The 71,727-nt window shown below is 34.5% G+C and overlaps 5 protein-coding genes and 1 pseudogene across 8 annotated transcripts in view; 5 read left to right on the top strand and 1 right to left on the bottom strand.

Annotated features, from left to right (window-relative positions):
* Positions 1–19,696, top strand: part of LOC142624558 (calmodulin-binding transcription activator 3-like) — a 20,142-nt gene extending 446 nt beyond the window's left edge. The window contains exons 2-14 of one of the 2 annotated variants that reach the window (XM_075798164.1): positions 887–1,006; positions 2,972–3,090; positions 3,256–3,344; positions 7,059–7,101; positions 11,818–12,016; positions 12,180–12,293; positions 12,427–12,605; positions 14,309–14,728; positions 16,069–16,626; positions 16,762–17,456; positions 17,818–18,397; positions 18,545–18,865; positions 19,396–19,696. In XM_075798164.1, the coding sequence (XP_075654279.1) occupies positions 887–1,006; positions 2,972–3,090; positions 3,256–3,344; positions 7,059–7,101; positions 11,818–12,016; positions 12,180–12,293; positions 12,427–12,605; positions 14,309–14,728; positions 16,069–16,626; positions 16,762–17,456; positions 17,818–18,397; positions 18,545–18,865; positions 19,396–19,506 (3,548 nt within the window). In that variant the 3' untranslated portion in view covers positions 19,507–19,696. Of the gene's footprint in view, positions 1–886; positions 1,007–2,971; positions 3,091–3,255; positions 3,345–6,268; positions 6,637–7,058; positions 7,102–11,817; positions 12,017–12,179; positions 12,294–12,426; positions 12,606–14,308; positions 14,729–16,068; positions 16,627–16,761; positions 17,457–17,817; positions 18,398–18,544; positions 18,866–19,395 lie in introns of those variants that run through there. The other variant, XM_075798165.1, reaches the window with a different exon arrangement.
* An 11,893-nt stretch (positions 19,697–31,589) lies between these two features.
* Positions 31,590–38,727, top strand: LOC142624559 (calmodulin-binding transcription activator 2-like). 3 transcript variants are annotated; one of them, XM_075798168.1, is made up of 6 exons: positions 31,590–32,250; positions 32,665–32,707; positions 35,822–36,504; positions 36,840–37,413; positions 37,544–37,864; positions 38,383–38,727. In XM_075798168.1, the coding sequence occupies exons 3-6, from the start codon at positions 35,864–35,866 to the stop codon at positions 38,428–38,430; spliced, it is 1,584 nt and encodes a 527-aa protein (XP_075654283.1). In that variant the 5' UTR covers positions 31,590–32,250; positions 32,665–32,707; positions 35,822–35,863; the 3' UTR covers positions 38,431–38,727. The 3 variants fall into 3 exon arrangements, with proteins under 3 accessions (XP_075654283.1, XP_075654282.1, XP_075654281.1); XM_075798167.1 differs by having other exon boundaries at positions 35,738–36,504; XM_075798166.1 differs by having other exon boundaries at positions 35,718–36,504.
* A 1,247-nt stretch (positions 38,728–39,974) lies between these two features.
* Positions 39,975–45,702, bottom strand: LOC142625556 (ubiquitin carboxyl-terminal hydrolase 3). Its single transcript, XM_075799187.1, has 6 exons — positions 45,248–45,702; positions 44,375–44,491; positions 43,451–43,549; positions 42,203–42,391; positions 41,563–41,744; positions 39,975–40,734 (listed from the first exon to the last, which is right to left on the bottom strand). Exons 1-6 carry the CDS (start codon positions 45,362–45,364, stop codon positions 40,326–40,328), a joined length of 1,113 nt encoding a protein of 370 aa, XP_075655302.1. The 5' UTR covers positions 45,365–45,702; the 3' UTR covers positions 39,975–40,325.
* Positions 45,703–51,627: 5,925 nt separating this feature from the next.
* Positions 51,628–54,735, top strand: LOC142625963 (large ribosomal subunit protein uL29c). Its single transcript, XM_075799723.1, has 2 exons — positions 51,628–52,067; positions 54,308–54,735. The coding sequence occupies exons 1-2, from the start codon at positions 51,738–51,740 to the stop codon at positions 54,479–54,481; spliced, it is 504 nt and encodes a 167-aa protein (XP_075655838.1). The 5' UTR covers positions 51,628–51,737; the 3' UTR covers positions 54,482–54,735.
* A 496-nt stretch (positions 54,736–55,231) lies between these two features.
* Positions 55,232–56,392, top strand: LOC142625482 (G-type lectin S-receptor-like serine/threonine-protein kinase SD2-5; annotated as a pseudogene).
* Positions 56,393–61,512: 5,120 nt separating this feature from the next.
* On the top strand, positions 61,513–64,280 carry LOC142624177 (G-type lectin S-receptor-like serine/threonine-protein kinase SD2-5). The gene has a single exon (XM_075797708.1). The coding sequence runs from the start codon at positions 61,513–61,515 to the stop codon at positions 64,162–64,164; it is 2,652 nt and encodes an 883-aa protein (XP_075653823.1). The 3' UTR covers positions 64,165–64,280.
* The last annotated feature ends 7,447 nt before the right edge of the window (positions 64,281–71,727 follow it).

Below are 71,727 nucleotides of genomic sequence, written 5' to 3'. Positions count from 1 at the left end.
CTACGGAAATGCTTGTCTTTTGTGGTGTGGGGTATTAGAATTTGTATTGTAGTCTTGTAAATTAGTCTTTGTATTTTGTTTTCTACATGTGATTTGTACTTTCCACATATGATTTGTGTAACTATTCAGGCATGAGTTAGTTTTTTTTTGTTTGTTTGTTTGTTTTATTTTTATTTTATATATATATATATATATGTATATATATATATATAAAGAGTTACTATTTACTACTTCCTATATTTTGACATGGTATGAGAGCAAAGCAAAACTTCTTGTCATCAATATCGTTTCTTAATCCATATCGGATATTCTTCTCCTTCTTATTATTGTACTATCTCTGTATTTTGAAAAACTTTGGAATTAGTGTTGATTTTGATTGTTAACTATTTATGGGTGGAAGTTGTGTGCTGGGGTTTTAAACGAGTTGAGATTTATTGGGGTTATATTTGTGAAGGTTTCCACTTTCTAGATATGATCATAAGAACAAAGGAGTGTTATTTATCAATGCTTGGGTAATGCTCAAAATCGAGTTATCTGAGTTCACAGATAATCTTGGTCTTGTTTAATGTTTAGTGATGCTTGGAAAATGGGAACAAGATTCTCTCCATTTCACAATTATGATTTTATTTTCTAGATTTGATAGTGTAAAGAGTGTCACGCCATTTAGTCTATAGTAGTCCTTGACAGTTGACCCTTTCTTACAGGGCCCTATATTAGTTGTTTTGATAAAAATGGAAGGTGCATCGGCATAAATTTGATGGTTTAAGTAATATTTGCGTAAAATTATTTCTACTTGTTACTTTGAAGCTGGCCATACTTGTGATGTTTCCCAAGGATAGAATTAACTGTATAGATTTTTTTATGACTATGATTCGGTGGAATGCAGATGCTAACCAAATAGTCACAGAAGCACAAAAACGATGGCTACATACAGCTGAAATTTGTGGAATTCTTCACAATTATAAGAACTTTCCTCTTGCTGCAAAACCTGCAAATATGCCTCCAAGTATGACTCTTAATTGCATTGTTTGGTTTGCTATTATTGACCTGGATTTCTGGACGAACTTTTTGTTTTTCTTATTTCAAACCCCTCCCTGTTTTATATCTGAGACTAGGTTTCACTAATTAGGAAGGAATGAAGAAAAAAAGCTAAGATCCAGTTTCTGTTGCAACTGGTTTAATTGATGATAATTCCTTAATATCTGTGAGGTTAATCAGTTCTTTGGTATCATATTCTCTGGTATCATCTATAGTATATGTTTCATTACCCTATTGTTATCAGTTTTCTGAACCTTTCTGTTGCAGGCTTCTTGTGAATGAAATCCATTTCCTCATTCTTCTACTATTTACCATGTCCAATTTTTCTCCCATTGAATTTGGCAATTAAAAGTGCAAATTTCTATCACTAGACATTATTTTCCCAACTTATGATATTTTTGGATGTGTAGCCCAAAGTATTCCAGAAACCCATTATGGTGAATGCTGGTTTCAGACCTAGGCTTGGAGTATGGTGTTGATTTGTGATTTATCATTCATTCCTCTGGAGTTTGTTTTTCGTTTCGCTAGTTCAGCTTTTTAAAGAATTGCAGCACCTTCTTTTCTTTTTTTTTTTTTCTTTTTTTTTCACATCAGAGTTCTTGTGGCTTGCGCAAAACACCCTGTTGTTGAACTTAGAAGTATGTCCCACTTCCTAGTTATCCTTATAATTTAGTTTCCTCTCTTTTCCTTTTTTGTTTGTAATGACCTTGAGTCTCCTTGTTGACTATAATGGGTGTTTAAGGGGGCCAAATGCACATGTAGACTGTCAGAAAAATTATCTCAATTTTCAAATTTAGGACTTTTTCATTGAAAAATAGGTGATGAAGGAGGTGTAAGCATCCTATATAATGGTGGTAATTCCACATTGCTAAGAAGAGGGTAAGAATTACAATTGGAGCTTTATATATAGGTATTGCTATTAAGGCAAATTAATGCTGTGTTGAAACATATGCAATGTAGTATTGTGAGCAACCACACCAGCTCGTGGATAGTCTTCTAAAATACAAAAAGTGCTCAATTTTGTACATTTTAACCCAAAAACCCTCCACATCAGTCTATGTAAAAATGTCTAAATATAAACAATGGTCTTGCAAATAAACAATAACCGTGCATATATACACGGTTACTGTTCACCGTGTAAATAATTTTTTTATTCTTTTTTTTTTTTTCTCTCCTCTCTATTCCTCTGACTCACCTCACTCTCAGGATTACTGTTCACAGTGTTAAAGAAATGAATATTTTATTTGAATAAATGTGTATAACAGATAAACTGATGTAGGTGTTTTGTAAAAATAGGTGTGTAAAATAGAAAAAATAGGTTTTAGATGTGCAAAATGGAAATTTTTTTGTACATACTGATGTGGATGCTAAATGATGTATGGTAGCTTTTAGGGATGAAAGATGCTTGCCTAAGTGAGTTGTATGTAATTTAGCTGTAATAAGATTTGAGCTCGTTAAAGTATTATGTTTATAAGTTGAGATTGAGTCTTCAGTTGGGTGCAATGGGAGGATTGGTTTATGTTGGTGAGGGTTTGTGTTGAATTTTGTGATTGGTTTTTTTTTTGTTTTTTTTTTTTTTTGTAATGTGGTTTGCAAATGTTCAGGTATTTTGCATCCCCATCCCATGATTGATGGCATGGAGTTGCCAAACTACATTAAATCTTGTTGTCTTGAGTGGATGTTTGATTTAATAGTTTATTTAAGTGTACTTCTGCTAATCTCAAGCTTGAACTTGAACACATTGGTACCAAAGCTTCTGCTATACAACATAGATTATATTAGCTTATAAATATTAACATTTCTTGCAGTTGTAGGTACATTACATGACATCATCTACTCCAAAAATGAGGCACTGTTTGAACTTTTTTTTTTTCTTAATTTTTCTAAGTAACTTTAGAACATATATTCACGTAACATGAATTTCCAATTTCAGGTGGATCATTTTTTCTTTTTAACCGGAAGGAGCTGAGATGCTTCAGAAAAGATGGCTATAACTGGACGAAGAAGAAACGGGATGGAAAGACTGTGATGGAAGGTCATGAGAAGCTCAAGGTAGGCATTAGACATCACTCGAGGAAAGACATTTAAATCATGCTGCTTTGTGCTGTTTACTTAATTATATGCTTATGTTTCTTTCTCATTTAGGGAGTGACATTTGTTAAAAGATTCTTTGTGCTTCATAATTAATTGTGTAGAGAAAATTTTACTTCCTTTCAGGTGGGAGGCATTGGGGTGTTGAACTGCTACTATGCCCATCGTGAAGAAAATAAAAATTTTCAAAGACGCAGTTATTGGTTGCTCCAAGGGTAAGTGTATCGAAAGTTATTTGTGTGTTGCTCACCAAGTTTTTTGTTTCAATTTTAGCTTTTTGCACTATATGATCTGTGTGTGCATCAGTGTGTCATAGAAAACTAGATGATGTAAATGTCGATCTTCTATGTTCTGCTAATTGAAGATTAAAGATAATGAAACATTCATTCAATTGATCTTAGAATATTATAGCTTATCTTGGGTTCCCACTTTTTGGACTCGTTTAAATTAGGGGATGCAAAATCTGACATGACCTGCGAACCCGATATGACTAACTTGTTTATAAACAAATCATGGGTTGAAACTAAACGGGTTAAGGTCATATTCGGATTAACACGGCTAACCCATTTAATAGAAGGGTCGTGTTCGTGTTCAACACGTGAATCCGTCTTACCCGTTTAGTTTATAAAATTATTAGTTATTTTAATATTATTGTTTAATTAATGGTTGTTTTTATATGTTTATTACTATATTTATAGTTGTAATTGTATTTTTATTTTTGATATATGGGAAATGATAAAAATTATATAGATTTTGTATGACCTATCAATCAAATTGATTATTTAATGGGTCATTTGTATTGGTCTTTACATGATTTGTTAATTAGATGAGTTAAACGTGTCGAGTTGAGTCGATTGGTTTAATAAACAGGTTGTGTTTGGGTTGAGAATTCCTGACACGTTTACTAAACAAGTCGGGTTCGAGTCAACCCATATAGCCGAATACTCATGGCTTGACACGACACGAACTTGACTTGCGAACACAAATTCCCACCCCTAGTTTAAACTTTGTTATTAGTATCAAGTATAGGGACTGAAGTCTTCTTTTAAAAAAAAAAAAAAAAAATTATGTTACTGTTGTTGCTTTTTATTTTGAGATTTTTTCCTAATTTTTTTTTTGGATACAACATGTCAACAATAACAAAACCTTAATCCCAAAATTTTTAGATAAATCCTCAAAATTTTAATCAAGGTAGGTCATGTGTATTATTTTCCTTCATTTTATTCTATCCGAAAGTATACATTTTCATTGAGAATTGGGTCAAGTGGTGATAAGAGTAAAGACTGGCCGTTTGGTGTAGCTATTGGTGGGTTGTCAATTTGGGCAAGGTGCGATATCGCCGGTGGCTGGTGGGTACAGGTTTATAGTTGATGAGGCTAGGGTTGAGTTGGGTTGGTTGACTCTGTTGTTATTGGTGTGATGGTGGGTGTTCAATGGCTGTAGGATCTCTTTCTTTTTTGTCTTGTTTTGGTTTTTTTAGGTATGTTCGATGTTGGAGTTACCTAACATAATTTTAAAAATTGGACTGATCAAAGAAATGAAAAAGGAAGTGATTTTTGGTTCTCTAATTCGACCAGGACAAATTGATGGTCAAATCATTGACGTCATAAATAATTTTTTTTAAGGGTTGCAGTTTTGGTTGCCCAGAGGATGCAAAAAATTAAGAACAAATTGGACATTAGAAAAAATCAAAATGACTCAACAATTAAATAATAATGGGTAGAATTGTCAACCAATCACTTCTCCCAGTTTTTGTTTGGATTCAACACCAAAAAAGAGAGAGCAAAATCTCTAAAAGTCCGTACTTAGAGTTGGTTGGAGTCAAGTGTGAGATCATAAGAAAAAATCCAAAATAAAATTTATTTTATCAATCAAACTGTAATATTTCTTAATAGGAATGCAAGGAGTACAATATTATGTTTATTCTTGAACTAAATCTTAATAGTAACTTATATAGAAAAAACCTTAATTATATTTTTAGAAAAAAAATGTTATTTCTACATTATTTTCACAACATTTTTACAATAAATTGTTATTAGTCCTAATTTGAAGTCAATATTAAAATTACTTTGTATTCGCTAATAACAATCGATAACAACCTGGTATTTAAAATTTGTTGTGAAAGTATTATGAAAAAGTTGTGGACATAACATTTTTCTATTTTTAATTGACTTGAAAAACTCTAATTAATTATATAAAAATAACATTGACTCTAGGAAATAAAATACTAATATTCTAACTAATTTACCTAATATAGAAATATAATTGACCAACGCTAATTAAAAATAATAATTGACCTAAGGGTGGCAATTCGTGTTTGCGGATCGGGTTTGTATCATGTCAAGCCATGAGTATTCGGCTAAATGGGTTAAACTCAAACCTGACCTGTTTAGTAAACGTGCCAAAAATCCTCAATTTGAACACAACCTGTTTAATAAACATGTCGACTCGACCCGACATGTTTAACTCATTTAATTGACAAATCATGTAAAAGTCAATACAAATAACTCGTTTAATAATCTATTTGATTAATAGTTGCCTAACCTATATAATTTTTATCAATTTTCATATATCTAAAATTAAAATACAATTACAACTATAAATATAGTAATAAACATATAAAAACAACCGCAAATTAAGTAATAAAAAAAAACTAATAACTTAATAGTTAAACAGGTAAGATGGATTTATATGTTGAACACAAACCCAACCTGTTTATTAAACGAGTTAGTCGTGTTAACTTGAATATGACTCAAATCTGTAACCTTAACCCATGACCTGTTTATAAATAGGTTAGTAGTATTGGGTTTGTGGGTCGTGTTAAATTTTGCCACCCTAAATTGACCAATACAAATACAATTGACAACTTTTCGTAATAAAAAAAAAATGATTGTCGACTTTCGATATTAAGGGTGTGTTTAGATACCGCTTATTTTACTAAAACTGAAAACTTATTGTTGAAAATATTGTAGATAAAAGTAAAAATGAGTTGAAATAGTATTGTAAGCTTATAAATAATACCAAAAATGTAGTGGAGCTCCAAAATAATAGGAAAAATAAGTTGAATAGTAATATAATATTAATTTTCCATCTTGATCCAAAAGCACACTAAACTAAAATTAATTTTGCAATTCCCCGTAATACCGAATTCTCCAAAAGTTTAAAACCCGATTAAAAAAAAAAAAAAAAAAAAAACCATCGGATGAAATCGAAGAGGAGGAGAAACGACGTAGTTTTGAACTGCTGTGGCGATTGGAAACTTCAATGCTGGATCTTGATCTAGATCTTGATAAAGGCGTATTTCTGAGAGTTGAGAGGAGGCCCAATCTTAATCTTGTTCTGGTTTGTAACGTATCGAACCTTGGCCCGTCTAAGTGAAGAGGTTCGAATGGACCAGACCCGGGCAGGGATAACTCGGAATCGGACTCGACTAATGAATCGTCCGAGTTACGTACGGACTCGGCGGCGGCGGCGGCGGTGCAGAGCTCGGCGAGTTTGAGCTGATGTGTATGGCAGAAACAAATTTACTCTTTTTTTTTTTTTGTAACATATGTTTTAAATGCTCCTAAAATTATTAAGTTTTATAGAAAAAAGAAAAAAGAAAAAAAAGTAGGTATGTGAGTTAAGGAAAATATTAAATTCTCCTAAGTTTTTTAAGTTATGTATGAAAATATTATGCTAAAATATTATTTGAATTAAAAAAAATTATAGTATTAAAAAATAGAGGGGAGGAGTTTCAAAAGTCTCTGTTCTCTACTTTTCATCAACTTGTCCTTGTAAATTTGTAATTGTGAGTGAAGGAATTTGCAATATTTCCATAAGGTTTGCTGAAGTTAATGCAACTTTTGTTTCCTATACTTTCTATTCTTGGAATTGCTTGTGTCTGAGTTATTTTTTTTTTACCAAACTCACTACTAGTACTACTGCAGGGAGCCCTGTCACGTGGTTCTTGTCCACTATCGGGAAGTAAAGGTAACCCCTTATCCATTTACCCTTTATTTTTGTTTATCCTATTTGGTATTATCCACTTATTTTGCTGAAATTAAAAAGTTAAAATAAAAAGTTAAAATAAGTTGATAATGGTAAATTTTAGCTGAAATTATATAGTAGGACTCATAAATAGTACCAAAAAGTACAGTAGGACTCATGAATAGTAAAATAAGATGACAAAAATCATTTTTGACAAACAAACACCTGATAAGTCAACAATAGGTAAGTTGTAAGAATAACTTAAATTATTTCCTAGTATGTAAATGATTTTTCTTAGATAGATATAATCTAACATTTTCCGTTACACAGCTTCTTTGATCCAAGTTGGTGGTTGTGGTTTATGTGTTATGGTGGTATTTCAAACTTTCACTGCGAGAGACTCTTCTAAAGAGCCTCAGGTTTTTAATGATAAACAATATTTCAACTTGGATGCAAATGAGCTCAAACTCAAATGGCACTTCTTGTTAAATCTGATTTTGACCCCAATTCTTATTACGCAATAGAAAATTGTCAATTTATTACCAATTATATCAATTATTCGATCACAATTCTAGTGATATAAACCATGAAGAACAGCAAGTCACCAAATATGTAAGCATAATAATAAAGCAATAAAAACATAAGATAACGATATGGTGACGAAGTGGAAAATCGATAGAGAACGTCTTCAAAGTAAAAACTACTTCAGGGGTAATGTATCCCAATTAAGGCACTCCATTATATGAGAAGGAGTTTACAATTTAAAACAGAAATTTTGTTGTCTAGACTCTATGAGACTTCAATTTAGTAGACAAACTCATTGTTGTGAATCATAGTAGCTTAAGAACTATGAAGAGTCTAAACTTATCATATATGGACCCTTTCTCGAATGAGCTGTCCCTGTCAATGAATCAGCACCTCTAACCTACTTCAAGGCACCTCCTTGAAGGTTTGATCGACGATGAACTCATTGGGATGAAGACTGTGGTTTCAAGCTCTTGGATCACATGTATGCATATAAACTAGAATGATTCTTTCTTTTGTACTCACTGATGGAGGCTATAATTTTCTCACTGTGGCACTTAGTTTCTGCCTCCTTAAGCCTCATGGAAGTCAAGTATATAAGAATTTATAGAGTTTTCATAAGTAGGGTTCAGAGAAATTAGTCCTTGTCTAATCAACAAAATTAGTCTTTATCTCTTCTTTATGATTCCTCTTAAATGGAGAAAAATACGCATTTTTTCCTTTAGAGCCAGAAGGCTTTGTTGAAATGGAAGACCCTATCTTCATATGTCCTAGGTTGGTTTTATCAGAGTTGGACTCTACATCAATCTTGGAATTAGATACTTTTTCTAACTTGGCATTAGATTCAGCAAGTTCTTCTTCCAAAAGCTTGACCTTAACCTTAAGGGAGAAATTCTCAATTTCTCACTCTTGATTTCATCTACCAACTTGTTGGTTTCTTCAAGGTTAACATCTATGTCCTCCTTAATATATTCAAAATACTCTAATTTTTCAAGGACTTTTCAACATTTTTTTTAATAATCAACTTATTGGATTCATTAAGTTTTACAGTTAAAACTCCTATTTCAGGTTCAATCTTGCTCAATTTCTAAGGGATTTCTTAGAGTCTTTCTTGGATTTGATAGTTTCGCTAAAGAGATTGTTACCAGCAATTCTAGGATCTCCTATAGAATTGTTTCAAATTACATCATCACTATCATGAGTATAATGACTCTTGACTTTATCCATGAAAAAACGGGGTCAAGGATCATACAAGGAAATTAATTCATCAAATCACTATGAAGGTGTTGCGATACATACTATACTCTTATAGACTTCCCTTACAAATAGATAGACACCTTACCAGAGATTCCCACTCCTGCTAGCAACTGCAGACTCCTACCTTGTGATTTCAAAACAACTTGATGCCACAAGTCAATCCACTGACCACAAAGTCGATCTCTCAATCACTCCAAGGCTTCTTGAAGATTTGTCTTGATCTGGTTTCAAACAGGACGTCCGATACCAGTATGGTGATCTATGAGTTTGGAACACTCAACCTCTCAAAGATGTTCAGTGGGAGAGGGTGGAAGAAAAATAATAGCTCTCTCTAGGTTTTTATTTGTTTTCTATGGCCATATGCGTTCTCTGGAAATTGGGGTTGATATAGGGTTTAAATACAAGTAGGTTTTAGGCTGGCGGTGGGTACAAACACAACTCTGGAAGCAAACCTCGGAATTTCTATTATAGGGTTCAGTCAATTGAGAGTCTACCTAGAGTTTTTGTCCGAATCACCAATCTCACACAATCAAGCTTTGACACGACCAAGATCTTTAGTTTTGCATAGTGAACAGAAGATTCAGCCTTTAGCCCTTGTTGCAACTGTTCATATTAGAATTACAAAACCCAAAATTACAAATAAATTTGTCATGGAATTAGCCAGCTCTAAAAATCCTAACAAAAGTTACAATACATGGAGGTAATACTGCTTTTGATGCTTATATCATGCATTCAATTCTTAAGTTCATGTGTGGTGGTGATCTTAAATGCGATGCTCATGCAGTTTTTGTCATATTTGTTGTCATTGGTGTTGTATGCTCATTATTGCTTAATTTCAGCTTTCATGCTCCTTATTGATTGTTTGGAAACAGATTTTAATCTCCTGATTATTTCTGTTACATATTAAATTTTAATTTACCTCCAAATTTTTGTATATTGGGTTTTATTCTTTCCGTGTTTTCCAATTAGTTCAGGGCAATAGGACAAATGTTAACTGCATCAAAGTCATTTTGCATGAATTTGATGAGAAAATTCAATGTAAAGAAAGAAAAGGGAAAAAAAAAAACCTTTCTTTTTATGAATAAGCTAATCTTATTAACCAAAAACACAAGAAAACAACTCAACAGCCCAAATATACATGTAGAAAGCTACCAACAAGGGACAGCAAAACCAAATCCTGACCCACGATACACCCTGCCCAAAATTGGCAACACCCAATACAACAATTAGCAAACTACCCCTACCCAAAAAAAAAACTCTACTAGATCAAAATGTACAGCACAATTCTCAGCTTTTTGCACAAAATTCTATCACTAGTAGACAGTTTTGAAGGAATGAAGCCCTCTGCTCTCCATCTCATGCCATTTAGGATATTCTTCCCCATTTGAACTTCTAACCAATACCCCTGGGGAAGGATTTGGTTTCTCAACCTCCAAATATGTTAGACAGTAGATGCCACAATCTTCTTTCCATTTAGTTGATTACAACCCCTTTGAAGCATACAGTCCCAATCACAAGGAACTGTTCTACCAAGGCAAGAACCAATTTATTTGTTTCTACACCCTTTGGGGGAAAGGACACTCAGAGAAAATTATCCCTACCCTCCACTCTGTTTCTGCAGAAAAAACATAAAGGACTCGCCTGCCAACCCCAAGAAAGCATCCTATCACAAGTGGTCAGTCAATTTTAACAGCTAACCGCATAATGAAAACATGTTTAGGTGTAACAAACCTGTCCCATATCAACCTCCTCCAGTCAACCTTTCACTTTTAAATCTTCAAATTTCCCAAGCTGAGCTGCAAGAGTATTCACCAGTATGAGATGATGTCCATATAAGCTTATCATTATCGTGGATCACAACCTGGCAGCAACCATTTTGCAATGCCCTCACTGCATCAGCTCTAGGGGGCCTCCAACACCAATTCCCATTGGTCAACACACTAGAAACCTTTGCTTCTTTATAACTCCCAGCCTCTACTATAATTTGAGAGCCAAACACCTCCAGCATGTTTCCTTTAGGATGCTAGTTATCAGCCCAAAAAGGAATTTGGCTTCCAGCAATAAGTCATTTAGACAAAGGCCTAACCGAGGAATTTTTAGCAATTAACTCTAGTGAAGATTGATGGAGGCTTGAAAATTTGGGCATGTTTTGTGCGAATTTGAAAGGGTATGGGGCAAATGATCATGAAAACCACTTAAATTCAAATCCTTAAGGGTTTGCTCAACCGAGTTTCAGGCAAGGTTCAAGCAAACCTTTCTGTCCAACAATTTTAAAAACTCGCAGGACACAATTTCAGGCAAAATGCAAACTTAAAATATACTAGATTCTCCAGATGTAATGCATTAAATGTAATTCCACTCGACCCCAATTACTCTTAAGACTTGTGAAAACATAAAAATTCAAGCAAAACAAACACTGATTTATCAGTTATATATTTAATATTAAAATTTATGTTGAATAAAAATGACATTTATTTTTTGAAACAGATCTACCCGGCTTGCGGGTTCAGTGCATCAGTAAGAAATTAACCCATTTATTAGTCGTGTCATGAACCTATTTACAATAACCATTAACCCACAAAAAATCATGTCGTGTTCACAAGTTGTATCAAATACTGCCATCTCTAATTACATCTCACAGCAAAGTAACAATACATGAAGGTAACACTGTTCTTGATGCTTGTGTCATGCATTTGATTCTAAGTTCATGTGCGGAGTGATATTAAACAGGATGCTCATGCCGTTTTGTCATATTTGCTGTTATTGGTGTCGTATGCTCATTATTACTTAAGATCAAATTTGATGCCCCTTTTGATCACTTGGTTGTTTGGAAATAGATTTTAATCTACTGATTATTTCTGTTAAATATTAAATTTCTATTTACCTTAAAATCTTTATATGGAATTTTATTCTTTCTATGTTTTCCAACTTGTTCAGGGCACTAGGAAAAATTTTAACCGCAGTAAAGAAACTGAAGAAGCTGTTCCCTATTCCCAAGAAACTGAACCCAATTCTGAGATGGATAGCTCTGTGCCCTCTTGTTTTCTTCTGAATAATTACCAAGTAACTTCACAAAGTACAGATACAACAGGCCTCAACAGTGCTCAGGCATTAGAACATGTGAATACTGAATCAGGTAGATTTATTGTGTTTATGCCTTAGTTTGTGTTTTACCTATAAGCTGCTAAAGTTACTTCACAAGGAAGATTTTATATAGTTTATGTATCCTTTGATTATTTATTTTCAGCATGTTCAAAATCTTGTGTGATTATATCATTGTAACTTAATGTGGAATGTAGCTGGTAATCACCAAGCAAGTTCTGGATTCCATCCTTTCTTCAAATTGCAACAGCCCACGTTGGAAAAGTTTAATGCTGGACTCACTGATCCTTCTTTTCCTGGACCAATTTCAGGTACAGTTGTTTGCTTTATTTTTCAATTTATTTTTCATCACCAATACATCAAGGAATATTAATATCCCTGATTGTAATTTGACATGGCATACGAACTTCATCGTAGATTTGTAATACTCTAAACAATTAACAGATGATTATCAAGGAAACTTCCCAATCATTTTGGGGGTGGATTTTGCTTCACTTACTTCAGCAGATACCAATGTAGTCCTTCCTGAAAAAGAAAACTTGATACTGGGGGACCTTGTCATTAGCAACTTTGGTGAGACATGGGAGTTTGGGAATCACCCTCAAATCCAAAAAGAGTGTCAGGTACAGAGTTATCTACTATTTATAGTATGTTCCAAGAACTTTCTGGCCCAATGGTAATGCCTGGTCTCCCCCAAGAAGAGAACCTGGGTTCAAATCCCTCCTCCCCCACTCGTTGAAAAAAAAAAAATTATAGCATGTATCATTGGTGTCATGTATGCATATTTTTGCTAAAATATTATTGAATTTGTTGACCCTTTATCATGGTTGTTCTCAAGTATCGTAGTATGTTTGAGGAATCAATTTTATTTTTATGTTACAAGCTGAACAAGTAAGTTTCAATAAAGATATGGGGTGACGCATTTAGAGTTGTTGCTTGTAATTTTTTGATTTTGACATATATTAAGAATTCTATCCCAGTTTAAATTGTGGCGATGACTTACTTAGCAGCCCCACTCCCTCTACTCTCTAAAAAAAAAATTGTTGATACCTCAGTAGAGATGGCAAGTTGCACTCTTTCTTAGTTTTTGTTGGAACACTTTTAGGATCTATCCTTAATTTTGTCAAAGTATAGATGATGCCTATTAAGACTTGGCACCTATACGTACTTATAAAAAAAAAAAAAAAGATTTGCCACCCATGCATTATCTATCACAAAATTGAGTCATTTGTATATAATGCTTACCATGTTAGATAAGTTAAGCATGTTGAGGTTGATTAGGTGAAAATCTATGTTATTGATGATAGCACAACCATGATTAGAGAAAAAAATATCATCTTTGGAAATCTAAAGTTCAGACAAATTCCAAGGATAAGTACCCATGCTAGTTAATTAGTTTGTTAGTATTTTATTTGGTTTTTCTAGAGTCAAGGATGTTCTAATACTTCTGTAATTATTGGGCATGACCATTGTTAAGGGCCTTGTTTTTTTATTTATTAATAAGTAAGTCTTTTTTAGTTTATGGGTCTTTATGTGTGGGCTTTGATTCAATTCATTAGGGTTTAGTTTATTAGTTAAAGTAGGGGTTCTAGTTCTATTTGGAAAAACTAAGATTTAGGGTCAATATAAGAATAGTTTATGAATAAATCAAGTGTTTTTAGTATTCCACTTTTTTTTTTTTTTTAATTTTTATAAATAGTATTGCACAATGTTGGCCTTATTGTTCTTTTTTTTCCTTTTCCCTTATTACTCTTTAATATTCTGTCACTATTCACAGTACTGTTCATTGGTATCATTCAAAGAAATGTACTGTATATATGCACTGTTCATGCTACTGTTCACAGATTATGTGCAGACTCAAATTCTGTTCCCTCTTATCTCTTTGAAACCCTTAATCAATACTTTTATCTTCCTTACAAAAACCATAGTTATTCTTGAAACCTAACCCTTTGTTCTAAAGGTTCTAAACCATAAATTCACAATTCCTCCTAATCCTAAGCCCACCACATGCACATGTAGACGATTCCCCCAATATGTCCTACATCACTTAATGTCTTTACTATGTTTCTCTTTCACAATAGATATAACATTGGGACATTGGTATAGTTGCTTTTAGTTAATAATGAAGTTGTAGTTACCGACTGAAAGCTTCTGGCTGGTGACTTAGATTTCTGAATTTTTTGTTGTATAGATGATATTTGCATTTTAATTATCTATCAGAGGACATAATTCTTTATATGTTGGTTTAAGAGTTCATAAGGCCATGAACTGTTTTCTTGTCAAATCCAACTATTTGTGTTCAGGCTTTAATTTGCCTTGTAAACAGACTTCTGAAGGCACTTCTAGGTTTTCTGAACAAGTTGTTAATTTGGATGAACAACTCAATTTTTTGGGGCCTTGCCTTCCACAGACTGATGAGCAAGAAATTCATCCTATGCAAAATAACCTTCAAGTACAGCTTTCAGATGCAGATCATGGCTCTCTATTGGAAGAAACTCTGAAGAAGCTTGACAGTTTCAACCGATGGATGAGCAAGGAACTTGGAGATGTAAATGAAGCACATACGCAGTCCAGTTCTGAGGTCTATTGGGATACTGTTGAAAGTGAAAATAGGGCTGATGAGTCCAATATTTCTCCTCACGTGCACTTGGATAACTATACTCTCGGTCCCTCTCTATCCCAGGACCAGCTTTTCAGCATTATTGATTTCTCACCAAATTGGGCATCCGAGGGCTCAAAAGTTAAGGTATTCTAGGATTAATCTTCCTTCTGTAATGCAGTTATATCAACTAAGCTTTCAAATGTGTCTGTTTGCTAAAAGTATTATACAAATGTTGTCTTAGGCCCAAAAAGAATGGCAGGTACAGAGTTATTTACTATTTATAGTGTGTGCCAAGAGCTAATGCCTGGTCTCCCTCATGGAGAGAACCTAGGTTTAAACCCCACTCCCCCACTTGTTGTAAGCAATATATCATGTAGCATTGGTATAATGTATGTTTGTTTTTGCTAAAATAGTGTTGAAATGGTTAGCACTTCATCATGGTAGTTATTGAGGATCGTAGTATGTTTGGAAAATCATTTTATTTTATGTTACAAGCTGGATAAGGGAGTTTCAATTGAAATATGGTATGATGCATTTCGCGTTATTGCTTGGAATATTATGATTACAACATATTTATTGACAACATTTTCTAGGTTCTTTCTTTTTAGATACTTCCAACAACAAATTGTTGTCAATGCAAGTAATACTGATTTTGCTGGTACATTTTTGACACAGGACAAACCAAAACAATGTAACAGAAATTAAAAAACAAGGAAAATAAAGATAGAAAACCTAGGAGTCAACACCAAGGGTTGGCTAGTGTTGCCACCAAACTATTGTGACAATTTCAATTTTATTCATCAAAATAATCCCCCTTCATAGGAGTATAATTCTTTGCTTATATAGGTTACTAAACACTAATTTTAACTGACATTGGAAACCCTAATTCTAATTGACTTGGGAAATCCTAATAAAATAAAATACTAATAACCTAATTAACTACTAGGATAGAAAGAAAAAAAAATTGACAGAAAATTACAATTGACTCCAAAATCGTCAAAGACCAAATTATATATAGTTTTAGCTATCAAAAATGAATCCTACTTTGCACTTCCTGCATCAATTTTTAGGATCTGTCATAGTGAAATTTATCAAAGCATAGATAATGATGCACATTAAAATTTGGCATCGGTATCTTATCTATTACAAAATGGAATCATTTGGTTGTTATGCTTCCCAATTTACTTAAGTTTAAACATGCTGAGGTTGATTACGTGAAAATCTTATAATCTTGAAGTCTTTACTATGTGTCTCTTTTGGAATATATGACATTGAGGCAAGGGTGTAGCTGCTATTAGTTAATAATCAAGTTGTAATTGCAGACTGAAAGTTTCTTGCTGGTGACTTAAATTCCTAAATTTTTGTTGTACATGCGGTAGTTCCATTTTTACTATCTAGCAGAGTAAATAATTCTTTATATGTTGGTTTAAGAGTTTATAGGGCCATAAGCTGTTTTCTTGTCAAATCCAACTATTTGTGTTCAGGCTTCTGTAGGCAAATGGTACTTGGATCAGAATGTGCATGCAGAATCAGTGTATGGTGTCAATTCAAGGTTTAATGAACAAGATGGTAATTGGGTCAAACTACTCAATTCTCGGGAGCCTTTCCTTCCGAAGACTGATAAGCAAGATAATGATCCTATGCGAAGTAACCTTCAAGTACAGCTTTCAGATGCAGATCATGGATATTATCTGAAATCAAATCCCGAGATTAATATGGCCCTAGAGGGAAAAACCAACTCCTCTTTCACTATAAAGAAAACTGGGTTAGATGGCTCTCTAATGGAAGAAAATCTGAAGAAGCTTGACAGTTTCAACCGATGGATGAGCAAGGAACTTGGAGATGTAAATGAGTCACATACGCAGTCCAGTTCTGAGGTCTATTGGGATACTGTTGAAAATGAAAATAGGGCTGATGAGTCCAATATTTCTCCTCAAGTGCACTTGGATAACTATACTCTCAGTCCCTCTCTATCCCAGGACCAGCTTTTCAGTATTATTGATTTCTCACCGAATTGGGCATACGAGGGCTCAGAAGTTAAGGTATTCTAGGATTTAATCTTTCTTCTGTAATGCAGTTATATCAACTAAGCTTTCAAATGCGTCCTGTTTGTCGTCTTATTTATCATTTTACTTGGTCTGGTTGTTTTTCATTTTTTTTTCCCAAAACCTATACAGGTCCTGATTACTGGAAGGTTCTTGAAGAGTCAACAAGAAATAGAAAATTGCATGTGGTCCTGTATGTTTGGGGAAGTGGAAGTTCCAGCTGAGGTTATAGCGGACGGTGTTATACGATGTCATACTCCAGTACATAAGGCTGCAAGGGTTCCTTTTTATGTGACATGTTCCAATAGGGTAGCGTGTAGTGAAGTGCGAGAATTTGAGTACCGAGTCAGCCTTATTGAAGATATGGATATTATGGATAATAGTGGCAACACAAATGACGATCTTCTTATGCGATTTAAAATTTTTTTGTCTCTGACCTCTGCCGGCGCTCTGTCTACTGATTCTGTCATTGGAAGGGAGAAATCCCAAGTAAGCAGTAAAATCAGTTCATTGCTAGAAGGGGACAATGATGAATGGGATCAAATGTTAAAGCTTGCTTCTGAGAAGGATTTCTCTCCTGAAAAAGTACAGGACAAGCTTCTTGAAAAGCTACTGAAAGAGAAGTTGCATGTATGGCTCCTGCAGAAAGCAGCAGAAGATGGAAAAGGCCCTTCTGTTGTAGATGAGGATGGCCAAGGTGTACTGCATTTTGCAGCTGCTCTTGGCTATGATTGGGCCCTAGAACCAACAATTATTGCAGGTGTTAGTGTCAATTTCCGTGATGTGAATGGATGGACTGCACTTCATTGGGCGGCGTTTTGTGGCAGGTGAGCACTTAAGATTTCTTTCTTGCTTCTTCGTAGTAGGCTTTGCCTTAGCCTATTCTTTCCTCTGCTTCCAGTGTAGAAGGCACTACATTCTAGGCTGAATCTCAAAGGAGAAGGGAAAAACACTTATTTCATGTGTAGATATTGCGGGAAAACTATGTATGTCATGAAAACCTTCTCTATGAGAGGAAAATTAAATTCCATATAAACCTGGTTTAGATTAATGAATGGCTTACCTGACCAGGATACACCTGAACAGCAAGTGTTCCCTGGAACTTCTTGTTAAATTCTAATAATCACTTTTAACTTTTTCCTTTTCTTCTCCTTCCTGTTAACTTCTTGTTTGAACTTTCTTTATCAGAGAGCGGACGGTTGTTTCCCTTGTCTCTCTTGGTGCGGCTCCTGGTGCATTAACTGATCCAAGTCCCAAATTTCCTTCAGGCAGAACAGCTGCTGACCTAGCTTCTGCTGAAGGACACAAAGGAATTGCTGGTTATCTTGCAGAATCTCATCTGAGTACCCACCTTTCATCTCTTAAGTTGGACACTGGGGAAGGCGATGCTGCAGAGATTTCTGGGGCTAATGCAGTACAAAAAGTTTCAGAACGAAGTGCAACTCCAGTCAGTGATGGGGATTTACCATATGGATTATCATTGAAGGATTCACTAGCTGCTGTCTGTAATGCTAGCCAAGCTTTTGCTCGTATTTATCAAGTTTTCAGGGTGGAGTCCTTTAATAAAAAGCAGTTAAAGGAGTATGGTGATGATACATTTGGAATGTCAGATGAACAAGCTCTTTCACTTCTTGCTCTTAAGACAAACAAATCAGGACAACATGATCTGCCTGTGCATGCTGCTGCAATACGGATCCAAAATAAGTTCCGCAGCTGGAAGGGTAGAAGAGAATTTTTGATAATCAGGCAGCGAATTGTTAAAATTCAGGTGCATTGCCATTATTGCTTTTCTATGCTTGATTTATTGGCTCCTGTTTTACTCTTAGCGGTTATTCTTCCTGGTATTATTTTACTATCTTTTTCCCTCAGTTGAGCCCTGTTCATGAAATCTAACTATTAGCTTTCATAATGAAAGGCCCATGTAAGAGGCCACCAGGTCAGGAAGAACCATAAAAAGTTTACCTGGTCGGTAGGAATTATAGGGAAGATTATTTTGCGTTGGAGACGAAAAGGGTGTGGTTTGCGTGGATTTAAATCTGAAGCACTTACCGAGGGCCACAGAATGCAAGATAAATATTCAGAGGATGACTATGATTTCCTGAAAGAAGGTAGAAAGCAAACTGAGCAGAGGCTGCAAAAAGCGCTTGCTAGGGTGAAGTCCATGGCTCAGTATCCAGATGCAAGAGATCAATATCGTAGGCTGCTGAACGTTGTGACTGATATTCAGGGATCCAAGGTACTTTATTGTTTTGATTTTCTCCTTTCTTTCTCTGAATTTTTTCTTCTCAATCTTTCATGTAACAATATCTTTCCATTGTGTTTCCTTTTGGAACATAATCTGTGTTCCTTTTAACTGTAATAGTTCTGGATCAACTCATTTTATCAGTCCATGGGGACTTTTAGCATACTGAGTTTTGCAATGCCTCCTGTTCACATTCTTTTGGTTAGATTAGTACTTATTAGTCCAATGAGAACCTAGGATGGATGGACTAGGTTGAACTCTAAGCTGGAAAAATATTATCTAGAATCTCAAAATATTGAAGTACTTGTTATTCAATGCTTGTGTTGACTATATATGCCATTAACCCTGAAAATTTATTATCACTTGTTACCCAATAGTAGTAGGCGCGCAGTATGTTGTCGACTTGGGAGCTCATCTTCAATGGATCACTAACATAGGATGGAGTTTGTTGGTATATTGTAATATACTTCTTCTAATTGGTTTTATATTCAAAGTCTTTCTGTACACTCCTGTTGATTTTGCAGGTTGTTGGTGATGGAGTTCCACGCAGTTCAGAAGAAACGGCTGATTATAATGATGAAATGATTGATTTTGATGCATTCTTGGAGGATGACACTTACATGTCTTCAGCCTGAACCTCTGGTTCATTCTCTTCTCTTGTAAAATATTGTTATTAGTGGCAGGAGTGGTATTATCAAATTGGGTTTGCTAAAAATTCTTGTATAAATAAAAAAAAACCTACTAATTCATTTAACAAAACTTAATCTTATATAGCAGCTTTGCTATCTTGCCTTATTGCCACCGCCGCATCTGCAAGGTTGTGAACTTGTGGTGTGAACACCCTTTGCATCATCAAATCAATTATGTATAATAATAATAATAATAATAATAATAATAATAATAATAATAATAGCATTCTAATTAATGAACACTAGCAATTTGGTTAAAAAAATAATAAAAATAAAAATAAATTGCCATATCAATAATTTAAAAAAAAAAAGGTTATGAGGCCATCACTAGATCAGGTAAAAGAAGTTAATCATGAAGGTGGCTGGAACAAGGAGAGTAAGCAAAGCAGGAAGGGAGGGTATGCTTATGAAGCCATCGCTAGATCAGCTCAAAGAATTTTTGAGGGATGCAGCAGTACTAAAATGGATGAGAATCAAAGAGCGTAGGAAAAATGGCAGTACGGGAGGCAGTCCTGGAAACCGAATTTGGGGTTTCATCAAATCATCATTTTAACCAGTAGTAAAGAAAAAGAACAACCATGGCAGAGAAGAAAGCAAGGCAAATGGCAAAAGCCGAGCTATTCTCAGAGTGTAGCACCTGGGCCCAATAAATATTCTGAGAAGCATCCAGGACAAAGCTAGTTTATGCTTCTAAAAACCTAATGTAGAGTCTCTTTAGAATTTATTGAAAACTTTTTGGTGAAAGTACTGTAGAATTTATTGAAAACTTTTTGGTGAAAGTACTGTAGATAAAAGTAAATGTTAGTTGAAATAGTACGGTGAGGCTTATGAATATTACCAAAAAGTGCTGTGGAATCTATAAAAAGTAGCAAAAATAAGTTGAATGGTAAAATAAGTAGGCAAAAAATAAGCTAGCCAAGCAGACACGTATAGTCTTTCGATTACATTAGCAATTAGGATGGATGGTGAAACTGGTTTCCTATTTTTGTTGGGCATGTTTTGTTATCTGGATCGATATCTGCTACTTTCTAGTGTTGTGAACTTTTTATCATGGTATCAATTGAAAATGGGATGGATTAACCGGGCCAACTTAGTCCATGGCATCTAAATGGTAGTTTATGTTGCTAATTCTCCTTTGTTGATTTTAAAAATAAAATAATTAAAAAAAGAAGTAGAAGATATTTGTGAGGTGGCAAATTTCTTCGAACTAGACTTCCCAGAATACCTTGACTCATGTCGAGTCAAGTATTCACATTAGCTGAGGCGGCAATGATATTAAAATATATTAGTAGTTTTGGATGTTGTGAGGGTACTTTAGTCAATTTGAACACTCAAAGATATTTGTGTCATTTTATAAGTTTTGGGATTATTTTTAGTCAATTTTGAGGTCCAGGGAAAATTTTGATATTTTTAGGTATTGAGACTATTTTCAATCAATTTATTATTATAATTATAATTATTCCTAAACGTGTTATCATCCAAAGTGCATGAATGCTACAGTTTTTCATTTTTGGATAATAAATCTAACTAATGAATCAAATGTCGTAATTACTATAATGTAATTCTATGGATTAGAGATTCAAGTTATTATGCCTATAATGATTTTTATAACATTTTTTCAACATTTAAGTTAAAATATTCTGATTGGTTCTGATGTGGATCATCACTAATATTACTTTATCAAACTATCATTTCCAACTATTTATTTATTTATATATTTTTATTAAAAAGCCTGTCATTGATGACTTGACACTTGATGGTAGGGTTGTAAAATATTCAAACTTGGCTTGAGTTTGAAGCATTCCTATAAATAATGTTTGAGCTAGAGCTCATTAGAAAGTCCAAAAGATTAAACTCGACTTGACTTGGCTTGATTCATTAGTCAAGTCAAGCTTGAGTTCAATATCAAATTCAAACTTAAGCTCAATATCAAGCTATTGAGATCAAAATCCAATACAAGTACATTCTCAAATTCATATTAGGCATATTATTAAACTCATTTGATTCGGACGAGTATTTTCAATATATATCAAATTAAAGGCTTAGTAAAATATAAGTTAATTTTTCGAATTCATATCAAATTTATTACCAAATTCATAAACCAACCTTAGTTTATTTTTTATTTTTTATTGAACCCTATTGTTCAAGAGTCTATTCATGAACTTTTTTTTTTTGGCTTACGCTTGTTCATTTATTAAATAAGTCTAAAATGAAGGAAACTAAACAACCAAACATGATTTTTTTTTTTTTTTAAATTTTTATCAAGTCCAAGTCTTCTACTTTTCCAACCGTTAAATATTTTGTATTTTTCGATAAGAACAACCGTTAAATATTTGATTCAGGTCAGTTGGTCATAGCTTAAAAGAAAGATTTTTGCCGACGTCAAAGCATTCTGCGGAAAAACGAAGCTTCTTCGTCACTTCTCAGCCAAAAAAAAAAATTATATATTTGAAAAAAAAAAAAACGCGGAAGAATGCTTGTTCTACTTATGTATATATATGTAAATTCTTGACGTTTCATCATAAAGAAGTTCTTAACCATCTTTGGCAATAACTGGAAGTAGTTTGTTAATGTTTTATAATTCTCTCACACTTCTCTATTGAAATCCTAAACTATAGTGTCAAATTGTTGACAATCACTTAACCTTCACTTACTTTTTCTGTAATCAAAAACAGCTTTTCAAATCTCAACCCTATTTCAAATCCAAGAACTATTTTATCTGTCACAAATAGTAGTGTTTTTTGAAGATTGATTTCTGAGTATTGTATTGTAGTCATGTATGTTAGTCTTTGTATTTTGTTTTCTACATGTGATTTGTACTATCCACATATGATTTTTGTAACTAGTCAGGAATGAGTTAGTTTAGTTAGTTAGTTAGTTTTTTTTTTTCTTAATTTTTAAAATTTTTTATTTTATATAAACAGTTACTATTTATTACTTCCTACATTTTGAGTCTTTGACATGGTGTGAGAGAAAAAGCAAAACTCTTGTCATCAATATCGTTTCTTAATCCATATCAGATATTCTTCTCCGTCTGATTATTATACTATCTCTGTATTTTGAAAAACTTTGGAATTAGTGTTGAATTTTGATTGTTAACTATTTATAGGTGGAAGTTGTGTGCGGGGGTTTTAAATGAGTTGAGATTTATTGGGGTTATATTTGTGAAGGTTTCCACTTTCTAGATAGGATCATAAGGACTAAGGAGTGTTATTTATCAATGCTTGAGTAATGCTCAAAATCGAGCTATCTGAGTTTACAGATAATCTTGGTCTTGTTTAATGTTTAGTGATGCTTGGAAAATGGGAACAAGATTCTCTCCATTTCACAATTAAGATTTTATTTTCTAGATTTGACAGTGTAAAGAGTGTCACGCTATTTAGTCTACAGTAGTCCTTGACAGGTGACACTTTCTTACAAGGCCCTATATTAGTTGTTTTCATAAAAATGGAAGGTGTATCGGCATAAATTTGATGGTTTAAGTAATATTTGTGTAAAATTATTTCTACTTGTTACTTTGAAGCTGGCCATACTTGTGATGTTTCCCAAGGATAGAATTAACTATATAGATTTTTATATGACTATGATTCGGTGGAATGCAGATGCTAACCAAATAGTCATAGAAGCACAAAAACGATGGCTACATATAGCTGAAATTTGTGGAATTCTTCACAATTATAAGAGCTTTCCTCTTGCTACAGAACTTGCGAATATGCCTCCAAGTATGACTCTTAACTGCATTGTTTGGTTTGCTATTATTGACCTGGATTTCTGCACGGACTTTCTGTTTTGCTTATTTCAAACCCCTCCCTGTTTTATATCTGAGACTAGGTTTCACTAATTAGGAAGGAATGAAAGAAAAAAAAAAGCTGAGATCCAGTTTCTGTTGCAACTGGTTTAATTGATGATAATTCCTCAACATCTGTGAGGTTAATCAGTTCTTTGGTATCATATTCTCTGGTATCATATTCTCTGGTATCATCTATAGTATATGTTTCATTATCCTATTGTTATAAGTTTTCTGGACATTTCTGTTGCAGGCTTCTTGTGAATGAAATCCATTTTCTCATTCTTCTGCTATTTACCATGTCCAATTTTTCTCCCATTGAATTTAACAATTAAAAGTGAGAATTTCTGTCACCAGACATTATTTTCCCAACTTATGATTTTTTTGGATATGTGTAGCCCAAAGTATTCCAGAAACCCATTATGGTGAATGCTGGTTTCAAACCTAGGCCTGAAGTATGGTGTTGATTAGTGATTTATCATTCATTTCTTTGGAGTTTGTTTTTCGTTTCGCTAGTTCAGCTTTATAAAGAATTGCAGCACCTTTTTTTTTTTTCACATCAAAATTCTTGTGGGTTGCGCAGAACACCCTGTTGTTGAACTTAGAAGCATGTTCCACTTCTTAGTTATCCTTATAATTTAGTTTCCTCTCTTTTCCTTTTTTGTTTGTAATGACCTTGAGTCTCCTTTGTTGACTATAATGGGTGTTTAAGGGGGCTAGATGCACATGTAGAATGTCGGAAAAATTGTCTCAATTTTCAAATTTAGGACTTTTTCAATGGAAAATAGGTGATGAAGAGGTGCAAGCATCCTATATAATGGTGGAAATTCCACAATATTGCTAAGAAGAGGGTAATGAATTACAATTGGAGCTTTATATATAGGTATTGCTATTAAGGCAAAAATATGCTGTGTTGAAACATATGCATAATATAGTATTGTTTGGAATCTAAATGATGTATGGTAGCTTTTAGGGATGAAAGATGCTTACCTAAGTGAGTTGTGTGTAATTTAGATGTAATAAGATTTGAGCTCGTTAAAGTATTAAGTTTATAAGTTGAGATTGAGTCTTCAGTTGGGTGCAATGGGAGGTTTGGTTTATGTTGGTGAGGGTTTGTATTGAAGTTTGTGATTGGTTTTTTTTTTTTTTAATGTGGTTTGCAAATGTTCAGGTATTTTGCATTCCCATCCCATGATTGATGGCATGGAGTTGCCAAACTACATTAAATCTTGTTGTCTTGTTGGATGTTTGATTTAATAGTTTATTTAGGTGTACTTCTGCTAAGCTCAAGCTTGAACTTGTACACATTGGTACCAAAGCTTCTGCTATACAACATAGATTATATTAGCTTATAAATATTAACATTTCTTGGGTTGTAGGTACATTTCATATTTTCATGACATCATCTACTCCAAAAATGAGGCACTGTTTGAAAAAAAAAATTCTTAATTTTTCTTAAGTATACTTTAGAACATATATTCACGTAACATGTATTTCCAATTTCAGGTGATTTTTAAAATAAAAAATAAAAAAAAAACCGGAAGGAGCTGAGATGCTTCAGAAAAGATGGCTATAATTGGACGAAGAAACGGGATGGAAAGACTGTGATGGAAGCAAATGAGAAGCTCAAGGTAGGCAATAGACATCATGCTTGAGGAAAGACATTTAAATCACGCTGCTGTGGGCTGTTTACTAAATCATATGCTTATGTTTTTTTCTCATTTAGGGGGTGATATATGTTAAAAGATTCTAATTTTACTTCTTTTCAGGTGGGAGCCGGAGGCATTGAGGTGTTGAACTACTACTATGCCCACGGTGAAGAAAATAAAAATTTACAAAGACGCAATTATTGGTTGCTCCAAGGGTAAGTGTCTCGAAAGTTATTTGTGTTGCTTGCCAAGTTTTTTGTTTCAATTTTAGCTTTTTGCACCATATGATCTGTGTGAGCATCAGTGTGTGTTACAGGGTCAAATTTTTCACTCAAATTTTCTGCCTATGATGACCCTAAGTTCCTGACTTAGTCTCAGCCAACACCACACATACACACTGCAATAATACTAAGAACACATTATATAGGGACGTATACACACACAACACACACAATATTTACAGGGAACCCACCCCCAACCTTTATTGCTTAATCTCAAGTACAAAGGAAACCTTTTACAAACCTAGAGAATTACATTGAATTTTCCCGAGGCCAAAATACACTCTACTATTAACACCCCCAACAACCTTAGGGTTAAACACACAGAATTAATTGTTGTGGTAGTTACTGCCTAGTAACTACTTGGGTCTTGGACAATCTACCACTTGTGTTTTGATTTAGGACACCTTCAACTGATGTTGTCTTGGCCTGCTCTCCATGTTTCCAACCCCTACACAGTAGATCTGATTATCAGGAAAGCCAAGAATTGCTTGGTAATTACCATTGCACATGTTGCACATGCACAACCCATTTCTCAGTAGATCATGGGGCTTCTGCCCACCATCTAACAACCCTCACAACATGTTCTCACACGTTTTGGGAGGCTTGGTCCATGCTCAAGGTCTCTCCTATCGGCAATATAGCCCACACAGCAGGCCCACATGCAGCACACAAAGTAACTGCCATCAGCCTACTAGCACTTGTCCATGCCTTCAACCAACACCCACTAGTCTAATGCTTTGCACACAGCATTTGATCATCACAGCAGCCCAGCCCTACCTTGCACTCAAGTCACCAAGCCCACACACAAGAAACCAAAAACTAAGCCACCAATGTCATGCATCACCACATAGGGTCAGCACCACTTGCTGCTGCCCAACATCAAAATCCATATCTGCCCACCATGGCCCTCATTTGCCATGGCCTTGAGGCATCATGTGGAGCAAGGTGCCTCCACATGCTGCCCCCTCATCTTGCTCATCGATCCAACTCGAGTAGGGAGACTGGGCAGATCCCCTTTAAAGAGCCCTTAGGAACATTACTAGTTTGGCATGAGGAGCCATAAGTGTGTTGAGAAAACATGAAACCAAGTAAGTGGCCCAATGTTGCCCAAGCACTCTCATTCCTCATGCCATCATCAACAAGTAAAGCTCCAATCAGTGTGTCATAGAAAACTAGATGATGTAAATGTCGATCTTCTTTGTTCTATTAATTGAAGATTAAAGATAATGAAACATTCATTCAATTGATCTTAGAATATTATAGCTTATCTTGGGTTCCCACTATTTGGACTTGTTTAAACTCTGTTATTAGTATCAAGTATGGGGACTAAAGTCTCTCTCTCTTTTTCTTTTTTCTTTCTTTTTATTTTATTTTAATTATGTAATTGTTGTTGCATTTTATTTTGAGATTTTTTCATAATTTTTATTTTGTATACAACAATAACAAAATCTTAATCCCAAAATGTTTAGATTGGCTATGAATCCTCAACAAATTAATCAAGGTAGGTCATATGTATTATTTTCCTTCATTTTTTTCTATCTGAAAGCATACATTTTTGTTGAGAATTGGGTCAAGTGGTGATGAGAGTAAAGACTAGCGGTTTGGTGTAGCTATTGGTGGGTTGTCAGTTTGGGCAAGGTGCAATATGGCAAGTGGGTAGTGGGTACGGGTTTATAGTTGATGAGGTTGGGATCGCATTGGGTTGGTTGACTCTCTTGTTGTTGGTGTGATGGTGGGTGTTCAATGGTTGTAGGGTCTCTTTCTTTTTCGTCTTGTTTTGGTTTTTTTTTTTAGGTACGTTTGATGTTGGGATTTGTGGGAGGTCCGAGGACCGAAGAGGATTAGAACATGAAAACATCTTGTACAATCCCACCCGTAGAAGGGTATTTGCCTCGAAGACTTCACCGACCCAAGAATGTGAGGGGATATAGAATAGTGTTTCATGAGAGCTTGTTGAGAAGAGGAAGGACCATGAGGGGGGCAAAGACGGTGAGGGGAAGCTTCCTAGACAGGCATACCTTCCCCCTCCGCATTGAATGCCTAGCAACAACCTTATCAACTGCATTAATGATTAAGTGACACATAAACAGCGATTTCACAGCTAGCAACCCCTTCTACCACCTTCAAAAAAACTCTGATGGGACAAGTATCCTGAGAATAGCCATGAGGTGTACAGGTGGAGGGTTAGGATGTAAGAATGAAAGATATATAAGGGAGGGGGACCTCCCAGATAAGGGGTTGGACGTTTTTCCTAAGAGAGAGAGAGAGAGAGAGAGAGAGAGAGAGAGAGAGAGAGAGAGAGATAAACAGTGCGAATTTTGTGTAAGGTCTAGAATGTACGTGTATAAGAACCCAATCTTCGGACTAACCCGAGGACAGCACTATTCTTAACAACTACTTGAATTACATTTCTCTATTACTTTGTACTCTTCTACCATAAACTTGTGCTTAGTTTTGGATTGCACCTGAATTGTTTCCCGACTCTCTGTAGAAATTCTATTGTTTCGGCTTGGTTCAAAGGATAAGGCATCACTGTTCTTATTGGGCTTGTGCCTTCTTTTTCTTAACACCTACAGGAGTCACCTGGCATGATTTTAAAAATCAGACCGATCAAAGAAATGAAAAAGGGAGTGATTTTTGGTTGTCTAATTCAACCGTGATGAATTGATGGTCGAATCATTGACGTCATAAATAATTAATTTTTTTAGTAAATTACAGTTTTGGTTGCCCAAAGGATGCAAAAAATTAAGAACGGATTTTGCTCTAATATCAAATTTGACGTTAGAAAAAATCAAAATGATTCAACAATTAAATAATGATGGGTAAAATTGTCAACCAATCACTTCCCCAGTTCTTGTTTGGATTCAAAACCAAAAAAGAGTGAGCAATATCTCTAAAAGTTTGTACTTTAACAACACTTTCACAATAAATTGTTAATGGTTCTAATTTAAACTCAATACTAAAATTACTTTATACTTGCTAATAACAATCAATAGCAACCTGTCACTTAAGATTTGTTACGAAAGTGTTATGAAAATCTCAGGTACATAACATTTCTCTATTTTTAATTGACTTGAAAAACTCTAATTAATTATAAAAACAACATTAACTCTAGGAAATAAAATACTGATATAATTTACCTAAAATAGAAATATAATTTTTTTTTGGATTTGGAAATAGAAATATAATTGATCAACACTAATTAAAAATAAATTGTTAATGTTATATTTAAATTAATATTAATTTTGCAATTCCCCCATCACATCGAGTTCACCAAAATTCACGATTTGAGTGGACGGGTAAGTGGGTACTGGTTAGATACCCATTAAGAGTCCGACACACCAATTATGAGAGAGAAAAAGCATATACCTGATGCGTGTATAACTTCTCCTAAAATTGAGTATGTAGGTGTCAAAAACTTAGGAAAAATTTGTGTGGAACCCACGTGTTATTGAAACATGTTGAAACATACATCTCATGAGATGGACCTAAAACAGGAGGCTTGTGATTCCCATTACCCATACTCGTTTTCTGTACGGGTTAACAGTTAACCGTTGAACGGTTGAAATCACTACTTCTTAAAACCCAATTTTAAAAAATAAAAAAATAAAAACCATCGGATGAAATCGAGGAAGAGGAGGAGAAACGACGTAGTTTTGAACTGCTGTTGTGTTTGGAAACTTCAAAGCTATTGCGCATTTCTGAGAGTTGAGAGGAGGCCCAATCTTGTTCTTGTTCTTCTCCATTACTATAATGTATCAAACCTTGGCCCGTCTAAGTGAAGAGGTTCGGAGGGACCAGACCCGGGGAGGGAAAACTTGGAATCGAACTCGATTGGTGACTCGTCCGAGTTACGTACGGACTCGGCGGAGGCAGAGTGACGAAGAGGGCAACGGAGGAGTTGAACAGATGTGCATGGCAGAGAGTTAGATAGGAGAGAGAAATTTGTGGTGAGTGATTATTTATTTTATAAAATTTGTAATTTAGTAAATTTGATTTTAAGAATTAGTGAACATATGGGGGCAGTTATTAGAGGGTGTAAAATGGGAGAAATAAAATAATAATTAGATGGTGTCGCATTTGCATAAATGACGACAATTTATTGCTTGGAAGTATCACTTCAGCAGTCCTTTGTTTGAATGTATTCTCATGAGTTATGAGTTTGTTTTTAGAAAAGAAAATGGAGTTTTTATTTAAAAAAATTTACTCTTTTTTATTTGTTTATTTGTTTATAACATATGTTTTAAATGCTCCTAAAATTATTAAGTTATGTATGGAAAAAATTTGAAATTGTTAAAAGAAAAAAAAAGAAGTAGGTATGTGAGTTAAGAAAAATATTAGGGTATGTTTGATAACTGTTTTTTTCTCTTATTTTTTCAAAAACAATTTTATAATTTTGAAACAAAAAAACTTGTTTGGCAACTTAAAAGGGACAGAAAACAAAATTTTTTCTCAAAACTTAATTTGTAAAGAAAACTGAAAATATGCAAAAAATTATTTTCAGTTTTTAGTTTTCAAAAGTCAAAGAAAACATGCATTTGATTTAATGAATACGTCTCATTTAATGAATTAACAATAGAGTTCAAATCCTAATAACAACATATTTTAGTATTTTCTATTTTTTTATTCAAAAAATTATTTTTTTTAATTTCAACTAACTAAAAATGTTTTTGGTTTCAAAAATACAAGAAAATTGTTTTTTCTTTATATTCCCCAAAACAAGTTTTAAAAATAGAAAACAAAAATTGTTACTAAACATAATCTTAAATTCTCCTATATGCTTTTTTTTTTTTTTTTTGAGAAACAAAAAATTATTAAGTTATGTATGGAAATATTATGCTAAAATTTAATGTTTTTGAAATTCGAGGGGAGGGGAGGGGAGGGGAGGGGTTTCACAAGTCTCTGTTCTCTACTTTTCATCAACTTGTAGGTTTGTCAGTGTAAGGATTTAGCAATATTTCCACCTGGTTATCAACTAGTCTTTTTCAGCTGGTAATCTTATTGACTCTTAACTATAAATGCCATAAGGTTTGCTGAAGTTATTGCAGCTTTTGTTTCCTATACTTTCTATTCTTGGAATGGCTTGTGTCTGAGTGTTTCTCTTATATTTGTTTTTACCAAACTCACTACTAGTACTACTGCAGGGAGCTCTCTCAAGTGGTTCTTGTCCACTATCGGGGAAGTAAAGGTAATCCCTTATCCAAATACCCTTTATTTTTGTTTATCTAATAAGTCAAAAATAGGTAAATTGTTAGAATAACTAAAATTATTTCCTAGTATGTAAATGATTCTTCTAAGATAGATATAATCTAACGTTTTCCATTACAAAGCTTCTTTGATCCAAGTTGGTGGTTGTGGTTTATGTGTTATGGTGGTATTTCAAACTTCCGCCGCGAGAGTTTTGATCCAAGAGCCTCAGGTTTTTAATGATAAACAAAATTTCAAACTCAATGCAAATGAGCTCAAACTCAAACAACACTTCTTGTTAAATCTGATTTTGACCCCAATTCTTATTATGCAATAGAAAATTGTCAAATTATTACCAATTATATCAATTATGAGATCACAATTCTAGTGATACAAACCATGAAAAACAGCAAGTCACCAAATTTGTAAGCGTAACAATAAAAGCAATAAAAACATAAGATAACGATATGGTGACGAAGTGGAAAATCGATAGAGAATGTCTTCAAAGTAAAAACTACTTCAGGGGTAATGTATCCCAATTAAGGCACTCCATTATATGAGGAGGAGTTACAATTTAAAACAGAACTTTTGCTGTCTAGACTCTACAAGACTTCAACTTAGTAGACAAACTTATTGTTGTGAATCATAGTAGCTTAAGAACTATAAAGAGTCTAAACTTATCATATATGGACCCTTTCAAGAATGAACTGTCCATGTCAATGAATCAGCACCTCTAACCTACTTCAAGGCACCTCCTTGAAGGTTTGATCGCCAATGAGTTGATGAAGACTCCGTGGTTTCAAGCTCTTGGATCGCAAGTATGAATATACACTAGAATGATTCTCTCTTTTGTACTCACTGATGGAGGCTATAATTTTCTCAACGTGGCACTTAGTTTCTGCCTCCTGAAGCCTCATGGAAGTCAAGTATATAAGAATTTATGGAGTTTCCATAAGTAGGGTCCAGAGAAATTATTCTTTGTCTAACCTAGCAAAATTTGTCTTTCTCACAGTGTGGCACTTGGTCTCTTACGTTTGTCTAACCTAGCAAAATTAGTCTTTTATCTCTTCTTTATGATACCTCTTAAATGGGGGAATGTACACATTTTTTCCTTAGAGCCAGAAGGCTTTGTTGGAATGGAAGACCCTGTCTTCATATGTCCTTGGTTGGTTTTCAGAGTCGGGCTCTACATCAATGTTGGAATTAGATACTTTTTCCAATTTGGAATTAGATTCAGCAAGTTCTTCTTCCAAAAACTCGACCTTAACCCTAAGGGAGAAATTCTCAATTTCTTACTCTTGACTCCATCTACCAACTTGTTGGTTTCTTCAAGTTTGACATCTATATGAAAAATGTTTTCTGAAACTGATTTACCGTCCAACCAAATCCAGCCTAAAATTAATTTTGCAATTCCCCGTCATACCGAATTCTCCAAAAGTTTAAAACCCGATTAAAAAAAAAAAAAAAACCATCGGATGAAATCGAAGAGGAGGAGAAACGACGTAGTTTTGAACTGCTATGGCGTTCGGAAACTTCAATGCTGGATCTTGATCTAGATCTTGATAAAGGCGTATTTCTGAGAGTTGAGAGGAGGCCCAATCTTAATCTTGTTCTGGTTTGTAACGTATCGAACCTTGGCCCGTCTAAGTGAAGAGGTTCGAATGGACCAGACCCGGGCAGGGATAACTCGGAATCGGACTCGACTAATGAATCGTCCGAGTTACGTACGGACTCGGCGGCGGCGGCGGCGGCGGCGTTGCAGAGCTCGGCGAGTTTGAGCTGATGTGTATGGCAGAAACAAATTTACTCTTTTTTTTTTTTTGTAACATACGTTTTAAATGCTCCTAAAATTATTAAGTTTTATAGAAAAAAGAAAAAAAAGTAGGTATGTGAGTTAAGGAAAATATTAAATTCTCCTAAGTTTTTTAAGTTATGTATGAGAATATTATGCTAAAATATTATTTGAATAAAAAAAAAATTATATTATTAAAAATAGAGGGGAGGAGTTTCAAAAGTCTCTGTTCTCTACTTTTCATCAACTTGTCCTTGTAAATTTGTAATTGTGAGTGAAGGAATTAGCAATATTTCCATCAGGTTTGCTGAAGTTATTGCAACTTTTGTTTCCTATACTTTCTATTCTTGGAATTGCTTGTGTCTGAGTTATTTTTTTTTACCAAACTCACTACTAGTGCTACTGCAGGGAGCCCTCTCACGTGGTTCTTGTCCACTATCGGGAAGTAAAGGTAACCCTTTATCCATTTACGCTTTATTTTTGTTTATCTTATTTGGATCCGCTTATTATGTTGAAATTGAAAAGTTAAAATAAGTTGATAAAGGTAAAAGTTAGTTAAAATTGTACAGTAAAACTCATAAATAGTAAAATAAGTTTGCAAAAATAATTTTTGACAAACACACAGCTAATAAGTCAAAAATAGGTAAATTGTAAGAATAACTTAAATTATTTCCTAGTATGTAAATGATTCTTCTTAGATAGATATAATCTAACATTTTCCGTTACACAGCTTCTTTGATCCAAGTTGGTGGTTGTGGTTTATGTGTTATGGTGGTATTTCAAACTTTCACCGCGAGAGACTCTTCTAAAGAGCCTCAGGTTTTTAATGATAAACAATATTTCAACTTGGATGCAAATGAGCTCAAACTCAAATGGCACTTCTTGTTAAATCTGATTTTGACCCCAATTCTTATTACGCAATAGAAAATTGTCAATTTATTACCAATTATATCAATTATTCGATCACAATTCTAGTGATATAAACCATGAAAAACAGCAAGTCACCAAATATGTAAGCGTAACAATAAAAGCAATAAAAACATAACATAACGATGTGGTGATGAAGTGGAAAGTCGATAGAGTATGTCTTCAAAGTAAAAACTACTTCAGGGGTAATGTATCCCAATTAAGGCACTCCATTATATGAGAAGGAGTTTACAATTTAAAACAGAACTTTTGCTGTCTAGACTCTGAGACTTCAACTTAGTAGACAAACTCATTGTTATGAATCATAGTGGCTTAAGAACTGTAAAGAGTCTAAACTTATCATATATGGACCCTTTCACGAATGAACTGTCCATGTCAATGAATCAGCACCTCTAACCTACTTCAAGGCACCTCCTTGAACGTTTGATCACTTGATGAAGTCTCTGTGGTTTCAAGCTCTGGGATCACAAGTATGAATATAAACTAGAATAATTCTCTCTTTTGTACTCTCTGATGGAGGCTATAATTTTCTCCGCGTGGCACTTAGTTTCTGCCTCCTTAAGCCTCATGGAAGTCAAGTATATAAGAATTTATAGAGTTTCCATAAGTAGGGTCCAGAGAAATTATTCTTTGTCTAACCTAGCAAAATTTGTCTTTCTTACGGTGTGGCACTTGGTCTCTTCCGTTTGTCTAACCTAGCAAATTTAGTCTTTTATCTCTTCTTTATGATTCCTCTTAAATGGAGGAATGTACACTTTTTTTTCCTTTAGAGCCAGAAGGCTTTGTTGGAATGGAAGACCCTATCTTCATATGTCCTAGGTTGGTTTTATCAGAGTCAGGCTCTACATCAATCTTGGAATTAGATACTTTTTCCAATTTGGAATTAGATTCAGCAAGTTCTTCTTCCAAAAACTCAACCTTAACCCTAAGGGAGAAATTCTCAATTTCTTACTCTTGACTCCATCTACCAACTTGTTGGTTTCTTCAAGTTTGACATCTAAGTCCTCCTTAATATATTCAAACTACTTTAATTTTTCCAAGGACTTTTCAACATTTTTTTAATTATAATCAACTTATTGGATTCATCAAGTTTTACATTTAAAACCCCTATTTCAAGTTCAGTCTTGCTCAATTTCTAAGTGATTTCTTAGTCTTTCTTGGATTTGATAATTTTGCTAAAGAGATTGCTACCAGCAATTCTAGGATCTCCTATAGAATTGTTTCAAATTACATCATCACTATCATGAGTATAATGACTCGACTTTATCCATGACAAAACGGGGGTCAAGGATCACACAAGGAAATTAATCCTACAGCATTGAACCAAAGCTCTAATACCAACTGAAAAATGTTGTTTAGAACCCTAGTATGGCTTGCTACCTATTTTAACCAATTAACTCAATTGTTCACTGGGTAGTTAATTAGTCAATATTTTAGCACAGTAGTCAATATGAATAATAGCATGCACAATAGTGGAGAAGAAATACACACACACACAAGGATTTGTTCAGGAAGTGAAAACCTAAAAGGTAAAAACACTCCAGGGCCAAGTGCAATTCATCAAGTCACTATGAAGGTTGTTGCAATACATACTATACTATATAGACTTCCCATTTAGGTAGATAGACACCGTACCAGAGCTTCCCGCTCCTGCTAGCAAGTGCAGACTCCTACCTTGTGCTTTGAAATCCACTTGATGAAGTCAATCCACTGACCACAAAATCAATCACTCAATCACTCCAAGGCTTCTTGAAGACTTGTCTTGATCTAGTTTCAAACAGGAAGTCCAATACAAGTATGGTGAACTATGTGTTTGGAATACTCAAACTCTCAAAGACGTTCAATGGGAGAGGGTGGAAGAAAAAGAATAGCTCTCTCTACGTTTTTATTTTTTTTCTATGGCCACCTTTGTTCTCTGGAAATTGGGGTTGATATAGGGTTTAAATACAAGCAGGTTTTAGGCTTGCAGTGGGTACAGACACAGCTCTGGAAGCAAATCTCTTCTATTATAGGGTTCAGTCAATCAAGAGTCTACCAAGAGTTTTTGTCTAAATCACCAATCTCACACGATCGAACTTTGACCAGTCCAAGATCTTTAGTTTTGCATAGTGAAAAGAAGATTCAGCCTTTAACCCTCATTGCAACCGTTCATATTAGAATTACAAAACCCAAAATTACAAATAAATTTATCATGGAATTAGCCAGCACTAAAAATCCTAACAAAAGTTACAATACATGGAGGTAATACTGTTCTTGATGCTTATGCCATGCATTCAATTCTTTAGCTCATGTGTGGTAGTGATCTTAAATAGGATGCTCATGCAGTTTTGTCATATTTGTTGTTATTGGTGTCATATGCTCATTGTTACTCAAGTTCAGCTTTGATGCTCCTTATTATTGCTTGGAAACAGATTTTAATCTCCTGATTATATCTCTTACATATTAAATTTTAATTTACCTCAAACTTTTTATATATTGGGTTTTATTTTTTCTGTGTTGAGGTTTTAATTTTCCTTGTAAACTGACTTCTAAAGGCAAATGGCGCTTAAATCAGAATGTGCATGCAGAATCAGAGTATGGTGCCACTTCTTTGTTTCACGAACAAGATGTTAATTTGGATGAACAATTCAATTTTCAGGAGTCTTGCCTTCTACAGACTGATAATCAAGAAATTCATCCTATGCAAAATAACCTTCAAGTACAGCTTTCAGATGCAGATCATGGATGCAAAACGGCCCTAGAGGGGAAAATAGATTTTTCCATTATAAACCAATGGATTATGAGTGATGAAGTTGAATACCAAGTCAACCATATTAAAGATGCGGATACTTCAGATATTTATAGTGGCAAAGAGAATGAAATTCTTCTTTTTCGATTTGAAAAACTATTGTCTCTGACCTCCGCCCGCCCTCCAAATGCTGATTTGAGCAAGAAATCCGAACTAAGCAGTAAAATCAGTTCATTGTTAGTAGGGGAAGATGAAGAAAGTAATCAAATGTTAAATGTTATTATTTACCCAAAAAAAGAATGGGATCGAATGTTAAAGCTTGTTTCTGAGAAGGGTTTCTCTTCTAACGAATTACAGGACAAGGTCCTTATAAATCTACTGAAAGAGAAGTTGCATGAATGGCTCCTGCAGAAAGAAGCAGAAGATGGTAAAGGCCCTTCTGTATTAGATGAGGATGGCCAAGGTGTGCTACATTTAGCATCTGCTCTTGGCTATGATTGGGCCCTAAAACCAACTATTATTGCAGGTGTCAGTGTCAATTTCCGTGATGTGAATGGATGGACTGCACTTCATTGGGCAGCATTTTCTGGCAGGTGAGCACTTACAATTTCTTAGTAAACATTGCCTTGGATACTTCTGTTTCCTGTTCTTTGATCTGCCTTCCGGTTTAGAGGACACCACATTCAGGCTGATTCTCATATGAGAAGAAAAGGGAAAAACACCTTTTTCATAAAATGAATATATTGCAGGAAATCTATGTACGCCATGAGAACCTTCTCTGTACATGAGAGGGAAATTGAAATCCATATAAACTCAATTTGGGTTTAAAAATGGCTTAATTGTCAAGGATACACCTGAAATGAAAGTGCTATCCCTTTTCCTTCTCTTGACCTTCTTGTTATCTTCTTGTTTGAACATGCTTTGTCAGAGAGTGCACAGTTGCTTCCCTTGTCTCTCTTGGTGCGGATCCTGGTGCGTTAATTGATCCATGTTCCAAATATCCTTTAGGCAGAACAGCTGCTGACCTAGCTTCTGCCAATGGACACCAAGGAATTGCTGGTTATCTTGCAGAATTTCATCTGATCAGCCACCTTTCATCTCTTATGCTGGACACTGGAGAAGGCAATGATGCAGGGATTTCTGGAGCAAAAGCAGTAGAAACAGTTTCAGCACGAAGTGCAACTCCAGTCAGTGATGGGGATTTACCTTATTCATCAAAGGGTTCACTAGCTGCTGTCTGTAATGCCAGCCTATCTTATGCTCGTATTCATGAAGATTTCAGGGTGAAGTCGTTTCAAAAAAAGCAGTTAAAAGAGTATGGTGACGATAAATTTGGAATGTCAGATGAACGAGTTCTTTCGCTTGCTCTTCGGACAAACAAATCAGGACAACATTATCTACCCGTGAATTCTGTTGCTGCAATCCGGATACAAAATAAGTTCCACTGCTGGAAGGGTAGAAGAGAATTTTTGATAATCAAGCAGCGAATGGTTGAAATTCAGGTGCATTGTTATAATTTCTTTTGTGGCTCCTATTTTACTCTTAGCATTTATTCTTGTATTTGTTTTACTAGCTTTTTTTTTCCCTCAGTTGAGCCAAGTTCATGAATACTAATTATTTTTATAATGAAAGGCACAAGCAAGACAACACCAGGTCAGGAAGAACTATAGAAAAATTATCTGGTTGGTAGGAATTGTAGAAAAGGTAATTTTGCGTTGGAAACGAAAAGGTGGTGGCTTGCGTGGGTTTAAAGCAGAAGCACTTGCTGAGGGCCGCAAAATGCAAGATAAATCTTCAGAGGATGACTATGACTTCCTGGAAGAAGGCCTAAAGCAAACAGAAGAGAGGCTGCAAAAAGCCCATGCTACAGTTAAGTCCATGGCTCAGTCTGCAGAGGCAAGAGATCAATATGATAGGCTGCTGAACGTTCTGACTGATATTCGGGGATCCATGGTACGTTATTATTTTTTTGATACTCTCCTCTCTCTCTCTCTCTCTCTCCATTTTTTCTTCTCAATCTTTCATATAATATTATTGTTCCATTGTGTTTCCTTTAGGAACATAATCTGTTTTCCTTTTAACTGAAATAGCTCTGAATCAAATCATTTTAGCATAATGAGCTTCGCAGTGGTTCCTGTTAACATTTTTTTGGTTAGATTAGTTTTTAAGCTAATGACACAACCGAGGATGGATGGACTAGGTTGAACTCTAAGCTGGATAAAATAACCTAGGAGTCTCAAAATATTTTAAGTACTTGTAAGTCAATGCTTGTGTTGACTATACGCCATTAATCCTGGGAATGTAATATCACTTGCTACCCTATAGTAGTAGGCATGCAGCATGCTGTCCACTTGGGATTTCATCTTCAACGGATCACTAAAATAGAATGGAGTTTGTTGATATATTGTAATATTCTTCATCTGATTGGTTTTATAGTCGAAGTCTCTGTCTCACTGCTTCTGATTTTGCAGGTTGTGGGTGATGGTGTTCCAAGCAGTTCGGATGAAATGGCTGATTAGAATGACCTGATTGATATTGAAGCATTCTTGGATGAAGACACTAACATGCCTTCAGCCTGAACCTCTGGTTCATTCTCGTCTCTTGTAAAATATTTGTTATTAGTGGCAGTGGGAATGGTATTTATCAATTGGGTTTGTTAAAATTCTTGTATAAATAAAACAAATTCTTCTATAAATATTTGTTCATTCTGGTCTCTTGTAAATTCTTGCTAAAATTCTTGTATAAATAGAGGAAAGAAAAAATGTATAATATTAATACAATTCTAATAGCAATTTTTGGTTTAATTAAAACAAAAACCTTTAGAAGGTAGTGCCAATGGCGGTGGATTAATGTGAAAATCAATAACTTGCCGCATAAAAAAGGGTAACATTACTTTAGAGAGAGAGAGAGAGAGAGAGAGAGAGAGAAGAGTGATTGATTCAAGGTCGTTTGAATGCGTCCTCTCAGTTGGGTGAGTTCTCCCCCTCCCTATCTAGTCCGAATCTTGTCAAGGATGGATTGACAAGCCTCCATAGTAGTCCATAGCACCTTATTGGTAGCTGTGTTTCCATTTTTCCTGAGTTGGTTTAACCAAAAAAAAAAACACTTGAATATTCGGCCTCCATTTCAGTCACTGACAGTTTAAATTTTAAACGTCCATCCTTTTGGGATCATGCATCATGTCTATTAAATAATTTTCCAATAAATCTAAAAATTTGTAACTGAATTGCATTCTCTTTTATTAAACTAACAATGTTTTTTGGTTCTGATCTACAGAAATGCTGAAAGACTTCACACTGTAAATTCGACATCTCACTAACGCTTCTGAACGAAATTTCCTGCCGCCATTTAATAATTAGAGACCAATTCTAAAACTCAAAAATGATTCATCTTATTGCAGTGCTTTTTTAAGAGTGTCAAAACATTATAAAACTGATTAGAAATAATCAAAGCTTATAGCAAAACCGGTTAAAATGGGGCTCTTTTCAGTTCGCTTTTACGCTACATTTGTTTTAAGCACTGGAGCAACCAAACCATTATAACACTTCAGTGAAGGCTAAAAAGAACACAACCCTGAAGGCTAAAAGCCTTAGGGATGTTTGTAATGAAGGGAGATGGGCTCTCCTCTCATCTCCCTCCATCCAAACATAGGGTTAAGGAGAAAACCTGCAACAATTACAACATTCATACCCAAGTAGTTTTGAAATAAAATAGCACAGATAAGATAACCCCAACTATTACCGAAGGAATTTTTCTTTTTTTGGCAAAAGGTATCTTTTATAGTTTATAATACAAGTATGCAGATCCATATAGGTGGACCACATATACATATAAAAATGATGTTACACATCCATTACAACAGAGACACAGAACTTGCAAGGAACTAAAGTGGGAAGAAGATAACCAAAATTCAAGGGCACAATATAAGCTCTACTGCGATGACATTTCTTTTTTTGTAAAAGTAATTATTGTGATGACCAAATATTATTACTAATATCTGCCCCCAACAACCTAAAAACTCAAAAAAAAAAAAAAAAAAAAAAGGAAAGCAAAGCATACAATGTTACAGAACCGTTGTGAGCAGATCCGATTGCATTGCATTTCTGATGTCAATTAAACATTCTTAGTCATGAAGAATACAAACTTTCTCTGTGAAATTCTCTCACACCATATACACTGCTCTTTTCCTTCTTATTGTGAAAAACCAAAGGACAGTGTACTTCCACCATCCACTGTACATGGCAACCAGCTAAGTATACATTTTTCACAACCCATAATATCTCATTGATATTTGACATCTCCTTCCCATAGGTTGAAAAAGGGAAAAAAATAATAAACATAAAATAAAAACAGAAGAAAAGTGAGTCCAAATAATTAAATTATCTAACCTTGGTAAATTCAAAAGTCCCTCTTCTCAGCTCTTGTTACTGGTGCTGCCCAGGCACTCATAGAATAAAATGTACCCATGGTCTGTATTACTCGAATATTCCTGCGCTGACCCAAAGAATGTCTGCACAGCGGACTCATCAATCATCTCCACGTTTTCATCATCGAAAAACAACCAATGGTTATGGCTTTTCACAAGGCTTACATAGTGTCCATGGTTGGGCCCACTTCCAACATGAACAACTACTGCAAACAGGGAATACTCAGAATCTGCATCTTCCATTGTGTTGCTCAGCTTCAGCTCAAGTGGGAAGACAACCCGGTATGACAGCTTCTTGTACCGACCCAGCTGCTCAATGTATTTGAACCGCTTCAGATGGATGACTAAAATGTGAGGTGGTTTCTTTATCTTCATCCTTTTCTGTGCCTCTTGCAAACTGCATGATAACGAGATCCATTTTCACTGATCAGCCAAAAAGGTATTATAAAATATAACAAATATTTTAAAAAATATTTATTATAGAATAATTTCTAGAATACCCTTTATGGCATAAAATGTTTTGAGTGTTGCTTTAATGCAAAATAATTAACCCAAGAGAAACTAGTAGTTGGCTGCACCCATTGCATTTGAATGCACAAGACAATATTAAATCATCAGAGGATAGAACCATAACCATATGGTGTCAATCACCTTCCTAAATGTGAAAATCATCACCTACTTTTAGGAATCAAGTCGATAATTGTTTTCACATATCAAAGCAAGAGAGCTTTGTGGTGATAGAGGACAAGAGAATTGTAAAAGAATAATGTAAATTCATTACTTTTAACCTATGGTGCCCATATATCTTGAACCCTTATCTCTGATTGGAAGTTGTAATCAACAGATTATGGTGTCAATAAATTGATAACCTTTACATGATTGCTATACCAGGCAAAGAAACAACAGATAATTTAGCTAAATAAGCAATCAATAAAATCTATTAGCGCACACATACCAGAGACAAACTAACAGAACTTTTCATATGATTGCTATTCCATTTTGTAGTGCTTTGGTAAGCTAAGACCTAAGGGCAAGCACTCTGAGTGTCAAACTGAGAAAAATGGCAGCTTAAGTATACAATAGCTCGATAATATGCCCAATCCAAATCACTATGAGAAACATGTAATCGATGCACATATCATATGGTATTCATATCATACAACGAATAACAAGGTGAAGAGAAAAGAGAAAAGGAAGGAGGGACAGAATAATGAAAGCTGCCTACCTACAGCATTTGTCACAGAAAAATTTGTCCTCGGCATTCAATGTCTCTGTTGAGCTGAAGTTTTTCAAACAACTTGTAATTGAACTATTCTGTTCAATATCAAGGCTCAAGTCAAAAAAAGTTTCATCCCTTGCTGTCACTGTCTCGCACCGCAGGCACCTTGTTTCATTGGTGAGTATTCCCTGACTCAAATAGCCATGGAAAGTTATGAGAATCTAACAAGAGTCAGCGAAGAGAAAAGTATTTACACCATCACTGCTAAACAATAAATAAGGAGAACAGATATGCTGCACAGACACTAGGATGTCCTCCATTTCTCTCTCCTTTTTTTTTTCCTTTGTTAGTGGGAGCAGGGTGCTCATTGGTGACAAGAATAAAACAGGAAAAGAGAATACAGATATAAAAAATTGGATCAACTGTGAAATCACCATGAATCAGCAGCATATCAATCATATAACTGATCATCAAATAAACTATCAGAAGTAATTGATATGAAGAGAAATGCATGCAATATAGGAAGAACACGAAAACTGTTTTTTTTTTTTTTTTTGGAGTAATTTTGTCGTTCAACTTCCCTGGCAATTTACCAAAAGCTAATAACTTTATAGAATTAACATATGATATGGCAGAGCAAAGTCACCTGAAAATTTTTGTGCACCCAGGTAACTAAAGGCTCCTTTAGAGCACCATTAGCCTGTGCATTCTTTGGCCCATTTGCAGTTTTATCAGAAGGTGATGAAGTTTCTGGATCACTTTTCACAGCTTGGGCCTCTTTCTCCAGTATGTCAACAAGTTCATTCAGCAAAAAATTCAAAAACTCATGGGCATCCTACAAAAAGAAAATATATATGTTATGTATATAATATAGTAAAGAAAATCTGCTCTTAATCTTATAAATTTTGTATTATACAAGAGAACATTGAAGAAATTCAACCAATATAATTTGAACCATTAGAGAGAGATTTAGCAAAGATGCAAAAATGAGACAGATGTTGATATTAAAACATGGAACATCAACTTTCTACAAGATTATGTATTTTGTCCCATTTAGTAAACATCATCTCATACCTTACAACGTGTTATCAGATGTCTATGCATAATCGCACTCTCAATCTTTCAACTAAGATACATGTATATTTTTAAAAAGAGGGTAAGTAAGCCCCAGACTTCATTACAATATAGTATAAGTCAAGATGCAACATGTCTCTGCACACTGGACAAAGCACAAAATAAGGATTCTCTAGAGTCCCAGGATTCTCAATTTGTCATCTAAATACAATCCAATTAAATTTTTTTATTGGTAACACGATCCAACTATTATTAGATTGCCACCAATGCAAAAAAAAAAAGAAGAAAAAATCCAAGAATTGGCATTCCAATCATAAAACCTAGTCATTCTGATAAAGAGATTGATCAAAACCAAGTATACATTATAATCCCCAAGTAATGATATATAAAATATAGAAAAAATTCAGCTTCTCTAAACTGCTCAAAATATTCCATAGGTTGGCATCTTAAATACACTCCACACTAAAAAATTGCAGTATGCATGTGTGTGTGCACATTAGCAAACGGAGGTGTATACGCATGCATTTCTTGTCGTCCTTCCACTCCCTTAAAAAAAAAAACCCTTGTTGAACAAGCACTGCAATTGAATTACTAGTAATCACTTTTCTGAACATCTAGCCGACAATTTTCTTGATTAATTTGTTAAGGATTCATAGTCAACCCCAAAGTTTGGGACTAATGCTTTGGTTAGTTGCGGAAAAAATTCAATTTCCTGTATTTTTCAGAAATTAGATTCTTTATATTTTAAGAAGAAATTTCTATATATGTTACTTTCCCAATTCAAAGATCATTTTCCTTCATATTTCTATTAGATACATACCTGGTGCATATAGCTACGGAAAAGCTCATTTTGCTTCTTCAATCTCTGTACAAATCGCTTTGGAGCAATCACGCCTGTTTTCTTCTTCTGAGAACTTATCTACACAAAGGCAACAATAAACTGTTGGCCCCACTATCATGACTGAAAAAATTAACAAGTAAACTGCATATATTTGTCATGGCATTAATATAGACATTCCCTTTTCAGGGGAAAGAGGAAAAAAGATTCTAGTTAAAACTTTTAAATGACACAGAGGGAGCATGGATACTTAAAACTGCAGCGAATATTTAACAATACAAAACAAAAATCTTCTAAAAAAATTTTATCAGATGCACGAAAACCTAAAAGTGATGTCCCAAAATAAGACCCTGGAACATTTTATGTTAATTCTAAAAACACAAAATATATAGACATCTATAAGACAGATGAGTCTAGATGTATCAACAAAGGAAGCAAGATTCAACAGTAAAACCTGCCAATCAAATATAAGTAAATGCCAAAATAGTGCCTGAAATAGCAGAACTAACTTGTGGAAATTGTATTCCAACAAATGCACAGGAAGAAAAACTTGCAAGAATAATATCTAACATAATAAAGACCACTAAAACATGTTTTCCCTCTATTGCTAGGTAAGATTTTACTATGTAGTCTGAGCCATGCTCTTCCAGAATATCAATCATATCACATCACAAAGAAACAAGCTAGTTTACCAACTTTTTCAAACTATACAAATTATTTCTTAAGACATCCTTCATACATACGTGTGTCTTGATTTTTTATTTATTTATTCAAGAGGGGGGAGGGGCATCCTTTTTCAATTTATTGAAATCTAGTACATAAACCTCTCTCTCTCTCTCTCTCTCTCTCTCTCTCTCACACACACACACACACACACACACACACACAATACATACTGATATTCACCTGTGAAAATAGGTCTGCCAAGCATGTTAACAGATTTTCTTCCACATCACCAATGCTTTTGTTATTTGCAAAATAATCCAGCAGTTGCTCGCGAAATGGGACACAAAAGTAAAGTGCCTGCACGCAAAAAATGACAATCAAATATAATAAAATTCTTTGTGACCACCAAGACCATACACAGACACGTCTATCATTGATGATCCCACATAGGAACTTTTTTTTTTTTATAACGAAATTTTATCAATCAAAAAGGAAACACCTGTGTATGCCAATGGTGTACTTGGAGAGCAGAACAATCAATCTTTTAAATTACAAAGCTCAAGCACATAGGAACCAAAGATACAACATAGACTTGTATTTGAATGAGTCTCATGTCTTTCATCAACATTGCAACCAAACACAATGTAAACGAGTGCCTAAAGCAAGTTTCAAGTAATCACGCCCGCCATAAAAAATATCTTTGGCACAACTCCAAAGCATAATTCCTCTCACCACTCTAATTCTAAATACAAATTGATAGAGAAACCAAGCAAAGCACACAATCAAACCCGGACGACCCTCAATATTTCCATATAGTTCTAACTTCTAACACCATCCAACACACCAAGAACTTGAAAAGCGTAAATAATCATTTCAGCTACACAAATTTGCACGAACAATAACTAATTCACACAAACGAGTAAACAAACAACTCAAATTTCCTGAAAAAGAAAAACCCTAAACTAAACTTGACTTCGTAAAATAAGGCAACCCAACAAGAAAAATTCAAGCTCGCGATGAAATACAAATTCCATCAGAAATTGAAACCCTAACCACAAAATCAAAACGAAAACAAAAAATTTCAAAAAAGAAGCAAAGAGATTCGGATTGAACCTGCAAAACGCTATTGCAATAGCAAGTGTTGCCGAAATTTTCGAGACCGAAGTAGCGCTCGCCTTCAGGGAACTGGTCTCCGAGAGCTTTCTCGAGCTTCGAGCCCGCAGCACCCATGAGAGCGCGTTGCAAAAACCGAGCGATGACTTTTTCTTTGTTGTTTTCTTCGAAAAAAAATTTATATATATCTCTCTTTCTCTCAGAACTCTCAGATCTTTCAAACTTGGCGGTGTTTCAACTCAGCGATATGCTCTCCATCGATGACTCGTAGAGACGTGCTTTTGTGTATTTTTGTTGTTTTTTAATTTTATGTGTTGGAATCGTTAGGGTTTGTTTGAAAAGTTAGTTCGGATGGTTTTTTTTTTTTCTCTCTTTGTGAGTTGAAAGAGAGAATGAGGGTTTCGCACGAGACTGTAAGAGAGAGAGAGTGGACGAAGAGATTGAAGAAAGAAAAAATAAATCATAATACATATATGGATAAAATATTAAAACAAGGTTTGACACTACCCATTATTTCCTGCTGGCGCCACAGATCACGTGGGTGGGTTGCCAAGCTGTACAGTAGTCAAAATATGAGTTGTTATTCATTTTTGGGCCTAGATATTTTGGGTTGGGCTTCATTGTGTTTTATTAGCCCGGCCCATGTTTTTTAAGAGGTTTTTTTTTTTCTGTAAAATTTTGGATTATGACCCAAAGAATTTAGTAAGTATAGACCTCCATTATTTTCACAATTTTTTACATACGATATGTTGTGATTGGTGAGAAGTAAAAATGATGTCAGTATATATGTGAAAATAATGTTATTCTAATCATGTAAGGAAAAATTGTGAAAAATATTGTTTTTTTAATATTAATTAATTGAAAAAATAAATTCTTTGGTTTTTAATAAATTATTATAGTAACATGGAAATTTATTATTTGTATTAAATGTCTATTTGACTTTGGTGGTTGTTTAGGTGTACATTTATAATATGACAAAGCATTAAATGGAGGTAACTTGTTGGTAATAATATATGACAATGTAATAATAAAGACAAAATCAATAATTCTACATAACTATTTAAAAGCAATCAAGACAATGATGTAATACATAACTCTTCAAATATATTGCTATACTTAATTTTAATAACCTAGGTATAAAAATTTATTGGTGTCTTGATTTGATGATAAAGAGTTATCATCAGTAACGAATGTCATAAGTTGAAATTAAAGTTATCAAGATCAAGATCGAGATCTTACATAAGATTGGCGAGAGGGTTTAGGGATCGGATCATAGGATCGGCACAAGGATTGAGATTGAGATCAGTGAGAGGGTTCAAGGATCAAATCATAGTATCGGCACGAGGATTGTAAGATCCTACTTTCCGATTAAAAAAAATACTAAAAAATATCCATAATTATAATTCATAATATATATTAAAGAAATATTGAAAAAAATGTAATTTTTGACACAAATTAGTGAAATTACTAATAAAGTACCATATTACAAATCACTACAAGAAAAAAGCCTTATTGCAATGAAATGTTTTGTTGCAATAAACTTCAATTGCAATGAAAAAATTTTGTTGCCCACTATTGCGATAAAGTTTGCGGCAATAGACTATTGCAACAAAATTTTCATTGCAATAGAGTTTTGTTGCAATAAAATATTTTTATTATTATTAAAAATACTTTATTGCAACAAAAAATATTGCTGTTATAATTTGTTGCAACACAATTTTGTTGCAATAGGTTATTGTTAATCATTATAAACAATATTATCGTCATTGTTAGCAGCCACATGACCCATATCATCCATTAGATAATCATCAAAATCTCTTAATATTGCATTTGGGGATTCATCCACTTCATTTTCATTGGCATCACCAAACTCAAATTCATCACTAATAGCATGAACTTTTTTTTTTTTTTATCATTTTCACCTAGCCAAAAAAAAAAAAGAAAAAAAAAAAGAAAGAGGAAGTTTGTATTTAAAGTTTTATCAATTTTGGGCTAAGGTCATTGGCTAATCTATTTATTATATTTTTTATATCAATTTGGGGCATTTGGAGGCCCAAATTTTTTTTTTCCTTTTGTATCACAAAATCTTTAGTATCGTTGTGGGATCGGAATCCTATAAGATTCTAAGATCTAAATCAGGATCCCATACGAATTTGACCTTAGTAGAGATTCTAGAAATCTAGTACAGTTTAAGGATGAGATCCTAAGATGTAGATCGAGATACTAATAACCATGGTTGAAACTATCTCTCCAAAAAAAAAACTAATTATAAAAAATAAATTAGGTTATACATATTAGATTTTTTTTTTAAAAAAAGAGAGAATATTTTATATGACGATTATATTATATTATTTATATATATATATATATATAAAGGAGTGAAGCCAAAATTTGAGTTTAGGAGCAAAATTGGAAGCAAAATTAATCTTGAAAAGTCAATCAACATTAGATAAATATAAGTGGAGAATGAAAATTTAAACTCTTGATATCTTCCCTGTACATACCATAAGTCCCTAATATATTATTTGACCCAAAGGTGGTTGACAATACATTGCCGCTAATGAAACGACACCGTGACGACATGAATAAAACTTCAATTTCATGAATAATTACCATTTGCATGGTGGTGAGCAGACAGAAATACACTTGCATTGAAGTGTTTCAAAACATCAATGATTAAAATTGAGTCAATTGGCACACTGTAGTTCATGATTAAATTACAACTAGTTCAAGGACCAACATTATATTTTGATATGACCACTATGTTGAGGTCCATAACAATTCAGATATTTTTTTAAATTGACGAATGATTTATGGAGATTGCTAAGCATTCGTATTAGTTCATACACAAATTTTTTTTTTTTTTTTAGTACAAGAAATTTTATTTTTTATCTTACACAATCACTTTTCAAAAACACATATGTTAGATTATCTACTTTATACTATATTTTATTATAATATTATATTTTATCAATTTTTTATTACTATCTCAAATTATCTCTCTCTCTCTCTCTCTCTCTCTCTCTCTATATATATATATATATATGAGTAAAAAATTATTAAAAAATGGATTTGCATGTGAATAGTAATCTTGTATAAAAAATGTAACACCTTTTTTTATTATACACACACTGATCTAGTTGCTTAAAGCCAATTTTAGAGGTTTTGTATTTGTGAAAAGAAAAGTTTTGCAATGAATATTTTAAATGGCAGCAATATCAACATGATGATTATAGGTAGACATTTTTTTTTTTTTTAGAGAAAAAATTTAGTTTTGGAGCTTGGTGTCCACTTTTAAAAGTTATCAAAATATACAATGTACCATCTCATATTAATAAAAAAAAAAATCCATTACACAGTTAAAAAGTGATCTAAAGAAATTATATGATAGCCAATAGCCTTATAAGCTTGTAGTTCAATTGGTACTTTTTGGTATTTTTAATGGAGATATCTATGATTCAAATTATTACTCCCTCATTGTAATTATTGAATAAATAAAAAAAGTATATGACAAGGTTAAAATAGTAAAAAATTCCCTTCCTTTAATTTTAATTTAGGTTTCATGGTTATCCCATCATTTAATACATGGGAAGCACGAACAACATGGCGATACGAGCAAATTCTGAAAATTATAACATTCGGCGGGTACAACATAGATATGACATGCGTATGACACACTAAATGAAGTGTTTGTGCTTCATAGTTTAATATAGCTACACTTTATCATTTATCAAAATTATATACACATTCTCATGAAACGTTTTTCTGAAGCTAATAAAAGTCTATTTTCCCTTGTTGAAATTCTTTATCATAGGAAGCAGGCATTTGATAAAGATAATAATTATTCTCCTCTTCCGTCCACTGATGTTGGTATCCAACCCCTATTCCCTTTATGAAAATCCCTAGTCTAAATTGTTGTGGGCTTGGGATCCCATAGGCAGTTCAAGAACTATGTTGTTTGGCAAGATAAGAAAGTCCCTAATCACGCGTTCTTATGTGTGTGGTGTATTAAGGAAACTAAATCATGCAACCATTTATTATGGGATTGTTTCTTTGCTCAAGTCGTTTGGCTTTCCGACTCTATAATTTTTTTTTTTTTTTTGTCCTTTCAAATTTTTTTCATGGATCTCATAGATGATGCTCTTCATTAGCTTCCATCTATGGATATATTCATTGGAAGAAGCTCGGATTCTTGAGGATATTATGCTTAAATGTGAGAAGTTTGTTAATATACCCTTTGTTAACATACCTTTACGATGTAATTGTCGTACTCTAGCCCTTGCTAGTGTTGCAAAAGAAAAAAAGATGTTATTATTTAGTTAGAAGAATGCCCCTCTCTTCTCTTTCCTATTGTATAGCGTGATTTTGAATAAATAAAGTCTAGTATTGTTTATGCTAAAAAAAAATTTATGTATACATTCAAATTATTAAATTCCAAGGTTTTGCACTTGTGTAAAGGACTATTTGTTAATAACTTAATATCATTGTCAATAGTCTTTTAGCTCAATTAGTTGACATTTTTTAATGTTTATAAATGAGGCATACATGGTTCATTTCCCCTTCCCCCCACTATTAAATTATAAAATATATACAGGTTTCACCTACCTATGTTGCATAAGATATTTAATATAATTTTTTCCCTAAATTAGTTCGGAGAAATCTTCTCAAGCCCACTATGTAATGACTCATAAAACAATCCATATATATTTATTTAAACAAATCACACATTTCATTAAATAGGCATAAATTTTGAATATTATCATATGATTCATATATTTTTCTTCTTTTATTATAATTCATAATTGGAGGTATGATAATTAATTTTAGGGTAAATTCCACTAAATCACCTTGAGATTTGGGCTAATACTAACTAGGTCCAAGACTTTAAAAAAAACTATTAACTTGGTCCTTAAAAGACAATTTAATAACTAACTTCGTTTAGCACAGTTACTTTTTTCTCACATTCTATTAACTCTTCTCTTTCTCATTTCAGACCCTCTCTTCACTCTCTTCTCTCATATTTTCTCTTCTCTAGTAAATGCTTATTACATACTAAGGTATTTGAGTTCTATTCACTGTGATTACACTAACATGAGTGTGGATTTAGGCACAAATCACACTATACAGCTACACCATGTCATATGACACAAACATACACACATAGCCATATAAATTCCAAAACCTGAAACCCTCAAAAATCATCCTAGATTACCAATCATGCACACAGATTCATATGCACACACTAACAAAATCACCATATTAGAGCCATTTTGAGACAAACCCTACATAAAAAAATACCCACAAATTTGCAAATGACCATACCCAAACCCCCTTTCAAGCCCAAATAAAAAATCACCGAATCCTTATATCACATAAGAAAACCCAATTCCTAAATTGACCAAGACCCGAACCAACAAAGAACCAAACCAAAAGAGAGAGAAAAAAAAAGAATAGATTAAGAGAATAGAGATCGGCGACCATCAGTGGATCTTTGTCAAACGTTCCCTTGATGTTTGACACACAAACCCAAACACAAACAAAGACTCAAACCCATAAATAAAGACCTAAACCCATAAACGAAGACCCAAACATGTTTGGCACCATACCAAAGCTGTTAGCATGGAACAATAGGCAATAGCAATGTTAGTGATGTGAAGCTCGAAATCCCTAGCCAAATGTCTCTATGGCACTGATTTGAGAAGAGAATGGAAGATGGTAGTGGAAAAATATGGGTTTTGACCATGGAAGAGGGAGTATTCAGCTGCCACGAGTGTGGGTGAGAGAGAGAGTGAGCCGTTGTGGATGAAAGAGAAATAAAAAAAGAAAGAGCCAGAGGTCTAAGAGAGAGAGAGGAGAAGGGTTTGGGTCTAAGATGAGGAAAAGAGAAAGGTTTGAGCTAAAGTAACGGTGCTAATGGAGTCAGGGACAAATTTGTTTAAGGATTAAGTTGGTTATTTTTGAAAAGTTTTGAATCTAGTTAGTACTAGCCCAAATTGCAGTTTAGTGGAATTTACCCTTAATTTTAAATGTCTCAATTGAAAACACCAGCCAAAGAGTTAATTTAAAAGTATATTCACATTTTACAATTTTTTTTTGAGAAAAGAAAAATGATTTTTTTCCTTAAAAAAGAAAAAAAACAAAATTTAGCTACAAAATTGATTATAACCTAAAGTTATAACTTTACTCAATATCTTTTTATTGAAGGTAAAATTTGAGAATTTCACCATTAGATTACATCTTCTTCCTATATCTTACATGCTTACAAAATTTCTAAAAAATTAAAGTTCAATAAGTATGCTATTAATAAATTATTTATATAACTAGTTTTTATAGTTTATAATTATACATAAGATGTAATTTTAGTAACAACACTTTATCAAAAAAAATAAAATAAAAAACAACAAAAGGAGAGCGCCTTATCTACTAAACTTGAGTTGTGAAATCCGAACTCCGAAGTAGTACCACTGGCCAAGAAAGAAGCAAGCAGAAGATGTTGAGTCTCTCAATTGCCTCACCCTCAACCATCATCTTCTCTCCAAAACCCCACATTCCAATCCCCAAATCCTCATCCTCCTCATTCAATGGCGTTAAGATCCAAAAGCACATTCGCGTGCCTCCCCAAAGGGTCTCGTTCTCTCCATCGTCGTCGGTAGTGATGATGTCGAAGCGGTTGGATGAAATGAAAGAAATAAGGACCAAAACCACAGAAGAAATCAACGAGGAGGTAGTGGACCTCAAGGGTGAGCTCCTCATGCTTCGCCTCCAGAAGTCAGCACGGAACGAGTTCAAGTCCAGCGACTTCGGTCGCATGCGCAAAAGGGTACTCTTCATTTCCTTTTCTTTTCGTTTTTGCTTCTTCAAGCTTTGGACTACCTGTTTCTGTTTGTTTTACATTCATTATTGAAACATAGAAATGGGAATTGTAAGTTTTCATGGAAATTTCAAATTTTTTACGTTTTTTAGACTAAGGAGCTTATATTACACTAGTAGAAGTAGTAAATTTTGGATAAGATAGAATGGCGGAGAAGAATACATGTGAATGACATGATTATTCTGTTGAGTATTTATTGTCGACCCCATGATTTTGGGACTAAAGCTTTGTTGTTGCTGTTGTTTTGACTATGAGCTTCATACTGTGGTATGAAGATTCTATTTTAGAAGAAACGAGGAATTTGGTTGGGCTATGTAAGGGGTTTTGTGTGAAGCTGTGAAAACTTGCTTTTGCTGGCTGCATACATTTTGTTATATTTGGTTGCAGGGCATTGTAAAGGGTTCATTGTTGGAGTATTAAATATGAAGAAGGCCTCGTTTGAGCGGTTAGAGATGATGTTAGAAGAAGGGATAATTCTTTTCATAATTTTGGGAAATTCTGTGTTGAATTGAGTCCTATGTAGCCTTTCGTGGCTAGGTTTTTTTGTGGCTAGTGTTTGCTTCTCAGATTCGATAAGAAGTATGGATGAGGTAGAATTTTTGTTGTGATTTAATTCATTAAAGATTGATACATTTGGGGAATGTTGGTATTGATATCTAATAGCATTGCAATGTGATATTATTTCACTGTGCTTTATTGAGCTCAGGAAACTTTGATAATTCTAAATTGCTTATATGTAGGTTGTGGTGAATAGGATTATAGGAAGTAGCACCTAGAGTAAGCCGGAATGAGAAAGCTTAAGTGTATTGTTATGCTAACAAGATGACAATAGTTTGAAATGGACTGTTTGTTAGTTTGAGTTAGGACAGTTGTCAATCTATTGTGTTAGGTATGAGGGTTAGGATTTTGGTTCGTATAATAAATAATAAAACCAAGTTTATTTCTGTAACTTTGACTATGCATCTCTTCTACATTGTGAAAGAAGAGGAGTTGCTATATGTGCTAAATCTGGAGCAATAATGGAGTAAAGTGAAAAATGCTGATAACTCCTCATGATATAGTACTTGACAACAATTTAAAGTATGTATGTAAAAAAAAAAAAAAAACTAATTTAAACTTGTTTTTTCATAAGCTCAAGCAGATAACTCTGTGCCAAAGATTGTGTTTAGGTTCTTGGGAATTTAAAGAAGGGTAGGCAGGAAGAAAAAGGGGAGATTTGGCCTGGCAAGTGATGCCACTACGCTTAAAGTGGAGGATTTGGAATGAGCCCAAAAATAGGGCCTTCAAGGGTGTGGCTTTGTTGTTGTATTCTTTCAAATAAAATTTAGTAAAGCCATAACAAGTTTGTCCATTTATAATGGCTTCATAAATCAAAGGCATATTGTTGATATTTCTAGTTGCAATGAACATATCATGTCTAGGTTTAAAAATTTGATCATCGGAAATATTTGGAATACACATCATATTCAATTATTCTTTAAGCTTCAGTTTTCTGTTTGAAAACTGTCTCTAAGCTGCTGCATTACTGGGATTGGTAAATTTTGGTTGATCTACTAATATGGTGGTGAGGTCCTTATCTGATAATGCAAGCGCTTGTGGTTTTTTTTTTTGGGTTTTGTTGATGCAATGTGAAGCATATGGCAAGGGTTCAATTTCTAATAGTTGACATATATATGCACTTATATGTTGGAAATTTTGTCGGGAGGTGAGTTTAGTTAGTGACATGGTACTAAAATTTATTATTGGGAAAATGTTAGTGAATCATCTAGTTGTATGGACTGTAGAGATGTTTCTGACTGTCTATGTTTCAGAGGTGGGTGAATGTATGGCTACCTATTGTTTATGTTTTATGTACCTTGAAAACCTTCCATTGCTAATCTCTGCGTCATTTTTATTTGTAAATATAAGAAGTTAATTTGTTTGCTCCTTTCAGAATATACAATTCAGTATTATTTTCTTCATTTCTCCTTTTTCTAGAATAGACAATTTAGTGACATCAGATGCTTTGTTATCTATTTCAAGATGCAAATGAGCTATGGCTTGTTGATTTAATAAGCTTTCCTTATGTAATATATGCTGGTTTTATGATAATCTGTGAAACTGCAATGTTGTATTCTGGACTTGAGTCTGCATACTTATTACCCTTAAGATCTATATTATTCTAATATGGAGGCTGATATCAATAATAGATTGCTCGTATGCTTACTGTTAAACGGGAAAGAGAGCTCGAGGAGGGAATCAACAAGAGGTTGTCAAGAAAGTTGGACCGACAATGGAAGAAAAGCATTGTAGTCAGACCACCTCCTTCTTTGAAAAAGTTGCAAGAAGAAGAAGCAGCTGCAGAAGCTGAGAAATCTGCATGAGCCAATCTCAATGTCTTCATAATGAATACAATGTTCTTTCACGGTTTAGAGTGCTGCTCTATTTCAGGCCTTTTCTTTTTTGTTTTTTGTGTATAATGTCTTCTTGCTAGTAGTGTAATATGATTCCCCCATTCCCCTCCAGTTGTTGTTTTCTTGCTCAGGTTTTCTTTGAAGTCCAAACTCATTAGAATGTTGGACGAAAATCTTGAGTATATGCTCATCTAGTTGCTAATTAAAATCTGTTTTTTGAATTAGCTCTGTTTGGTTGTATAGGAGCAGATTGGCAGTTTTGCTAATGAGTCTAATGAGAACAGATGGAAAGGATAAAAGAGTTTATTCTCTGCTTGTTGGGAAGCATGATATTTTTTCATGATAGTCTGAAAATGTCACTGACCTGCATATGAAACCCCAGCCTTTATAATCACCACCTTGTTTCCTTACTTTCCCTTTCTTCTTTAAAGAGATCCTTATCCTGTTCCCATGAAGATCCTAATCCCCATCTTTGGTGGAAGTAGTAAGGCTTCCTTTGGTTGGAGGTGAAATAGGGAGAGTGGAAAAAAGAAGAAGAAGAGAAAACAGTTGAGAGAGGTGTTTGGTTGGAAAGGGGAGGGGGAGGAAATTTTGGTGGGCCCGGGTGTTTTCTTTCCTAGCCCACTAAAATCCTATCTCTTCAATTTGGAGAGAAAACTTGGGGGACTTTGCTTCAACTCAATCAATTATATTTTTGCCCCTCTTTTTGTAATGTTGAACATGGAAATCTCAGGTAACGTTGGTATTTGACTTTGAGTCATTTTGTATCCAAGTCAAACGCAATGAATTGAAAACATAAATAGACACAACTAGGCCACATTCATGTTCACAAAGTCCTTTAGGATGGAGAGGTTATCAACTATGCCAATTACTTTAGAGAAAGAGTGACTGAGCTTATGATGATTTGCGAGCCATAACAGAAAATTTCAATAAGGAACTCGGTAGGGGAGCATTTGGCATAGTTTTTGAAGGGATTCTAGTTGATGGCACAAAGGTTGCAGTGAAGCGTCTTGATGGTTTTAGTCAAATCAAAAAATCATTTTTAGCTGAAGTTAAGACAATTGACAACACTCATCATTTCAACTTGGTAAGATTGATTGGATTTTGTACTGAGAAATTTCATAGGCTTTTTGTTTATGAATACATGTCTAATCGGTCTTTAGATAAATGGGTATTCCAAAAAAATCCTAAGACGCTGCTTGATTGGCAACATAGAAAGAAGATCATCATGGACGTAGCAAGGGAACTAACTTATTTACATGAGGATTGCAGACAAAAGATAGTTCACTTGGATATTAAACATTTAAACCCCATAATATCCTCTTAGATGAGAACTTTAATGCAAAAGTCTTTAATTTTGGATTGTCTAAACTAGTTGATTGTGACCAGAGCTAAGTTGTGACAACCATGAGAGGAACTCCTGACTATATGGCTCTAGAATGGTTGAGTTCAAAAATTACAGAAAAAGTGGATGTCTATAGCTTTGGAGTAATGGTCCTAGTCGTATTGTGTGGAAGGAAAATTTTTGATCACTCTCAGCAAGAGGAAGCAATGCCTCTACTTGACTTTTTCAAGAAAAAAATTGAGGAGGACCGATTGTTGGATCTAGTTGATAAGTATAGTGAAGATATGCAATTACATGGACTAGAAGTAGCGAATATGATGAGGGTTGTCACCTGGTGTTTGCAAAATGATTTCACAAAGAGGCCTACCATGTCCATGGTGATTAAGGTCTTGGAGGGTGTTGCAAATATTGAATCTGACCTAGATTATTTCTTCTTGAATCCACCTTTACCAAAAATGAGAGCTGAAGTTGATAACCAGGAATATATTGTTACTGCCACTCCATTATTGCCTTCAATCTTATCAGGACCACGGTGACAGTTTACCATACCATCTTTCATTGCCTAACAAATGAGGTAATTTCCATACTACTAATAAAGTCTCTCATCCAATGACTAATACTGGTAGTTCGACTTTTTTTTAGATGGAAGCTTTTAACCGGAATAAATCATGTGGTCATTTATTCGCAATAGCAATGCTTCTCTGTGAACACTTACTCAGTTATTTGACATTGTTGCAGTCCTAGCTGTATGAGTGTTTACTCTGTCATTGACACAACTTTTAGTTTGAGTTGTAGACCCTTTTTTTATGAGAGGAAGAGTTGCTGACTTTGTTATTGTAAGGTTTTGTTTCGACATATGCACATAATTATATGAGGTAATTTCCATACTTCTAATAAATTCTCATGTCCATTGACAAATATTGGTAGTTCAAATTAGCTTTCAAGATGAGTCATGCCTATGGTCATTTATTGGCAATAGCATGGCTTCTTAATTTGTTAACTTCTATTTGACGTTGTTCAGTGATGCAAATGAGTTTATTCTGTCATTGACACTGAAATTTAAATTGGAGTTGCAGGCTTTTTTAAAGTAAGGAAGAGTTATAGACTTTGTTCAGTTGTTGTATTGTTGTGTTTCGAATCATATGCGTAATATATAGTTGCATTGTTTATGTAAGTTTGAACTGAAGTAGCAGAACTTTGATTATACTGTAGTTGTGTGTGCTGGATAATGTCCCAGTCACAGAGGTGGTTGCCGAGGAGGCATTAATTGTACCACTACTTGTTCTGTTTGCAACTTAGGTAATGAATCCATTATTTACATTCTCAGAGACTGTAGAGTTGCTAAATCCTTTGGTTCCCGGAATTTGTGCTCTAAATTAAACAAACCTTGTAGGTAGGTGGCAGAGACCAAGAGATTGGGACTTCTTCCAGCGTTGTTGCTGAGTGCTGGGCTGATCCTAGCTTCTAAGCTGTGGTTCAAGAGTCTTGAAATGGAGTTGTATGCCAAATCTGTTGTGGACTTTAGTCACTCTGATCCGATTCTTCTTCTAATAGATCTCTCTCCTCTCTTTTTATGTGATTTAGCAATACAGTCTGACGCATGTCCTCTGTGAAGCCAATCACCGTGCTGATGTGTTGGAGAAATTATAAGGTCTTTATAATGGACAAGTGACGTTGTCTATTATTCTACTAAAAGACTCTCAGCTGTTTAAAATCGCTTAGTTAAATTTTTTTAAAACAAAAACTAATTACTGACTAAGCAATTTTAAACAAGTGAGTCTTTTAGTGGAATAGTAGATAAATGATGTAGTCTACCAAAAGATTGTATAATTTCTCAATGCGTTGGCTAATTAATTTTGGATGTAACCAAGAAGGGAACATAGACTTTTTAGTTAATTCAGTTGTTCCTTTTGAAATCGTTTTGTACCTTAATCAGGATGCTATTGATTTTTTTTTTCCTTTTCTAATCTACTATATGGAATTCCTCATATACATTCTAGTATCCTGAAGCAGCTAACAAACTTTTTTAAGGCAAGTTAATTTGTGGCAATCAAATCTTTGGTTTATTGTAGTTACGTCCATTTCTTGGATGCTACTCGGTCTTAGAAGCAGAGGTTTCTTGAGCACAAGGACTGAAGGACATTTGATATGGTTTTTTATTTTTTATTTTTGACATGTATAATGCATAGATATCCAATTGCAAAAATCGTTGATTCTCAAAAAATAAAAAAGAAGAAGCAAAAAGCGTTGTTTTGAAAAGTTTTTTCATGCAATGTTGCTGACAAGTCAGATTTAGTTATGTAGAGGAATAATGAATTAACTGATAGATTTTCTATTATGTCCGAAGTTTTTTTTTTGTTATTTTTTTTCTTTCTAATTTTGACGTGTATAATGCATAGATGTTCAATTGCAAAAATCCTTATTTATTGAAAAGTTTCAAAGTTAACAATTTGATATATTGAATTGAACAAACACAATAAGTGTCACCAAAATCTCTCCCGCCAACTATTGAATTATTAATAAATAAAAAATAAGTATCATCAAAATCAAAATTCAATAAATAACAATAAAACTCATATAAATTTGTAACAAAGTGGAATTTTCGAAGAACTTTTCAAAAGTATTAGCTTTGCTGCAATTTTGGTTAAGCAAGCGTATAAGTATAACAAGGATTGAGCAACCCTCTGACACAACATAGTTGTGCCAACTTTAAATAGTCATGTTTCACTAATTTCAAATTCTAATTAGATTATTTAAAGCCCCAAAAGTTAATTTCTAATGAAACAAAATTCACTCATAAACTAATTGTGTTGTAAACTTAATTTGAGCTGGTGCTATTATTTTCTCCTTTTTTTTTTTTCTTTTCTTTTTTGAGATACAATATTTTTCTCCCTTTAAGGACTAGATGGATCCAATTTGAAGACTAAGATGATAATGTTATTGTCAATCACATTATTTCTAATTAATTTTATAGTAGATTTTATATTTTATATTTAGAATTTATTTTTCATTTTTTTTATATGCAAAATTACTAATTTTTTTACAAAAAGTTGCAAATATGTAGTTTAGCTTTAATCTTTATGTGATATAGTCAATATTAAGTAGGATTTTATGAATTTTGATTTTGACAAAAAATCTTATTGCAAAAGAAACTCCATTTCACCACCTCCTCACTCTCTTCAAAGACCCTCACAGACCAATCACCCTTCCCCTTCATTTTCTTCACCAAAACCCGATTCCGTATTTGGAGCTCCGCCTCCGACACCCAAACCCAAACCCTCCCCAAATCTGCTATCCAACGCATTGCCCACAAGCTCTGCTCCTTCGGCTTCACCGAAGATTCCCCAAACCCAAACCCAAACCCGAGCCCAAATGCCGGAAAAATCTTCATCCCTCTGCCCGACCAATTACCCAAACACCGGGTCGGACACACTCTCGGTACGAGCTGGTCCACTCCCGATAACCCGGTTTCGATTCCGGGTACGGGTTCCGCCTAACCAAATACCACCAACTGAGGCGCGAGGTGATTATGCAGAAGAAGGAGAAGAAAGCACCGGCATTGGCGGAGCTGAGCTTGAACGAGGAAGAAGTTGAAGGTAAGGATGGCAAGGATTGTTAACGAGCGGTGGAGGCACTATGAATATGAAGAGGACTCATGAATAATTGGAGGTTAGCTTTGCTTTCCCAATTCTTTTGATTTGAATTGTAAATTGATTGGATAGTTTATGCTTAGTTATTAAAGTTTGTGTTGTTATAATGCTTGAATTACAATCGAATTCGTGAAGTGTAGTGTGTTAGTGGAAATTGGAGATTGTGAGTGGAAAGGAAATGAAAGTAGGATAGAGTTGTATAAGTACTTTAACATACTGTTTGTTTCTATTAAAAACAGTAAAAATAGCTAAATATAACGTTTTGACAAAATTTGTAGCAAATTAGCACTGTTTTAAAAATATCTAATAATCTGTCACTTTTTTTAATATTGGAGTTTTAAAAAATCGAGTTTTAAATAATACTTGAGTTTAGTGAACTTGAGTTCTTAGATAAGTCGCCAGTATGACACATTAATCTAGAACGTGAGGAATTAAAAAAATAAGGTGATACTTGATATTGCAGAAATCGAGTATTTCTTTATATTACTCGAGCTTACAAATTCAAGTACTTTGTTTTTTTTTTTTTTTTTCTTTTTATTTCGTACAAAACTTTTACTTATTTCATGCATTTGATCATTGTGTCCACCATGTTGGGTGCATCATAGCACCGTGGGTCCAGCCCACACTTTATAAAACACCCCATTAAAGGAGGCGGTATATGGTGTACCCGGCATATATGCCGGGTCACTCACACAGGGGCGGGTTCCACACACTGTGGGGCTCGCCCCTGTGTGAGACACCCGACATATATGCCGGGTACAAGATATATTTTTCGCCATTAAAGAGGTTGTTGGACATGCCACAAAAGTCAGCCTATTTTCTTCTTGGCCAGTGACTTAGGTGTGTTGGACACGCTGAGGAGAAAAAGAAGAAAAGAAAGGGGCTGATGCATTAAGGCTATTCAGCCTAAGGGAGAGCTGAAGGAAAAAGAAAGTGGCTAAAGCAAAGTCAAGGCAAGGTAGTTGCATTTATTGTGATTTGATGTCAAGAGTATGAAAGGAAGAAAAGAAGGAGAAGATGAAGAAATAAAAGGAGAGGCCATTCGGCCAGTGAGCAAGAAGTGAAGTCCCAGAGAAAGTGAGGACTAAGTGAAGTCTTGAAGAACTGGTGGACACAACGATTGCAGTTGAAGATGAAATAAGTAAAAAGTTGAAGATGAAATGAGTAAAAGTTTTGTACGAGACAAAAAGTAGTAGAAAAAGGAAAACTGTTGATTTCCTAGGTGAGTCGAGAATCCGAACATGCAAGCAAAAAAGCGCAATAATATAAGGATGAGAGCATGTCTAACACATAAACATGATGTGATGAGAGAAACAAAGAATAAATACTAAAAGTAACTCAAAGCACCCAAAAAAAAAAAAAAAAAACAAGAAAACAAACATAATTGTAAAACAAACAGAACAAGGTTTTCTCATAAAAGATGTCTCCTCTATGAAAATTCCCCCCTACGAATGTACACGAGTTCAATAGACTCTCTAGTATACTCTCCAGACTCTAGTATACTCTCCACTAACCATATATATATAACTTAACCACAAAATCATTAAAAGTTTATTAAATAAATACAAATACAAAATCATTAAGAGAACAAGCAAGGAAATCTCTCCTCGTCTAAGAAAAAATAATTACAGCAGGACTGAAAATAGACACCGCAACTCCTTGTCTAATAAATTGCTTAATTTCTCAGCTCTAGTACATAAGTTGTATCAAAATCGAATTAAAAAAAGAAAAGAAAAAAGAAGAAGAAGGAAAACCCAATAGTAATAATATTGGATGCAGTTTGATGCAGCAATTCGGATTAATCAGAAAAATTTGTGTTTTTTTTAAGGAATTAATCACAAAAATGTCGTGCATGTATCATGTGTGTGCGTGTGACATAGAGAACCTCTAAACACGGCACGGACTTGCAAGTCAACCAGTCAACTAGGGGAGGATCGATGAAGTTACATTAGTTGTTGCGTCAAGTCGTTGCAGAAGATGATCATTAATTTTTAATTGTTTTTTATATGCCAGAAGGAATTGTTACTAGCTATGCTAGTCATTCCATCCCTCTTTCCTTGTCCAGTGTCCTTTTTGCCTTTCTTTCTTCTACCACCATATACATGTTCCAGATAATGGGTGTAAGCTGGGCTTGCTGTAGTCTATTTCTTTTCTTTGCTTTTTTTCTAACTCCTTTTCCCATCTTAGTGACTGCCCTGCCAGCTTATCTGCCTGTAAACTCTCCTATTTCATGGACCAACGGAGAGTTTGACGATTTTGAAAACTCTACTACTGTATGGACCGAAGGATATCCTACTGCCAATTTTAACTATCCCTATGCGGGAATCATACTTGCCAGTTCCTATACAGAAAATGAATCTGCTAATTGTGGTTGTGGCTTCTTCTGTAATCAAACGTGCGACAGCTCTCTCTTTGCCCTTTTCACTCTTCATTCTAATCCTGATTATGGATTGACATTAGTTGGTGCAGAAGTACCATGGTCTGCCAACCCAAACAATCCGGTTAGAAAAAATGCAACTTTGAAGCTCACTTCAAAAAGAGGTTTAGTATTACAAGATGCTGATGGAACTATAGCTTGGTCCACAAACATCGGCAACAAATCTGTGGCTGGCCTACTCTTAACTGACACGTGCAACCTCAAGCTCTTGGATGAAAATAATGCTACAATTTGGCAGTCTTTTGATCACCCAACAGACACGCTGGTTCTTGGGCAAAAGTTGGTGCCAGGGCAGCAGCTCACTAGCAAAGGAGGATTGTTTTCGCTCTCTCTCACCAGTGAAAAAGGGATGGTTGCTTATATCAATTCTAACCCTCCACTACCCTACTTTTCTCGATATTTCGGAGGTATTCTTCGCAACGACATTTACGTTCAATTTCTTAATCAAAGCTTAGCTCTCTTCACCAATCCATCATTTAAGCCACAGGAGAAAATTGAAATATTTTCAATACCATCCTCAATGAAGTACATAAGATTTGAGTCCGATGGACACTTGAGAGCGTATGATGAGGAGTGGAGTCAAAAGTATGATGTTCTTACACCATATATTGATGGTGCAAACTGTCCTTACCCTACATTTTGCGGCAATTATAGTTTTTGCTCAAACGGTGATCAGTGTATTTGTCCTCCACCAATAAATGGTAAAAGCTATTTTCGGCATATTGATGACAGGCAGCCTAACCTTGGATGCTCCCTAGTTACTCCCCTGTCTTGTAAAGATTCCAAAAATCACATTCTTTTAGAGCTCAAGAACATCACATACTTCCCCTTTACAAACAACGTCAAATATATACATCAAGACTACCAACAAATGACTTTAGAGAATTGTAAACATGCATGCTTAAGAAATTGTTCGTGCAAAGCTGCTATTTATGATTCAATTTTGGGAAATTGCTATTTACAATCCCAAATTTTTTCATTGAAGTCCAATTTTGAAGAAACAGAGTCTTGGTTTATATTATACATTAAGGTGCAGAATATTCCTCCTTCACAACTCCAGCTTGATAAACCATATTCTCCTTCACAACTCCAGCTTGATATAATATTGGGATCCAGCCTCGCATTTGCGCAGTTTCTTTTTATTGGAATCTTTGTTTTTCTATTTTGTAAGGAGGAAGTTGTTGATGAAGGTGAGGATTATTGTTTAGATCAAGTAACAGGAATACTCACAAGATATTCTTACGTTGATTTGCAAGCCATAACCAAAAATTTCAAAAACAAGCTCGGTGAGGGAGGATTTGGCACTGTTTTTGAAGGGACTCTGATCAACAACACTAAAGTTGCAGTGAAGCGTCTTGATGGTTTCAGTCAAATCAAGAAATCATTTTTAGCTGAGGTTAAGACAATTGGCAACATTCATCATTTCAACTTGGTGAGATTAATTGGATTTTGTGTTGAGAAATCTCATAAACTTCTTGTTTATGAGTACATGTCTAAAGGGTCTTTAGATAAATGGGTATTTCACAAAAATCCTGAGATGTTGCTTGATTGGCAACAAAGAAAGAAAATCATCATTGACATAGCAAGGGGGTTAACTTATTTACATGATGATTGTAGGCAAAAGATAGTTCACTTGGATATAAAACCTCATAACATCCTCTTAGATGATAATTTTAATGCAAAAGTCGCTGATTTTGGGTTGTCTAAACTAGTTGATCGTGACCAAAGCCAAGTTGTAACAACCATGAGAGGGACACCTGGCTATATGGCTCCAGAATGGTTAAGTTCAGTAATTACTGAAAAAGTAGATGTTTATAGCTTCGGAGTAGTGCTCTTGGAGATATTGTGTGGAAGGAGAAATGTGGATCGCTCTCAACCAGAGGAAGCAATGCATTTACTTGATATTTTCAAGAAAAATATTGAGGAAAATCGATTGTTGGATTTGGTTGATAAGTGCAGTGAGGATATGCAACTACATGGAGCTGAAGTTGTGAATATGATGAGGGTAGCAGCATGGTGTTTGCAAAATGATTTTACGAAGAGGCCTTCCATGTCCATGGTGGTTAAAGTCTTAGAGGGTGCTATGAATATTGAATTTGACCTAGATTGTTTCATCTTGAATCTACCTTTAACAAACATGAGAGCTGGAGTTGATGATCAAGAAGTGCATGTTGTTGTTGCTACTCCATTATTGCCTTCAGTTTTATCTGGACCACGGTGACTTTAGCTGTACCATCTCCATTGCTTCACCAATGAGGTAATTTCCATACTTATAATAAATTCTCTCATCAAGTAACGAATATTAATTGTTCAAATTTAATGGGAGCCTTCAACACCTGTCATTCATGTGTTCATATTGGCAATATCATGGCTTCTCTGTTAACATTTATTTGGCACTGTTGCAGTATGTATATGTGTGTGTACTCTGCTGGTGACACTAGAATTTAAGTTTGAGTGGTAGATTATTTGTTGTATTGTTGTGTTTGGATCCTAATGATCAGTGTGTAAAATATAGTATTGTTTATGTAAGTTTGAACCGAAGTTTCAGAGCTGGGATTTTTCTGTTCATATATATATAGTTCAAACTCGCATGGTTTAAGTCACACGAGAATGGTTGGAACTGTGCGGTCACTGATCAAGTTTGCATATTGAAGTTCCTATTACCTGGAGAAAGGATCAGATCATGCAGGTTATATATATATATATATATTTTTTTTTGGGTTTGAAAAGCCTCTTTATACAGATGTTGCTTAAAAATCTTATTTAGACCCCTCCAACCTATGCGACAGAATAACAAATTAACTGGGCTCGTTTATATTGAAGGGGAGTGAGGGGAAATGGAGAAAAGTTAGGTAAAGTTGGCCGAAAATTAGGGTAAAAATTACATAGATTTTTAAAGGAGTTCAAAAGTTAACAATTTGATATATTGCACAAATACAATAGGGATCACCAAAATCCACAATAAATAACAACAAAAAGCATATAAGAATTTGGTAATGAAGTGATGTTTGACACAACATGCGAACATAACACATTTTTTTGCGAGTTATTGTTTAGTGTAAATAAATTAGTGTCAAAGCACGTTGACACTATTTAACACAATTAGTAAATGGGTCAATTGCAGGTTGACTTGCTTAAACTGCAATCAACCCGAAATGACTGGTTCGTTTGAATAAATATTATTTTATCTAACATATATAAATTAGAATTCTAAAAAGATTTGGGTAATTTAAAGAATTTTAATGGTTATATTGATAAATCTTTTATTGATGCTCTAAAATCCTAATCCTTTTTCCCAAAACAACGAAAACAACTCTATTTTTGCTTTTTTTTCCAAGACCTATTTAACTTGTTTGACTCAACGTATGCCCTCATTACAATGCTAGATAATGCCGAGCATAGTAGTACGCAATGGCGTTGCAAATGAAGAATTAATCAAGCCCAATGGGTGTTTGTCGATTATGTGTAGCGGTAGACATCTTGATCTGCAGACTGATATTATGGGGCTTTTGGAGGGCTGGCCATAATGAGCTTCCAATGGAGCCTTGATCGAGGATCATATCTTGGAAGTGTAGAGGCTTAGGTAATTCCTTTACAGTTAGTTCCAGCTCAAAAAAAATGTCATAGAAGCAAAACCATCCATCTTATTTCCTACGGAAACCAAGCAATAAGTAAGGGAAGGGAAATACTAGGTTCACAAGTGGAAGCTTGAGGAATTTGTGGAAGTGGGCAAGTAGCACAGGAGGTCTATGCCTAGGGCCTTTTGTTGTGTTGGTCAGGTATCCCATTTTAAGAATACAATTCTCTACCCCACTTTAGGTGTTAGAACTAGACCACGGTGGTAAAATAGCTTTTTAGCTAATTTACCACCTCAAACTCCAATTTAGTGCCCAACATTAATGATGCCAAAGACAATGTTTTTTTTCCTTCTTGCTACAGTGAATTGCCAAGACTAACAATTCACTGTAGCAAGATGGCACTAAAAAAAAAAAAAATTATCACTTAAGCCTGGTTTGGATAGCACATTCATGTTTATAAGAGCATCCACAGTAGATGTTGCAAAAAAAAAAAATGTCATTTTACAACACCAAAACCCTATTTTATTATTTTACCATATCATTTTACAATATCTCATTTATCAGATGTTGTAAAATTCAATTCTATACATTAAATTAATATTTACTACACAATAAAATAATATATTATCTCTACCTATTATCATCAACGACAGCAACTACATCAACGCCGATCAACAACAGCAACAACATCAACACCAACAATCCAACACCGACAACATTAACACCAACAACACTGGCAAATTCCAAATCCAAAAACCTCAAAAAAAGAGGGGGAAAAAAAAAACTCAAATAGACCCAAACTCAAACAACGATTGGCCTAAACTCAAATAGACCCAAACTCAAACAACGATCTGAAGGTCAACGGTGAGGGTTGTGGATGTCGGTGGCGAGCGTTGGAGCATGAGGTGGCGAAATCGGCGGTGAGCTGTGGAGAATAAGGCGACGAGATCAACGGCGAGGACTGGCGAGATCGGCAGCGAGGACTAGAAAGTGAGGCGGCGAGATCGAGATCGACAGGGAGGAGCTAACAGAGGCGAGATCAAGATTGAGATCGGCAGGGATTGAGAACGAGATCAGTGAGATCGAGATCGACAGGGAAGATTTTTGGGTTTGATTTAAGGTGCAAAGAGAGAGAGACATTTGAGGTTGAGGGAGGAGCGGGGAATCTGATCTGAAGAGGGAGAGAGAGACCGGTTAGGAGAGAAAGAGTGAGAGACAGATTGTGAGGAGAGAGAGAAAAAAATCAATTAAATAATTGAGAGGAGAGAGAAAAGTCGAATAAAAAAAAATAAACTCATTTGCCACATCCGTCCGTATCGTGGCAAAAATGCAATGGTACCGTTCACTGTTGCATAAATATGTCACATTTGACACATCTGATAATGCTCCGTTTTTGTATTTGGTGTGCCAAATGTGCCAAATATTTGCATTTGGCACATTTGCAACATCATCTACGGATGCTCTAAGGTTTGCGTGTTTTCATTTTTTTTTTTTTTAAAGATCAGTGCCTGGTGCACTATTCATGGGACAAACAATGCACCAAGGCATATAAATAGTAAAAAAAAAGAGTGAACAATAATTTTTGTTACAGTGTTTTCAGTTTTTAGCAAAATAAGTTGTATTCAAACGGACCCTTAGTTGGATTTCGTGGCAAAGAGGAAGTGAGAAAAAAATTAATAAAAAAATGAATAGTATTTGGCTGGTGGAAAAAAATAAGAGAATTGATGCAAAGTGTGTGTTAAAATAGATGAAGCAGCTTTTGATGGTGTTAAATGCTAAAATTTTTAGATTCACCAATGTGGATGCTCTTAGAAGCAACAAAAAATGTAATCCATGTAGCAAGTGAAAATGGGGGGGGGTTTTTTTTTTTTTGGAAAATAATATAATATAATTATTAAAAACAGAGCTAATTTGTTTTTTTTTTTTTGGGAGAATAGCATCTTCATGATTTTAAGCATTGAAATCATGTTTTGAAAATATGATTTCACCTAAAATTCTGTTGACGTAGCAGGAGCTGATAGGGCAAATGTCCATCTAGAAATTGTGTTTCTAAAACACCTTAGTTAATAGTGCAAAATTTTCTCCATGCCCACTTATTAGATTTCACCTACCCTCACCCAAATTCAGAGTAAAAATCAAAATTTCAAAATTTATATCCAGAAACACAATTTTACAATTTAAACACGATTTCAATTTTAAAGCACAATTTACCTTGCATGGATTATAGAATTTAAAATTTTACATTAAATCTTGTTTTGGAAACATGAGAGTTACCCTATTAGCAGTAAAATTGTAAAAAAAAATTTATGTTTTGAAAACATTATTTGAAGGTAAGGATATTCTCGAAAATAGTTTTTCCAAAACCTATTTTTAATAATAATTAATAAAATGATATTATTTTCCAAAAAAATCCATGTACAAATTTATGGGCAGCCATGTCTCCATAAAAGGCAAGAGAGTTTGGTCAAGCTAAAGGCGGTGATAAATTCTCCCTAAACAGTCCAGACTTCAGACTATCCAGTGGCAATGGTTTTACTCCATGAAGACATGAAGGCATGAAGCTAAATGCGCCCATTACAACTAGGACAAATAATAGACAAGGCAATGATCTTGTACTTGGAACGCATTGATAAAGCTTTTGTTAATGAGGAATGGTTAACTGACTCTTGGAATATCAATATATCTTGTTCTGCTGCACATATCCTTTGAAAGGATTCCTTTCCTCCAAACTAAAAAGTGCTCCAAAATAATTTTCTGGAAGGAGTAAATCAAGGAAATTAGCCACTAATGAATTGGTTGATGTTCAAAACAAGGCTTTTAACCCGGAATTCAATCAACAAGCAGAAGCTCTAAGAATTATTGGACATGGAGGAATCTTTTGGGCTCAAAATGCAAGGTGGAGAATAGTATGCATCTGCCCATAGCAAAGGGAAATAAAAAATTGAAGCCTAGTCCATTAAAGATTTTGCAAAAATTTGTGTAAGCTTGAAAATTGAAGCCTAGTACATTTCTTTATATTTATATTTTTTTTATTTTTATCTTGTTTTGTTTCCAACTTTAAACTCAATTCGTGTAAGTAGTGATATTTCTTGAAGCATAGTAATTTTAGTAAAATACGATATCATGAATCGTTAAAAGGCTAGAAACTTCCATGAGTGTATAGCTTGGAAGGTTAAGAACATTTGCATGTCTAGCTTGGTAAGGACTTGGAAACATGTTTGCAGGGGGAACAATATCTCATCTTCTCCATCTTGATCCCAACTCCCCAGCAGATTCGTCAAAATGTTGAGAGTTCTTTTTACGTTTCTTGTACCTTTGACATGCGTCTTGATGTTATTAGACAACGCTTAGTCTAGGCTTTTTCTAAGAAGGGAGTTGGGTCAGGCACTCCGTGGAATGGGCTCCAAGGTACCATTCTACCACTTTTAGTTTGTACGCAAATGTTGAGTCCAAAGTCCAAGGGAAGACGCTGTAAAACAGGCTTATTCTTTGTTTCCACCATAGAAGGAACACTTCTACAGTTTTTACCACAAAGCTGACTTTTCTTAACTTTCCATTGTGCAGTAAAGTTTTCTGCGCTTTTCTATAGCACGAGTGACTTTACTCCATCTCTACTACAAAAGAAAGCTTTTTCCAGCTTTTGCTGCGGAACTAGCTTTCCTTAGCTTTTTGTTATGCAGTTAATCTTTCTGTTGTGCAGTAATGTTTTTTGTACTTTTTTGCAACGTGTATGACTACTCTTCATTTTCTACTGTAGAAATACTTTTCTACTTCCTGTACATAAACAAATCTAAAATCCAAAGAAAATACCCATTGAGCAAATGTTAGTTTACATGGGTTAACATATTCGCAAATACATATACATACATATATGCATATATATACTTATACGTATTAGCACACACACACATATATATAGATATATATATGGCAGAATAATAATTAGTTCATGTTGAAAGAAAAACACGTAATAACAGAGAAATATGGAAGCTTCAGCCAAAAAGATTTAGCTAGCAAAAAACCAACACGGTAAATATAATAAAAATGTGCTACAGTAGAATAACTAGTATAACAAGTAAAGATACCACAGCAGGATAACAGATACATCAAACGTGATAAAAATGTGCTACAACAAAATGACTAAATATAGTAGATATAAGTTCTAACGAGTGAAATGAAATGTGTTTGCGATCGAAATCAGGTATTGAATCTTCCCACAAGATAAGTAAACCAAGAAGGAACCAAAATCCAAACTTGAACAACCTTGTCTTAGGCTTTTGCCATCAAAGGTGTGTATTTTGGAGAGTAGGCCTAAATTGCTACTAGCTATTACTTTTGGGGGACTTCAAAGAGTGGATTTACTAAGAGGGAGAGAAAAGATAGTCTATTGATGCATGCCCCTATTTCTGTCATGTTTTCTCTCTTCTTTTTATCACTTTTTTCATCTTTCTTTTTTTCTTTCTTTCTCTCCGTTATTTACCACTTTCTTTTCTTTCTTTCTTCTCTCCATTCTTTTTACTCTTAGTTTCTTGCTATTATCTCACCTTGAGTTCCTCCCCCCTTTCATCTATGGCTACCTCCTCTTTTTATAGTGAGCTAATTCAATGAAATTTCTTCCTTTTACCCCTAGGGCTTCACCAACTATTTTTGGTTTGTTGTGGACATTCTTTTAGGACTGCCCACCAACTCATTGGTTACCTGGCCACTACCATTGCTCAATACGTGTTTGCTGGGAGATGAATAAAAAGAAGTAAAGAAGAAGTAGAGAAGATGGATTGGCTTAAAAACCAATAAGCCCAAAAGAGGTAAAGAAGAAGTAAATGGGTCGGGGAAGCCTGGGAGATGAATTAGTAAACTTAATGGATTGACTTAAAAGCTAATAAGCCTGAAGATTAATAAGAGGTAAAGATGTGGTAATTAGGCTAAGGAAGCCCAAAAAATTTGGCAAAAAGAAGTAAACGGGGAGAGGAAGTCGTAGGAATGAAGTAGTGAAATGGGCTGGCACAACAAATGTTGGCCAACAAAGCCCAATAGAGGTAAAGATGTAGAAAGTGAGCCAAGGAAGCCTTGAGCAACAGTAGGAACATTAGCTCGCAAGCCCTTAGGGTAACAAGAAATGAAAGGAGAGGTAATGCTATAGCAAGCACGATGAAGTGATATGGTAGAATCAGTAGCCAAAAGGCCCATGATCACAGAAAATGAAAACATGGGCTAGGTAGGGAGATGAGGGCTTTTGCCCAAGAAACGCCCAATCCAAGAAGGGGTAAAAGGCAAAGAATATGAGTCCAAAAGCTTGCACATCCTTTATGCTACAAAAGATAAACACCAACCAACATGTACAAGAGAATCAAACAAACACGAAGATAGCAGAAACGATGTGAAGGCCAAAAAGATACAAATTCAGACGGAGTGGAGCATGCACAAAGGGCTAAGGCACCACCTACTTGTACCCAGCCGATCCATGAGAGGTGGGCCATAGGTCAAGAATTTTAGAAGGTGTGTTTTGGCGGTAGGGAGAAAAAGGGATCTATTCGGGGGTTCTCACTCAAGCTTTTTTGGGGAGAGAAGTCCTGCTAGGATGAAATCTCACCCAAAAGAGGTAAGTATGGGCTGAGACTACTTGTGCCATAGAGATAGGTGATGAGAGAGCTGGATCCTTATCCGGATGAGCGATATGAAAACGGAGAGAGGTAAAAAAATGAGACAAGCAATTTTGTATGGGAATGGAGAGTGGTGCAACCAACACACTCTAAGCAAAGGTAGTGGTTGGGCAGCCGGCAAACTAGTGGGCAGTCCTAGAAGCATAATTATTTAACCCGAACCAAAAGTTGACCCAATCTATGAGCTGGGTTACTGGGTCATTGGTACAACCAATAGGTCATCGGTCGAACTGTAGGGTCAAATAACAAGATTTTAAAAATTATATATATATATATATATATATATATATATATATATATATAAGATTAAGTTTGAGAAATCATAACCTAAATATGTAAATTAAAAAAGAAAAAAATAGGCACATGTTTCATTATGATTTAAAATCAATGTTTCATAAGTAATAGCATTAGAAATTCTATAAAATTCACAAGGAAAATAAAAAAATTTCATATGATTGCAACAAAGTCTTTGCTAAAGAAAATCTTGTTACATCTCTAAAAATTATGTATATTAAATAAATAAGAAGGAAAATCTCAAACTTTAAT

This window comes from Castanea sativa, chromosome 2, assembly GCF_040712315.1.
Source record: "Castanea sativa cultivar Marrone di Chiusa Pesio chromosome 2, ASM4071231v1".
In the NCBI taxonomy this organism is placed as follows: Eukaryota; Viridiplantae; Streptophyta; class Magnoliopsida; order Fagales; family Fagaceae; genus Castanea; species Castanea sativa.
Note: the sequence above shows the minus strand (reverse complement) of the source record. Positions and strands in the feature narration are given on the sequence as shown.

Coding starts and splice junctions, on each gene's coding strand:
- LOC142625963 (XM_075799723.1), top strand. CDS start 51,738: ATGTTGAGTCTCTCAATTGCCTCACCCTCAACCATCATCTTCTCTCCA. Junction 52,068..54,307: donor TCGGTCGCATGCGCAAAAGG/GTACTCTTCATT, acceptor TATCAATAATAG/ATTGCTCGTATGCTTACTGT.
- LOC142624559 (XM_075798168.1), top strand. CDS start 35,864: ATGCAAAATAACCTTCAAGTACAGCTTTCAGATGCAGATCATGGATGC. Junction 36,505..36,839: donor TGGGCAGCATTTTCTGGCAG/GTGAGCACTTAC, acceptor ATGCTTTGTCAG/AGAGTGCACAGTTGCTTCCC. Junction 37,414..37,543: donor AGCGAATGGTTGAAATTCAG/GTGCATTGTTAT, acceptor TTATAATGAAAG/GCACAAGCAAGACAACACCA.
- LOC142624177 (XM_075797708.1), top strand. CDS start 61,513: ATGCCAGAAGGAATTGTTACTAGCTATGCTAGTCATTCCATCCCTCTT.
- LOC142625556 (XM_075799187.1), bottom strand. CDS start 45,364: ATGGGTGCTGCGGGCTCGAAGCTCGAGAAAGCTCTCGGAGACCAGTTC. Junction 43,550..44,374: donor TGGCAGACCTATTTTCACAG/GTGAATATCAGT, acceptor GCCTTTGTGTAG/ATAAGTTCTCAGAAGAAGAA. Junction 40,735..41,562: donor TTCTGTGACAAATGCTGTAG/GTAGGCAGCTTT, acceptor GTTATCATGCAG/TTTGCAAGAGGCACAGAAAA.